The sequence below is a fragment of the Diadema setosum genome, chromosome 8, assembly GCF_964275005.1.
Source record: "Diadema setosum chromosome 8, eeDiaSeto1, whole genome shotgun sequence".
In the NCBI taxonomy this organism is placed as follows: Eukaryota; Metazoa; Echinodermata; class Echinoidea; order Diadematoida; family Diadematidae; genus Diadema; species Diadema setosum.
In genome coordinates, this window is record NC_092692.1 from 28,286,165 (window position 1) to 28,349,432 (window position 63,268).

A 63,268-nucleotide genomic window follows, 5' to 3' on the forward strand; every position below is an offset into this window, starting at 1 on the left:
CCACTAATTTGAATCAGTGTTTATAATGTCCACACTTGCCTAAAATTAGGGCCGTTCAGGGCCACTGAATCCTATTCATACTTTTTTTATTTGCCATTCTATTTGTGAACTGATGGCTCAGTCATTGGCATGATTTTTGTTGATTGTGGATGTGGAGCTAAATTTTATTTAGTTGACTCATCAGTAGGCCCATTGACACACACTGAAGATTTGAATTGGATTTTTTTTTTTTTTTTGTGCTCTTGTTTAAAGGTATACAGGCCAAGAAAAAAAATTGCAACTCAAATCACAATGGTCCACAGAGAAACAAAAGTCATATTAGTCCAGGCGAGTCCAAACTGCGCATGAGTTATGAGTCAGTTGAGGATTTTGACCTGAATTTGACCTGACTGTCTCTAAGTGTCCAGCACATACCTATTACAAAGTAGCATTCTTGGATGCAAAAAAAAAAAACCCCAAAAACAAATACAGTACAATTATTTTGTACATCAGTTATACACACTTTGCACTACAAATAATTGCTACTATTTTGAAAGAAACATTGCACTTGTAGTGATGTACAGATCGTGATAGAAGTATCACCAATAGTCACAATTATAATGTCCGCACACATAAAAACAAACAGTGTGCGTCGTGATTCAGTCACAACACAACTAATGGCCACTGTTGGTAGCTTTGTGAGTGGGCCTATTCTGTCATCAAGGACTGAGGAGGGCAGTTTGTTGTGATTTTGTTTTGTTTTCTCTGTGTCTTTCAGCCTGCAGTCCTGGACAACCTTCTGAATTCCATGAAGTACGTCCTGAACGGAATGGGACTGCTACGCATACCGCTTGCCAACTCTAGAAATAAGGTATGTTAGGCATCCTGGGCCCCGTTGCTAGAAACTTTGCGTTTAAACGCAACTTGCAACTGATTGTCACTGGCCAATCAAAATCATTGTTGCATGCATGTCTTCTTAATAGGGCAGACCCTGAGCCAATCAGAATGGTTGTTTCAAAATTAGCAATTATTTGCAATTAATTGCAACTTTCTTGCAACGGGGCCCAGGAGTAATCTGCCGTGATCTCAACAGTGAGAAATATGTAGGTTAGCCTTTAAAAAAAAAGGTAAATTACACATTGATTAAATAAAACAATAAACTAGAAGATAGGAAAAAAAAAACTGGAGTTGTGAGATATCATGTACCGAGAAGGCATGAGGAACAAGAAATTTAATTCATTGTGGATTAAAAACAGGCCTTGAATTAGGAATGAGGCTTTTATCCTGTCAGTAGAGCAATGCAATCATATGACCAAAAGAAGATGATGTATTTCTAAAACAAAACAAAAAAATCATATATCGCTGCTGGGGTAACAAGACCGCGTGTCTTAAACTTTGGTGAAAATGACTTTTTTTGGATTAATGGTCAGATAATCAGTTAAGTAATATCCTGTCCAAATTCTAACTGTCTTATCCCAAAAATGCAGCCCCCACAGCAAGTCAAAGGAAAGACTCTCCCATTTGATGTAGTGCTTTGGCTGCCGTGTTTTTCCGCTCTCCTGAACATTTGACATTTTGTAGATATGAGGTCTTGTAGCCTCAGCAACGATATGCATTCAGCCAGTGGCCATTTATATACCTACTAATAGATAATGAATGTATGATGCTAAATCAAATTCCAATCTCTTTGTATAGTTCTGTAATGTGCATTCAGTGCTTTACTAGCATGCATGAAGTCATGAAATAATCGTGCCATGGCCATGACCTAATCATAACTGTGCACCAATTATGGCCTCACCTATGTGAGCAAGCAGGAAATACCATACTTCTTTGTCACAATTTTATCGAAAGGTAGCGAGGTGTAGACTTCAGAGAAAATCGGGGCAAGGCACAATTCACATGCAGGCATGCAACTGGATGCAGACAGCTGTGTGCAGCTGTTGTAGGAACTTGGCTGAACAGCCTTCAGTGTCATCGATGATCAAGAGTTAGAGCCACGACGACAAAGTGCTCTGACATCAATTACTCACCGAGAATTTTCATTGAAATCCAGTCACGCACATGCTGCATAAGTTGTTAATTAGGTTTAAATCCATAGTAAAGCCTCGGCTTGTTTGAGTGTTTCACATGGTATTACAAGGTTTTCTGTTTATATTATTGTAATAAATTTTTCAGTAGAGAAGCCTCGTATATCATGTGTGCTACCAGATTATCCCTTCGTAAGTTTGACATGGAATATGCTAGCAAAATGGTGTCCTCATATCAAGAGTTACACCATGTATTCTTGTATTGTCAGTAAGGTATGCCTGTCAGATACTAGAGTTATTACGTGAAGGTTCCATGCTAGAGTAAAAGGCAACTGATCTGCATTTTGACAGCAAATTCCCTCATGCTGCTGAACTATTGAAGGTGAAGAAAACTTCAGATAACAAAGCAGCAATACCCCTTTAATATACCTACATGTATGTACCTTGAAATCAAATATGTAAAATAGTATTACATATGACAAGCCTAGAATATTACACTTTTATTGTTACGCCAGCTTCATGTTTCCACTTTTGCAGTTTTTGACTTTATTCTATTCATGAGTGTGAGTGGGGGAGTGGCTGTACTCTTTAAGCTTGTGTCAAGGCATGATTTCAGAGCGACATGGAAAATGAATTAATTCCATTCTTTTCTTCCACCCCCTACCTCAGTATCATGCCCAAACCATCCTCCAGTGCCACCGCTGCTTTGACGAATACTCGGTGGTGATGAAGCCCGACATAGCCACTGCACTCCTTGCCCTATGGAACGACGACGGGATACGACTCTGTGTCTCGCGAGGCCACGAATACGAGCTCAACGACTCCGCCCTTTAGTGAGTATTGCCGGGCAGCACTCAAAAGCCCACATGTAACGTTGTGGTGTTTTTGAAAATTGGTCTCCAGCCTCTTCGGCCCGAATTTACAAAGTTGGTTTACAATTAACCCTTAGATTATGCACATTTCACGTGCCTAAATGTGTGTGATATGTCACATACGTAAACAAAAGTTCAATTATGAATGTGCACTGATAGCGCATGTGGAAGGTGCATGCTTATTTCTCTCTAATTTTTAGTCCACAGACTGATTTCATTTACACAACTTTGTGAATTCAGGGTTTTTTTTCTGAAATTTAAGATTATGAGTGTAGGAAACTTCAGTTTGTGGGTTCAAGGCATGTAAGATTTAATGTTTCTGGGCTTTCATCCTATGCTTTATGCTCCCAGTCAAAGCATCATGTACATTGTTTGTAGTGTACCACTGATGTGACTCTGGAATTCCTACTTTAGGACATACATGTAAAGGAATAAATTTCCAGCTTTTATGATCAGTGTTTACACTGTGTGGTTCAAAAAATTTGTCAATTTGGGGCAAATGACAGCTTGCCACTTTTGCAGTTGACACCAGTAATGATATTAATGGACTCGTCCAACAATGCAAAGACATACTTGCCAACTAGTAAGATTTTATCAGATTCAGTAAGATTTTTTACGTTAAATGTAGCAAAATCAGATTTTCTGTCATGGAAATCAGATTTTTAAAAAATATTTAGATATACCTTTCATGTGTATTTTCTGAAGATTTGACCGAAAGTAAGATTTTTAACTTCAGTTTGCATATAAAATAAGATTTTTGCAATCCACAAGTAAGATATTTCATCTTGAAATGTTGGCAGGTATGCAAAGAGCTTCAGTTAAAAAAGGTCACAGGTAATAATACATCTGCAGTGAACACAGGATGATATAGATGTAGATTACATTCTTGAAATAACTGATAATAATTGGTAACTTGCATTTGTTGATTGACTCTCACTTTTCATTTTAGTGCGTCTTCTTGGTACACCAGGTTAGGGCTCGCTGCTTGCTCAAGCCCCCCCCCCCCCCCCCAACTCGTGCTTTTGTTATGTTACTCTTTTCTTTTCTTTATCCCGCTGTTGTTCCTTATCTTCTTTGATGTTGCCTCCCTAATCATCCATATCCTTCACAGGTTGCCCCCTAATGATCCTTGGGATCATCGATGACCCTCCTCTACCCTTTGTCTGTCCACCCTTTTGCTTTAATCCCCCTCCCTTTACCTGTTGGGCTCCTTGCCCATGACCTCCAACCCTTCCCTTTTGTTTTCTTTGTTCTGTGTCCCTAGCCCTCCCTTGACTGTTCTTGTCGTATGTAGTCCTTATATGTGATTGCTTTCCCTGCCTGTTAGTCATTTTGCCTCTGATGAAGATTCAGCTAGGATCGAAAGCTCAGGCCCCCTCTGACTCCATTCTTGAAATAAAACGGAAATGACGCTGCCCCCGTACTGACAGCCTTCCTTTCCCCCTACACCCATGGCTATGTTTTCAATGACCGTAATACCACAGATGAGTTGATGACAGTGATGATAGTGATGGTGATGATGATGAAGATGCCGATGATGATGATTATGATGACTGCGATGATGATGATGATGTGTGTTTGTGGGCACTGTGCATGGGTACTTGGGTAGCTCTGTGTACAATGTTACTCTAAACTTTGAAATGTATACAGATGTCAATTTTGTGGTTTTGTGCAGCTACTTTGAGAACATGGAGCGGTTGACGTCGGAGAAGTTCCGACCCAACACCCAGGATGTGCTGAGAGCAAGGGTTCGTACCACGGGGATCCTGGAGACCCACTTCAAGATCAGGGGAATCGTTTTCAGGTAGGAAACTTACCAATCTGTCCTGTGGTACAAAGTAGTCGCTCCAATAGCTCAGTATCACTACTACCATCCAGTTTTATCTATGGAATGTTTGGATTAATCAAAGCTGATATCTATTTTTTGAAACTTGAAGAGACAAACAATCGGTTATCTGTCATGTAGTCATTTTTACATGCCTACACTGAAGGGTGCTAGAGGGATCACTTCATAATTTCTGCCCATCCATCTATACATCCATCCATCCATCCGTCCATCCATCCACCCATTCGTTCTCACCCGGATCTCGGCATTCGAGAAATCTTTTCAGTGTATTTTCTTTCTTTCTTTTTTGTGTTTTGCATTAGAAACTATTTTATAACCCAATTGGGGGGGGGGGGGGATCCACAGCATGTTTTGTGCATTTAGAAAAGAAAATGAATTCTTATAGTTTCCATTTCATTATTGTGATTTGCATTATGTTTGTGGCAAGGTTCATAAAACATCACAAGAAGCAGGTAGCAGGTGGAAGTGTGTACAGATTTTGGCCAAGCTTTAGCCTGTTGAGGACGGACTGATTTTGCTACAACACGCATTTCCCTTAGACACCTGCCCGAGTATACTCAGTTCTTGTTCTCAATGGGATAAGGGATGGGATGGGGGAAGGGGCATGGCTAAAGAGTTAAAGGTCGAATATCCCTTTTGCAAAGGTCAACAATTTTGCATGGTTGAAGAAGACTGTCTCCCAACATTGTGTAATTAATCTTTAAAGATACACGGTCCCTGTGGTTTAGTCAAATGCGTACGCGGGCGCACGGCGCAAGTTTCCTATGGAGACCTACGCTATCGACTCCTCTTTAGCGCTTACGCTGTGGCCCACTTCCCCGAGTCCGAAGAAGTCCGATTCACTGTAGTCAGTGGTCCGATCACAGTTCGTTCGGCTCATAATTCGGCTGAGGGGGATGACAGCTTTAGCAAACTTCTTTTGTGATGTCATAATAACAAGCACATATGCACGCATCCTGGCATTACTAGAGACTGTGCGATGCGCAGAGAAGACAACAAAGGCAACGTTACTTAGCAACACCTACGCACTTTACTCTTGATGACAGCTCAACTTCGGTAATCTTCGTATCAGTGCTAACGGTGATCGGCAGTATCATCAACAGCGCCCTCTACACTACCAGGACTATGCACCTTTAATGCAGAAAATACACCTGAGAGTGTAAAGAAATGAAAAACTAACTCCATGTCACTTGAGAATACATTCCCCTTAGTGTGTTCATAATAATGGTTAGAATTTTTTTGGATGCCGAATAGATTCACTGGAAATTTTATGATATTGTTTCCCTCCATCGTAAACAAGTTTCAAGTGTAATCATTCTGAGGAAAGGTCTGAATTACCTACATCTGCAATATACCAGTCTATAAAAGGAATCTAATTTTCAGGGCTTCACGAGGGACACAAGAACTTAACTTTCAGTATACAGAAATCACATATAGGTATAGGTAATAACAGTTGGAATTTTTTCAGAGTTCGAATAAAATTCATGTAAAAGCTGTGGTATTGTTTCCACCTCCATCATTAAGAATTTTTCAGTTTTATTCTGAGGAAAGATCTGTGCTACCTACCTCTACAGTTTACCAGCTTATGAAAGGAATCTAATTTTCAGGGCTGCACGAGGGACACTAGAAGTTTCAGTATACAGAAATCATTTCCACATCTAATATTTTGCTTTATACAGATTGTACGATGTAGGAGGTCAGAGGTCAGAGAGACGGAAGTGGATCCAGTGCTTCGATGATGTCAAGGCGCTGCTCTTTGTCGCCTCCCTCAGTGGTTACGACATGGTCCTCTTCGAAGATCCTGAAGTGGTGAGCAGAATAATGCTTTGAGGTCAAGTCCAAAGGCAGAGTACACAAACTGCATTATCTCCATTCTGAGCTCCAATCATTGCATAATTTTTTTTTTCCATTTCTGGAAATATTTACCAAAGCACTTTTTGGGTAGATTTTGACCTTTGCCATACAAGGGCAAATACACTCATATCTGAGTTAATCAATCAAATATAGAGGAAATCACTGCTCAGTTTGCTAACTCAGTGTGTCCAGTAAGTATTTCTCAACAATGAATTCAAGATTGTTTACGAATGAGAGCCGTATGAATGGAGGCAATATTGTCCTGTTCTGAAACACTGTGTAGTACTTAGAGTGGAGTGTTGTAAATTTGGAGTCATATGTTGGTCATGTTCATGAGATTGATGTGTGCTTCATGAAGTCTTGTGGTGGTTTTTTTTTTTTTTTTTTTTTGGGGGGGGGGGGGGAGCTATGAAAGTTTTCAGTCCAATATTCAGGTGCTTTTATAATCTCTCTTGTAAGAGGCTGACACTTTTTACGTAAATGTGCAAGATGTGTTATATTATCTTCTTCTACTCTTCCCTGGCAAACCTCATGAGAGTTTTGAAACTGCTCTTTCCATCCACAAATACTCTGTTTTATGCATTGTGTTCTTGACAGAATCGGCTTCAAGAGAGCCTGAAGCTCTTTGAGTCCATCTGCAACAACTGCTTCTTCCGGCAAACAACGATGATCCTCTTTCTGAACAAAGTCGACCTGTTCCAGTACAAGATCCTGCACACCAACAGGCAGCTTCACCAATACTTCCCAGATTTTCAGGGTGAGTTCAGACTGGTGGATTTAAATGGCAGAAATGGAAAACAGTACCTTGTGTACCTTTCAGTTTGAAATGGTAGTATTTTGCCAGTACACGACCCATGCAACTTTGTATCGGTGCATTTGAGATTTTCAGGGTGAGTTCAGCATTGTGGATTTAAACAGCACAGATGGAAGTGCAGTGCCAGTGCCCTCTCTTGTTAGAACAGGTTTTCTCAGAAGGGGTCATATACAGCGTGTGCAGTACAAAGTTGTTTCTAAACAGCTTTGCATTTATCTCTCTTCTAGAAATATGTTTTTGGCTGAAACCTGTTTCGGAAAGCACAAATTTGCAATTTTCAAAAAGGCTTTCCGAACCCCATAATCAAAACAGCTTTGCGTTTATCATCTCTAAAAAAAAAATCCCTGAAAGCCGTTTGGAAACCTGTTTCTGCCAAAAAAAACAAACAAACTTAATAAACGTGCCCCATAATGTGAATGTACATAGGCCCTTATAAAGATTAGAGTTCATGGTTTGCCTGTAGTCCTTTTTTTTTTGTGGAATTCAATATTCTCTTTTATTTTAGCATGCAACCACAGGTAAATGAGTACCTTCAATGTCTTTCTGTGGTGCACTGATTTGTTGTTGACCTTGTCATTTCTAGGTCCTGACTATGACATAGATGCTGCAGCAAAGTACATCCAAAGGCGCTTCCAGCTCTGTAACCGCAACCCAAAGAAGGAGGTGTTCCCGCACTTCACCACGGCAACGGACACCAACAACATGGAGGTGGTCTTCCAGGTTGTCACGGATACCATCGTCAAGGACAACATTGACGCTGCTGGGCTCTTATGATGAAGGGGGTCACTCGGGGAGGATCTGTCACCAGAATGCTCCCAAGTCCAGACATTTGGTATTCTGACTAAGGAATTCCAACCCCCCTACGTGGCTCTGTGAGATGAGCAGGTCGCTGTTGGGGCATATTTTTTGCTGTATTCCAGATGCTGTACACAACCAGTGCTGCCTTAAAATGTCTTGCAAGGTATCGCGATGTGATCGCCTGCGAAAAAGAGATGTGTTGCCAGTGCTTGCATCGCCAGCTTGCAGCGTTAATGAGAAAAGCTGAATGCCAGTTGCTTAAGACAAGTGAAGGCTGTATATTTTGCGCAAGCATTCACAGTGATGCATCTTCAGCATTGAGAGAGACTATGACATTTTTTTGTTATCAATTATTGTCTTTATTTATCTATTTTTTTTTTTTTTTTGTATCCATCTGCCATTAATATTGCTGAAGTTTGGATATTCTTTATGAAGCTGATGTAGTGCATGTCATTTCCAAAGAAGCATCGATGGTATCGGCAAGTTTGTGCGTGGTACGACATGATGAATCAAGTTGCATTCCTGCGTGGAGATGTCGTCATCAGTTAGAATGATATCTTTGGGTACACTCTCTGCTCTAGGTCTAGACTACTTCCCTATTCTGTGCGCCTGTATTGTGATGTTTTTTCGGCATGGTGTTGTAGCACCCTAATAGCTGGGGGATGGGTCACTAGAAGTTGAATGCCAGGCTTGCCAAGCATTTGCTAGGGTATTCTTTAACCACTGAAAGGTTGAATGAAGGTGCAGTTGTGACAAGTGTAGATACTGTAAATGTGGACTATTTTGCAGTGTGGAAATCCACATAAATTGTGGGTTGTGCTGATCTCCCACAAAAACTCACACAATGCACTGATAATTTTCGTGGGCCATTAGAATGTGAAAAGAAACATTTTCTTGCAAAACTGTACACAAGTGAAGTGTACTGAAATTAGCCTAGCATGAAAAAATTTATTATGCATAAATTTTCATGTTTTACAATATTAGATGCAGGTGGGGAAAATGAAAATGGATGATAATGATTAATTTTTTTCTATGTACAGCACATTTTCACCACATTGAGGTGGTCAAAACACAAAATCACTCCAGTCGGGCTGCCACTTTAAAGGTACACACATTCTGCTACTTGAAAGGAACATGTAACCTGCGTTCAACAGCGTGATAGTGCTGTATCTTGCCAATGATCTACCTATGGACCGAGGTGTGAAGAAATGTTTTAAGATGAGGGTGTCCTGTTCAAGGACATGAGTGCTGTGGCAGGACAAAAAAATCGGGACCTCCCTATTGAAAGTGCAGATTGCAGTGCCCCCGGAAGAAGGCGCCTTCAGATGGACTGAGCGCAGTCGGGTTCTTCCATGTCCATGCCGATCAGCCAAGGCTTATGGCGGAATATGGTCTGTACGTTCAAATCCAACTTCATACCAACTACTCTGAAAAGTCTTGCAGTGAGTGGTATGTATGGATAGGTGGTCTATCAACCCAAATGGTCACAGAAACTGGTCAGATGGTGTGTTTGACCATCACGTGAGTCATGACAGATGCTTGAATGATGTCAAGCAAGCTGATGACGGTGGAAGGAGGTAGTTCAATCTAGATGATCTCATGGCATTATGATTGTTGTGTTTGCAAAAACAGGCCTCTTTGTAGTGACCGACAGAAAGGAGGAAGTTGCGATTTTGTCCCCGTCAAGGTGTTGGGTAGATATGTATAGAAATGCTGACAATGTTTAAAACAAATGTGATCCGCCACAACAAAAGGATCCAAAAGTTGCTGACGGCTGAGCCAAGAAAATCGAGTTTGAAGTCAGATCATCAAAATCGGTCAAAACCATAGAATTTCTGTTTTTAATATAATGTTGTAGTCTAATGTCTCATCTATCACCTGCCAAAATTTCAGAGCTAAATGATCAAAGGAAAGGCAAGAAATTAGCATTTTTCTGGACCATGATTTCAACGGAACAGAAACGTGTTCTAAGATTTGGATTTAGCGTCGCAGGTAGACGCCACTTCTAGCAACAAGGGAGTAATCTTATTGGTTAGTGCGTGGCATCCTTGCTACTGATTGTTCGTGCGTAGTTCGTTGGTGCTAAGCTTGAATGAACATTGTGGAGATTGCTATGAGAAGACCTTCTATTGTGTAGAGGTGAAAACTGTCTCACCTCCCCTTGATCACGATTGCGTCGGAAAGAAACTTTGAAAGCGGTTTTCTTTAAACACTGATTTCCGAGCCACTCGACATGATCTCATAAAATCATCAATATCTCCGCAACCGAGTACTTTCATGAGTTGTGTTATAAATGAAATTAAAGCGGAATAGTGAGGAAATAGTGTCATGCCGTTTTTAGAAAATCAATCTCCCTCGCCTCTCGGATCCTTTTGTTGTAGAGGGTCACATCACAGATTTAGTGACCAATATCTTGTAAAAAGAATTGGCGTCCTATGGACACTGGCCTCAGGCACTGTTATCAACTCTACTACGTAATCTGTCTAATTTGATGAAAGTGTGACTTTGTACTGTTTTGGGAGCTGCAGGACTATTTCAAAGCTGTGTATTTCATAACCTACCATCATCTTATATTTGCTGCATTTTGAGATACCTCTTTTTTTTTGCCCTTCAACTGAAGATTCGTTCAAAGATATGAGTACTGTGTGAGGATATATGACCATTAATACATATCTTAGTTTCTGCATAATGTATATGTCACAGTGAGCATCCAGGTAGGCTGTGTTTAAAGGATGTTACAGTTTTGGTTTAGATGGGGCTGCAGGTTTCCAACTTTGAGTGCATGTGTTTGTGAGATAATGAGAAAGCTCCTATGAAATATGAAAGAACATGTCATTCTTAGAGGAATTCATATTTTATTTGATGGAAATTGGTCTAAAAATGGCTGAGATATCCACAAAGCATTCCTAATAAAATGTGATAGGCCACAACTTTTATTACGATCTCTTTTTGTTACTTTGTTTTTCAATAACTCTGTCATTTCAAAACCGATTTTCATCAAATGAATCTTCGATTCCCCTTAGAATTGTATGCTCTTTAACATTTCATAGAGTGTTTTCTAAACATCTTGCAAAACGTTAAAAGCTGAATCCTCACCTCAACCAATACTATACCATCCCTTTAACTTCCCTGCGTACTGGATATTATTATTATACTTCTGTTCTGGAAAAAAAAAACCCCAACAACAACAAACAATCACCCATAGACTGCACAGTTGTAATTTTATGGACTCCCTGTCACCCAATGATTAGCAATAAAGGTATGTCAAGGCCTGTCATAAAAATATTTATTTCACTCACATCAGAGCATAATTAACCTCAAATAATGGGAGGCTGCAAGGGGCATGAAAATTTGATGGAGCCACAGAGCCACCACAAATTCACCGGTGGTAGACCCAAGTAATGACACATGAGCACCATCGAAGAGCTGTGTGTGATGCCTTGTGGTTACCACGTTTCTGCTTCGTATCAACCACATGACTCATGATATGCTGCATATTGCCATGCGTCTGCCATGTCAAATTTTTGTATCCAGAAAAAGAACAGCAACAGTGACGACAAAAAATTTCATGATGGCTTTGCTAGGTAGCTTCGTGGCCAGCAGCATTGTAAACAAAGGCTTACCACGCATTCTGATACTGGATTGCTCACTCAATTTCATTCACACCATGTTTTCAGGCTCAGTGTCATTGGCGAAGTTCAACTATTTGGATGGTATAGATGTGACGTGGCCCAGTAGGGGCATAGGGATCCACATAATCCCCTTGAAGCATAGCAAAACACTACGTCACACTCTGCTGTCATGTGGATGGCCCTGTTGCCATGTGGATGGCCCTGTTGCCATGAAATTAGCATCACGGCTTGAAGACAGGGCAGACTTTCTTTCACTGTTACAGGAAACCCAAAGCCCAGATATAAATGTGGATTGAGTCGAAGCAGCAACATTTGCAGAACACATCAGTGAAAGTTTGAGGGAAGTCGAAAAATCCATGCAAAAGTTATGGATGTTTAAAGTTTTGTTGCCGTCATTGCTGGATGAGGAGATTGCTACACTTCGTCCCATCATAATGGACAACAATATAAAGAAAACAGAGAAAATTCAACTTATTTTCACTTTTCTAGCAAAATGAAAGAGCTTTTGACCGATACCTCTCACAGAAAGTAGGGGAAATGATATTACCCTTGGCATACACGTGTTTGTAACAAGTTGATTGAATGTGTACTTTTTATGAAAAATTGAATTATGTGGAATTCTCCCTACATTTTCTTTTTATTGTTGTCCAGAATGACATCATGAACTGTAGTAGTCTTTTCATCCCGTAATGACCGCACAGAAAATTTACAAACTCATACATTTTGAATGAATTATCCCATTTTCCTCAAACTTTCACTGATGTGTTTTAACATTGCTGCATCCCCTCAATCCACCTACATATTTGGGTTTGGGTTGCCTTTAACTCCTTCAGGCCCAATTGTGATTCTTGGCATGACCTCTAGCTTGCCATGTGTGACTTTCTGCACAAATGCAATTTCGAGACAGACGGAGTGCTTTCCTCTGCTGTATTGTTCACTCTCACACGCAGGCAGACTCGTGCATACTAATCGTAGCTTCCTGGTCTTTTAGTGGGAGTAATTGAGGAGATTAAGCAGAACTAACAGACACAGCAGGGACCAGAGTTTGGTGTTGATCATGCCTTGTACAAGTTAATCTGAATTGACAAAACATGGTACTCGCCTAATATCTATTCTGCCCTTGAGTTTGAGGTGTCTGTAAATCTCACATAACGCATTTCACTCGAAAGCAGTGATCAGGTGAGACCACTTTGGTGAGAACGACTCTGTGTGGGGTACAAAAACAAACAAGTCACGCCTATTGTAGACTAATTGTGCTCATGCATACTGCTCTTCATGGTGCTCTGGTGTCTACAAAATTAATCTGGTGGTCTGGGGTTTCCGTGCACAGAATGCAATGGTTTAAAGTGCTGGTCTATGAGAGGTTGGGTAAACTCTGTGAGATTTCTGCAGATCTGAACGCACCATGTTTACTCCGTAACAATACATCATTCACCGCTCCATGATATTCAGCTGCTTTGTGAAAGGCGGAATCTGCTTTGTGACAGCCAGCTCCTACAATGTATCTGTTTCAGCCATATGGCCCCAGCGCGGTCCCATAAGGCGTGATGCTCATGTGATAGCATGAATCTCAGATCAAATAGCATTTGAATGAACACTTTGGTACATCAGAGTGTAAAGAAATTTATATTTGTGGATCGTCAAAGGTATAATCACACTCTCTTCTCCTTGCCATTGAAGTGGAGAAAATTTATGCCTTGTGGTATCTGTATCTCCTTCTCCAGGTTTATATCACCCATCACTCTGTCCTTCCAACCAATATGATAATTTTTCCAACAAACAGCTCATTTTTTTTTCTTTTTTACTCACCACTCAGAATTTCACATGCCAAGCGTGACATATTTGTCACCAGTATGGATATACTTTTCTCTGTTTTCTCAGGAATGGAGTCACGTTGTTCTCCCAGGAAATATAGTGTGATTTCTCGTAAATGGTTGTCTTTTTATTTCTAGTTGCTTTATTAAAACTCCTTTCTGCTAATGATCTGTGTTGATCTGATTATTTATCTTTTTTTTTTTTGGGGGGGGGTACATCTTTATTTGGGGGGTTTAGTAGATGGATAGGAGGGCATTGGGTGTGTCTTCACAAAATGTTTCATACACACCAACACATACAGTAGTGTTGATTTAGTACATGATGATTTTTTGTGTGTGTGTGTTTGTGTGTGCATTCTTTTTTAATACTGAGAGCTTTTATTACAACAGAGAAAAAAAAAGAAAAACAAAAAATGTGACTTGTTTACAGGTGGCTAGCTATCAACCAGCGTATCTTTGTGTGATGTACATATTTGTAAATATCAGCAATGTAATTCATATATATGTGTGTGTGTGCCACATGCACGAGTTGTGGATGTTGTGTTAATCAGCTGCAATTTCTTGATTTGCCATTGTTCTTGCTAGGAGTGTGCCTGCAATTTAAAGACTAAGTGAGTTAGCCTGTTGAGAGTTAAAGAGCCGTAGTTTGCTTCAGACAGAACACAGCAGTGTGAAACACCCAAAACAGTAGAGGCAAAGCAGTGTGTTCGATTCTGAGCCCATAATGGAGCCAGCTGGAAAACGAGACAATATTTAGACCGTAAATACTTCTAATTTGGTCCCCGTGTGTGTTGTACTTGATTTCAGCCAGATACTTTTATTTATTGCCACATTGGAAATCATGACTTTAGTGAGTTGTTTGAGCATATGATAATCCACATTTTGTGAATTATTTCAGAGAACAAAATAGTAAGAACTAGTGTAGGGTTGCAAATTTTTGTCTTGTTTAAAATGGATGTCTGCTAAAAATGTTTGAACTTTTATAATTGGGAGACAAGTGAGACAGAGAACACAGATATTTTTGTTCATTTTGAGCAGGGTGGAAACTAACTCACACTCTTTTTGTTTTTGTTTTGTGTTTCATGTATGCAGTGTGCACTCATAGATTATTTGAAAGGTTACCACTTTGGTCATTTTTCTCCCTTTTTTTTTTTTTTTTTTTTTTTAGTTCTTTGTGCCAAACAAAAAAATAAAAGTTTTTTCTTAATGCTTGTAGTTTTGAGCCCTTTATAAATGTGGAGTAATTATGCTACACTTTCTCTGTTGACATGATTGTGCATAACAACCATGTTCAGGGTCTCATTTAGAGAGATTTGGTGGGTATCATTTCTTGTCGCTAGACAGTCCTCCCTGTCAGGTTTGAGGTGTTACTGAAATCTGAAGACGTGCAATTTGATGTGAGAGACTGGTGCCTACTAATGCCTGTATACAATTTGTATTCACGACCAGAGAGAAGATGTTTTGTACGATTATATAATATCAACTGGGTTCTTTGCATAGACCTTAGATTTAAGAGAATCTTTGTCATAATTGCACTGATAAAGGTCATTATCACAGAGAATTTTGAATGCAAGATGAAAAATCATGCATTGGCTGGTTATTCATATTTTGACTTTTTTATATTCTCTCTCTTTTTTTTTTTTCTTTTTCTTTTGCTGAAATGGCTAAAATTAATTCATACTGTGGTCCTTTATATTTTCTTTTTCTTTTCTTTTCTTTTTTTGCTGAAGTGGCCAAAGTATGTATGTTTCATACCATGGTCCAATTAACTTTGTGCTGAGCCCAGTAGGCTGTGAAGTTTTGCTAATAATGGTCTGAATTGCTCCTTTAAAGGCTAGAAATAATTGACATTGGTAGTGTGCAATAGGGGTAGAGGCAGGAATATGTGTCAATCAGTGTACATTGTATTCATGATTATTGAATAATGATTATTGAATAATATTTCAATTCCCTCTGAGTTTACAGTCACCCTCCCGTGTCTTATGTTTTCCGTTTTAATTCCATTTGAAAGGCTCTTCAACAGCCTTCGACTTGCATGACTTTTTGACTTGTGTGCAAGTCAACTACCAAGTCAAACTAGATGTGAAACCATTGTGAAGATTTAGTTTACAAGATGGTAACTTTCACATGGTTGACTGTGTAGGATTTGAGAGAAAGAATGGGGGGGGGGGAGGTTGGTATCGATGTGAACAGTGTAGGAAAGCACTGTATGTCATACAAATACAACCACCTTGCTTTCAGTGATGTATTCAAATTCACTAACCCTCATGTTTTCAGTGTGTATTGGGATGACTTAGTTGATTTTAGAAACTACTTGACTTGAATCCTAAGATGATGCCACACCTGTGAAAATGAATCGTGCCACGATATATATCTATCTGTCATATGAAAGTGACCAGTGATGATTTAATGGCTCTTTCTTCTTGGTCGTAAAAAATGATGCCTATTAGAATGAGTGAGAACTTTCAGTTTTGCTTGCTCGGCCAGAGAACACGTTAATTGTGACTTAATTTGATACATGTGATACTAAAGCAAAAGTCGTAACCTGAAGACGAGTCTGGTGTTATTGTCTTCTAACAAGGAAAGATACCATATAAATGTGGATATCTATTCAGCAATGTCTTTACAGTGAGGGCATGAATTCCAGGAATAATTGTCTGCCTAAGCACATATTTCTCACCGCTATCATGTTTTCAAGCAAGGTGGTGGAAGGGGGGAGGGAGGGGGAGGGGGCTCTCTTCATTCACAGAGGACTTGTTCTTTACTACAGAACAGATTGCAGCAAAAACAAATGAATGCTGTTGATTTCTGCATCAACATGTGATCGGAAGAAGAGATGCTCTCTCTCCCCTTCCCTCTCTCTCCCGCCTCTCTGCCCATTTATCTATCTCTATCTCCATCTACTGTATCTATCTTTCTGTCTGTCTTTCTATCTCTCCCTCTATATCTCGATATATATACTACTTATCTCTCCCTCCCTCTCCCTCTCTCTATCTCTCTCTATCTATCTATATATATCTACTGGTATCTATCTATCTATCTATCTATCTATCCATCCATCCATCCATCCATCCATCTATCTCTCTATCTATCTATCTATCTATCTATCGATCTCTCTCTCTCTAATCTCTCTCTCTCTCTCTCTATCTATCTATCTATCTATCTATCTATCTATCTATCTATCTATCTATCTATCTATCTATATCTCCAAATGATACATTCCTCTCCACAGTATTCTCACACACTGATTTCCCCTGTGACATCATTGATTACCCAATCTCCTGTACGGCATGCTCTAAACTTCTGCCAAACATGCCAAACTGACTGATGGCCAGTGTGCATCAAACACTCTTTTGAACAGCCATTGCCTTTCACTTCTTCAGTATTTCTATCTGTTTTGTTTTTCTGCCTGGGTAGTGTGACCATCACTGCTAATTTCAGTTGCTATTTCTGTCGTAACAATACCCTTGGGAGAGATCCTTGCAAGTTTTGATGTGTCATAACTTCTTGTCTTGACAAGACTGTAATGGCTCGTTGTGTTAAATTGATTGGCATATTTGTTATCTATGTTTTGTGATTTGCCCCTTGTTTATACCAGCTGTAAAGTTAGCAGATTAAAATCAAGCTACTTAGAAGTTTGCCAAGACATTAGCTGCATCTTGAGGGCAACGTTTGGCCTGAAATGCTGATGAAAGTTGTTAATAATCTTAAGTTACTGTTACCCTCTGTCAAAGTACTTAAAAGTATGTTTGAAAAATGTGAATTTATGAAAGTGTAGAGGTTCAGAGTAGTTTCCAATGGCTTGCTGCTGTTTTGAGAGGATGAATACAGATTTTTGAAGATTATGAAATTTCAACATGCCAATGAAGGGTGAATACAGTTGTAGACTTGTGTCTATGTTAAGCAGCAATGATTGAATATTTCTTAGGATGAAGAAAGTAAATCAGGATAGCTGTGATAACTTGTTCAGTCATAAAAGTGAAGTGTACTTTTTTATCTTCATGTCAGTTGTACAGTTTGATTGTTCTTCAAAGTAACCAACAGTATTACAAAATAGATATTTGCCATAGTTGTACATAAAATTGTATGTCTCATGTCTCAACACCAAACTGAATGTGGTGTGCATTCAATAGAGAAAAAGATTCATTTTTAGCTGCCATGTAAATGCATAAGACTGAGCATGATCTATTGTGCAATGGGTTATTTTCGTTTTGATCTCGACAAGATAAAATGAACTACAAGTAAGCGATTGCTAGTAAGCAAGACTTGCACGTTATTTGATAGCGCATACCTGTTATAAGAGTAGATGAGTTCGTGAGGAAAAGTCAGGATTGCAACATAGACACCTAAACTTTTGTAATATTTATAAAGTGTGAGGAAATATGGTGGATTCATTACTTAACTCATTCTTTCCTGCTGCCAAATATTATTCAATGCCTGCCTCAATGCACTTTAATATGTCTGTATTTAATTATTATTGTCATTTTTTTTTTGCATGTGGTATTCATCACAAAGAGTAATATAAAAAAGAATTCATGTATATAGGTAAATGCTGACAACATTCCATGATAATTGTATTCATGTTTATATCTTCAATGTTTTCTCCATAGACATGATGAAGACTGTGTGAGATACAGACACATTTTTTTTTTTCTCCCCTTTTTAATCAATTACATCCTCTGGCCATCACACAGTGGTGAAACCACAATTTAGAAGCAATACTTATCTCCTAAAACCCCTGTAGAGATTCCAAGAATTTATGGAAGAAATCTCAAATCAGTGTGTCTTTTTTTTTTTTTTTTTTTTTTTTTTTGTAAATGTGAAAATGTCCTGTGTGATGAACATACATAGCTAGACTGTAATTTATCCTTTTTAAAATTTATCCCAGGATTGCTTTAATGAAAGAGGTTTCCTAGGATGATTGGAACACTTTTTTTGTGCTTTCTGTAATTTTCACTTCATTCAGATAACTCTATTTTCTTTTCTGGAATGCTCCAAACAACCTAAGACAAACTGTAAACAAACAAATAAACAAAAAATTTGGGTTTGAGCATGTACGGACTGATTTTAACCTCTGAATATGATGATACACTGTTGTAGCATGAAACTTCAGATGCCTTAATCATGTTTCTTGTGACATGGCAGACATTCAGAAGAAAACAAAAACAAAAACTGGCCTGCCTTGTGACTTGTCTCAGTCTGCTATTGTTCCAATCTACCTGTGTTTTGTGGTTACTGGCAAGTTTTATGTTGTGTGTGTGTTGCTATGGAGGCACAATAAAAAACAATGAAATATGAAATATTTTACAAGTAGTCCTTGTCTTTTTTTCCAAACTGTGACAAAAGCGATTCGATGGCACATATGTCAAATAATTGGCTATTAAAATTGGTGAAAACAAGTCCAAGTTTACATTCCTAGCCTCATGTGGGGTTATTCCATTGTGCACACAAAGGTTGAATATCGCCCAAGTCCAAGTTTTCCCATGTCCCAATAAGATTGGCATATGAGTAGTTGACTGTACTGTAAAAGTGGAAATTTTTGCGGTGTTGAAATTTTTGCGCATTTCGCGCAACCAGAAGCTTGTGCAAAAATAAAAGCACATGAATATTTCTGCGTGCCATATGGTCCAGTTGCTGATGTCTTGATTCCGCGGAATTAATAACACGCGAAACTCTTCTTAACCTGCCCAAACGCGAAAAATTAGTCGCTTGAAATTCCATCCTGATAATCATTGTGTTACTGTGTATGAAAAAAAAAAAGGAAAATCACAGAAAATATGGGGGAAAAATTGGACACATAAAAAAGTTATGAATTGTAAGTTGTTTGTTTTTTCAGAGCGAGTAAGACAAACTGGCAATTGTGTGTTATCTCTCGGTGTTAAGCAGGGCTCTCTTTGTTTTATACACAACTTTCTACTAAATATCATTTTTCTCATATATTTGGGCACAGACAGAACTTGAATATCTGCTGATGAGGCAGACAAGCAAAAACTTATTACTCTCATAATATTCCAAGGACAAGCCTGAAGAAAACTTTTCTTTGGGGAGAATGAAAATTGGGGATTTTGTGTGTGTGTGTGTGTGTGTGTGTGCACAAACAAAATGGACTTATTTACCATCTAGATCACATAGAGTTGCTAATGTGTTTACGTCTTTAAACATTTTATGGTTCATAACTTTTTTATGCATATGATTTTTTTTTTCTGCTCTATGTACTCTGATTTTTCTGTTTTTATACACAGCAATATCATTATCAGAATGAAATTTGCTTGCAATCCGCCACAATTCTGACACAGGTCAACCAAGCTTCCACATAATCCAATCACAACGAATAAAAATACATACACAAAGAATGACACACTTCAGATTCAGGACAGTCATGGGTTGTTGTTGGTTTTTTTCTCGTAAAACAAAAACATTTATTCCAATATCCCACTCTTCTTGCTAATATTTATTGCTCTGGTAAAGGGGTAAAACCACCAATAATATTCACATATTTATCTCTTGCTCATCATTACCATAACATTATCACAAACTCATACTCTTTAGGATCCTGGGGAACAACAACATAATAACCACAATTATCACTAAAATCGTAATAAATCTCAGTCCTGATACTTTCAATAATTTCACAATACAAATTCCACCACACTGGAAAGGGTTTTGTGTAGGAACAACAAAGGTCCACAAGTTATACTCAATAAGCAATTACACAGGTCGGCAAAGTCGGTGGCAGGGGAAAGCTACTACATGTACGACGTATCATCGACTTTATACATCTATGGTATCCTTGAGGGGTCAAATGAATTTGGTACAGATCGGGGTGGAGGTTTCTTCTATCCTGAGCACTTAGCACGATGTACACAACCACGGCTATATTCATTTCCGTTGCATCAAACAACCCTGCTACAGACGGTGCATGGATGAATCTACATGCCACCCATCAAATTGGCGAGCCAATATGCAAGGCCAAATCTTGTTCAGTAGCTGTTTGGCCAGCATTTTTCTCTTTCTTTTCTCCCCCCCCCCCCCCCCCCACTCCATACTTTTTTTAACCCCGTGACAAGCGGAATCACGGGGAGAGAATGGATCTGTCACATCGGGATTAATCATGACAGATTGTGCAACAGGCCCAATTTTCTCCCATGCCACGTTTATGTGCACCATGACATGACGTGTGTCAGAAATTGCCGAGCTGATCACACCTAACAACCCTGGATGCATAAATGTGCACGGCAAACATATATGATTACAGTTCAGCAGTGAGTAATAAATTGTTTGTTGATACACAAACAATCTGAGCTTCATTTGATTTCTACCCCAAAATTGGCAACAAATATTGCCTGTTGGTGGAAAGATCAGTGGGAGCATCCTCCTCCCAAGTGTGAATATTGTGAATAGGACAGAATGTACATAGAGCAACATACTGAAAAAAAAAAAGAAACACAAATTTTGCTTCATACTTCTGCAAATATGGATAACATTTTTCCAAAATAATGCCTGAAAAGAAGTCTATACCCTTGCTTTTGGGACATGACAGTATGTGTGTCGAAGCTTAATGTTACCCCATTCTTTGTCATAATCTGATTTAATCTGTCAGACACGCACTAGTAGGAGATGGAAATTGGAATATAATTTCTCCTCGTTAGATGGCGAGGGTATTATCTGGAGCAGATTGGGGACTGGGATCCATTTTTTCGCCCTCGCGCACACACGGCACAAGGTCAAATGAATCAAGACGACCAAGGTGAAACCACCTCCCCAATCCCCGTGGGCCTCGTTAAATCCATTACTGTCACATGTCAGACTTGACATTCACCTCGCCCAATTATACCACTCACCCTAGGCCTAATGTATCGTGCAATTTCTGAGAGCGGAATAGGCTAAAGAGAATTGACACATATCTTTGAAACCTCTGTATTCCTCTTTCGAACATCTCTTTTTGGAAAGGGCAAGTCTATCAGCAGCGAATCAATATTTTAAACCCCCCCCCCAAAAAAAAAAGTTCTATAAATGTCACCCATCTCATACATATAAACTGTGCACTCCTGAGGGGCCCTTTTCTGACAAGGCTAATTTCAGGGGTCTGAGAATAAAGACTAACACATTAATTGATCTACTTGGTATACGCTGTAAATATGGAGCAGATATTGCAGCTGTGACATACCCACCATCTCGAACAATTCCCTTGAGTAATGCGCAAATCTTGATTGGGTGCTGGCATCTGACAACTTAGATTGCCTGTCTAATAGTTGTTTGTTCTTGTTTCTTAATCTAAATTATTTTGCCTCCTCCCCCCCCCCCCCCTTTTTCTTTTTTTCTTTTTTTTTTTTTTTGGGGGGGGGGAATGCTAACAAGAATAATACATGGGATGAGAGACTAATTTCAAATTTGCAAAGCTGATGGCTACAAACTCAAAGCCATTCCCTCCACCCCCCCCCCTCGACTCATGCAATACTCTCTTTAACACGTTTCCCCATGAACATCACTATGATCAAAGATGCCCCCCCCCTTTTTAGCATTGCCACAAATCTTACATATAAGGCACACAAAAGGGACGTGCCTGCACCTGTGCGGTTTTCCTGTTCTTGTACACAAACTAATTGACTTCTGAGTCATCTCCAAGAAAGGGCAGTAGAAATTAAAGGGGGGGGGGGTAGGGGAAGGAATGGGGATGCTGTATGGTTCTTTGCCTCTGATTATCTTGGCATGGGATAATCCCTCTTGCTGAAATCCCCTTCGCATTATTTTTCCCCTCATTACCCACAATTCATTGCGGGTGGTGTAATCTGATAATTTTTCTCTGGGGTAATCAAGATTGCACTGCGCTTGCTTGTGCTTGCCGCTACCGGTACATCGCCATCATTCGCTGAATTTGCATCCATGATACTTCGGCATCTCTGTCAGTTGTCTCCATTTGCTCGTTTGAGTCTTTGCTAGTGCCGGGGGGAAAGAAGATTTCTTTCACTTGGGTGATAACAGCAAGTGGGCATGCCTTGTTCCTGAAAGAAACATTGGGCACTATCCAGAGGCAGTGTGGCATTCGCAGCATGCAGTGTGGTGGGCAACATTCTGATTATTAATATTAAAGTCTGAATGTTCACCAATACGAAAACCACCTAGTCACAGGCGATCCCGCAGTACTTGTGTTCTCTTGCGCTATCATGAATATCATATCAGTCAGAGAGTAGTGCAATTATATAGTGAAAATGCTCAGTGGTTGTGATGAAGTACTTACATATATTTCCATTTTCCTCTCTCCCTCTATTGGTTGGATCAGTCACTTTTGCAGCATAGAATTGAGATTAACTTATGAAAATGATATTCAATGTGATAAACGTTTCACCATATTCTGTCCTAAAATTACAATGCACGAAGCCATGGTGATTGACTCATTGGTTAACTGTGCAGGACATCATCAGATCACTGCTTACAGAATTTTCCACAAAAAAAATAAAGAAAAGAAAAGAAAGTGATTTATCAAAGTACCAATATGCATAATATGCATCTATTACTTGGACACAAACAGTATTCTTGCTGCGCCTTGGAAAAAAAAAAATAATCTTCTACTGGTATGTCATGGCACATCAGTGACTGTTTTACATGACTGTTTTACAGTCGGCATGTACCGCACATGAGATGGCAAATTTATGCACTGCCATTTAAAGGAACCAGTCTGTATCAAACTGATATAAAAGACATACATGTACATCATCTCAGGACAATGTCTGGTCAACCCTCCAATTGCACAAACCTTGCTTGATGTTGCTTGATCAACCCATGAATATATAAAAACAAGATGACAACAAGAATATTATTCATCAGTCGTGGATGAAAGAACTGTGCACACACAATTTTAAAAGTAAAAGGATGAAAAAGCAGCTAAAGCCCAAGAGAAAATGTAAAAATGTGGCTATGCCTTACTATATTTCATATAAGTCCAGAACACACCAGCTCCACGTGTAGTGAAGGAGAAATGTTTCTGGAGTCGGAGCCTTCTGTTATACACTTTGATAATTCATGTAACGGAAAATACCACCCAAGCCTTCCCAGACACAGGCATAGAAGACAGATAGCAGGTTATCTCCGCATTATATGTGTCTTTGCAATGAAAAGTGAAATATGAAAGGTACTGGGTAGACATATTGTCACATATCATATCTGTTAATGGTGCATTACATTTGGAGTGCTTTAAAGGAAAAAAAAAATAAAAAAGAGAAAGAAATTCGTTCCCTTACATATTCCAATCACCCTATCACAAATTTACAAGAAAAAATATCAATACAATGCAGGAAGTGGTAGAAAATGGATGAAGAATGGGGGGGGGGGGGGGTCAAAGGAGAAGAGGAAGAAGGTTAAAGAGGTGCACGGCAGGTGAGAATGGTATACCATGGAAGAATAAAACTGTGCACAGAAAAAGAAGTTATTGATCCTATTCCAATATCACTCACACATTTTCTTAATTTTGTTTTTGTTTTTTGTTGTTTTTTGAGATGGAGACAGAAAAAAAAAATCGCTGGAGGTAGCATGAAAAGCATTTTTAAACACCATTTACAAACGAGTTCTTTGGGGCATCTGAAAAATAACTCTGATGAATACACACCGGGTAGTATTCTGTGAGATGAGAAGCAAGGCGTGCTGTGTGATCACGAGGGCAAGACAAATGTCGTATTCCATCGCACGACTATCAGCGACAGGTTGTACAGGGAAACCTCTTATAACAGGGTCACAGGGTCACTGATTTTACCATGTTATAATCGGTACCTTGTTGTAAACGTACTAAAAAGAAATCAAGTATGTACAGAAATGGAAATCGGGACAGCTGAATTCTTGTTTAAAGCGGAGCTTCGTCGTAAGCGAGGTCATAATAATGGGGTTTTCTCATTTGATAGATACATTCCACGCCATCTCAATCCACGCCGACAGCAAAACAGGTTAGAACTCTAATATACTAATGTAAAAACAAAAGCAAAAGCGAAGTGACAACAATGGAAAACAATCTACGTCGCATCCAAAGTTCAGCATGACGATAGCATTTACACTGGACTACATGTACCAACAACCCGGCTCTACTTGGAGGCTCTTGATACCTTACCAACAATCTTGCAAAAAAAAACAAAAACAAAAAAAAACAATAATCAATGACTCTACATTGGGCGACTCTTTGGATTATAGGCACCCGACTGTTCACCTCTCCCAAGAGTCTTCAACACAAAATATCCAGACTTCCGAAAAATACATACATGTATGTACGCAATATATAATCTCTGATAATCTACAAAAGGTCACCACAAATTCTGCGGACAATGGGATGGAATCAATGGTCAAGTGTCCAAGAGGTTACCACCTTCTGAGATCTGTACCTGAATACACAATTAATAGAGGATGACAACTAGGAGCACAAATATACATTGACTGACAAACTAACGAGGGGATTATTCTGAAGAGTCTGAACTACGACAAGCAGCTCAGGAGTCCAGAAAAAAAGAAGAAGTAAAGTTGCTCGATATTTGGTTGTACATGTAACAGCTATCCAGTTCTGAAATCTTCCTCCTACAGACCCACAGTGACTTCATCAAAGTGTTTGTCTTGTGGGAAAAAAGCAGACCCATTACTATCACTTGTGAATGATATCAGTGGGCTCAATAGATAATAAACCTGTCAAACAAGTGTCATGAAAGCAAATATAATATTTTCAAGAGACTCTTGGGTAAGAATTATTTGTGAAGTTACGGAAGAACACACACACCCTGAATGGAGTGGCGTATCTCGGTACTTCCAGACGGATGCCATAATTACCATGTCCATATCTCTGCCCTCAAACCACCCCCTCCCCCCTCAGACCCGATTCCTTCCATGAACAATGCATATTGATACTTGCATAATACTGTATCCTGACTTGCTTTAATACTTACTGTACAACATCCATTTCATAGTGCACATGTCGAACCAAATTAGCACACTTGTCTGAAAAAAAGTGTACTCCATCATAACAAGCAAGGCTTTACAAACATCATTCAAAGTATGTCACACCCTCACACGCCTTATACATAACCCATTGCCTACCATGACTAAGAAATTTTGAGAAGCTGGAATGTGTCAAGCAGTGATGAAAAAACAAAACAAAAAAATGTTTACACAATGATAGACTTTGTGGCATGCTTGTATAACAAGCTGCACAAATGCAGGAATGCCACATGGGTATACATAAAATGTGGATCGGGAGGGGGGTCTAGGATTCTACTGACTAACTTTGGACACCACAAATATATTTTGAGGCTAGAGTCGCTGATTGGGAGACATACTCAAACTGTTCCTACCTGAGAGGTAATATGTAGACCCACGAAACTAGCGAGGTAAATTCCACTCTAATAAAACCTCCACTCCCATTTCCTTCTCTCGCACTTGATGTCGCCATCACTGGAGCAATAAATCAACTCATACCGCGCCACGCAGAGATGCTGCACTGCCACCACACAAAACAGTAGTGCTTGATAGTACGGTTGTAGGCAATCCAAAAGGACACCCACTTTCATAATTCTTTTAATAGTATGTTCTGTTTGATTATATGAGGAAGTAATTATATCAATTTATGGGAGATTGTGAGGGGATTACAAATTCAGGGGCTAGAAAAGATACATAATCAATGCCTATAAATCATCGGAATCCTTTGTTACTTTTCAGTCTAGACGTGTAGGTTAGGAGCCTTTGGACTTTTCTATTCCAGTACATCATATTCCTTAATACCAAAAGAACAGTATCAGCCAAATATTTCTATACATATGCACAGTAATCATTTCGTCCACGTAACACATCATCACTTTGCAACATTCAGGTTACAAGACGACAATTTCAGTCAGGAATATCTACATGAAAACATTGTAACTTTACATCCATCTTTTTTCTTTCTTGTATATAAACTGTTCTTGCCCCTTTACCTTGTTAAGAAACTTTACATTTTCTAATCAGAAGTCGTTTCAACTCCTAATATGGTGAATAAATACGGTCACTTTTCTCAGAATGCAAATCATAATATCTGTAAATCAGTACATCCTTAAACAAGACCTTGAATACAAAGATTTAACATGTCAGATGAATTGGATAAATTGCAATTATATCCATATATATATAAAACAATTAGTGACTTGGATACATACATCCAACCCATATTTTTGTCCAAACCTGGACAAAAGAAATAGATACCTAACGGATGAATATCTTAGTAGATATCAAACTATCGTTGACTATTCAAACACTTTTGGTTATGTACTTCATAGGTGTGTGTGTGTGTGTTGTATGTATGTGTGCTATTCTTCTCCTATATAATAATCATTATTGTGTGTGTGTGTGTGTGTGTGTGTGTGTGTGTGTGTGTGTGTGAAAGTAGTGGAAATGGGATGAAACCGATGCTTAATAAAACTCTTCTTTTACACCTTAAGAAGTATGTATGTATCCCAAATCAAACACAAAAAAAGGACCTCACTCAATAAGATCAGTCCCACCTATACCGATTCAAATGACAAGGATAGAGGCATTTTCCTACTTATCAGGGATGATATTGAGGTTTGTTAAAAAAATCAGAATTCAAAATTTTCAGGTGATTTTGATACATGCAAAAAGCAAAATGTGAATAGACGTGGAAAAAGAAATCTGAAATCAGATTTAAATCTACAGAATATCATGCCTGCTTATAAAACTAAGATGCATAACTTGAAAAAGAAAAGTCTTTGCTTTTTTTTTTTTGGTACACCAACAAAGCTGGTTCATGAAACATGTTTGACAATTATTTTATAAAAGAATATGAAACTACAGATCTGGCGCATTTGTTACATCTTTCACTTAATTTGTCTATTAAAGCACCTGGTCTTATCTGAGTAATATGAGTGAGAATAATCATATCATGAAATGTTGAATGAGCAGCTTAGGTACACAGCATTCATGAAAATGGAATATAGGCATAAAGCAGACGGAATTATCTTTGTACACTATAATATGTCGCTTTTATTCTCGATAATCATAACCATTTTGGCTTTTGCTCCCCCATCCTACCAAAACTGCAAACAAATTCATCTATGACCTCGTATGGATACAATGTCACATTTCTCGCTTTTTCTTTTCCCCTTTCTAAACTTGAAAGACCATGTCATACGTACTGGTGCATAAGAAGCAGCTTTTGAGAGTCTGCCTTTAAAGGGGTCAACCGTTCAAGAAGAGGTCACTTTGGGCTAGAAAAGGGTAGTGGACACAGAGTGAGTGGGGGACAGGAAGAAGTGGTCACTGGGCAGCATCCTCTTTGTCCAGGTGCGAGAACCTTGAGACAAGATTTAGCCCTTGCCTTTGTCCAGTCCCAAGTGACCGAAAGGAATAGCCGAACCAAAAGCCTTCCCCTCACTCGACCCCTATCTGACTCCTGCAGAGCACCCTAGTGCTCAAACGTCCTCCTTCTATTCACGAATCAAAACATCAGGGTGACCAAACTAATCTTTACAAATGACACTGCTTTCTCGTGACAGACAAACACTCGCACAAACACACACACACATATATATATTATATATGCTCATCAGACTTTGGCTTTCAGTTTTGCATCATACATTCAAGAAAAGATGCACAGTTCCTGAAGTACAGCATAGCAAAGGGTACATGACAGTTGTGGGATAGGTCACAGTGTGATATCACAAACTTGGGTTTTAAAACACTTTATGAATAGGTTTGTCTTTCCGTATTCATTCTTCATACATATATATGAGGAAACCATTTTCATTTTGCAACATTTTCTTCATCCTTGTCTATTTCTGGCCGACAGGAGGAGTGTCGGCTTGTCGATTTCTGTTTTGGAGTCAATCACTATGAACACGTATAGTACGGAAGGTACATTCTTTCTACACCTCACAAGAGGTGACGACGGCACGAGATTTCTGCTGATGATGTCAAAATGGAGGGATGAGTCTTGCTCCTGCGAACGACGGCCTCACCGTCTCCTAGTACGCCGGCGCCTGGTACTGTGGCTGTGACGGTTCCGTGTCGGGCTTCGCCGAGTCGAAGGGCGGCTGCTGGTAGGAGTCGTTGCCCACGCTGGTGGCGCCGCCGGGATACGGCGTCGGCTGGTCGGTGGGCTCGAAGCTAGGTGCAAATGCAGACTGGGAGCCCTGCCGGAACTTCATGAAGGCCAGCACAGTCAGCAATGCCTGTGGGCGGGAATGACACAAACAAGAACCTCACATTCAACTGAGTATGTTCACATGTCTTATAAAGGCTCTACCGCCTTGGGACAGTGTAGCATAAATGTATCCACCACACACAAAAATTGCACCCTAACCTTTACTAAATAAAGTCGTAATTAAAAAATGCAAAACTTAGTCTTTTTAAATTACATTTGTCAACTTGCACTCAGTTTGCAGTTGACACCAGCTAATGTCACTGTGCAAGAGGCACATTTTTTTTTCCCACTGTCTTCTTTGTATGAGTAACATTTTTCTCATCATTTCAATGTATGAAAAAGAATTGGATTCAACTTATTATCCTTCGATACTCAAAACTCTTTGCTGATCTACCTCTTGAGAGAGCGCTATGCACCATTTGCTCCCACTATTCACAGGAGGCGAGCAAATAGGCATTCCCTCTGCATACTGCGTTGGGCACGAGAGTATTCGGTCCTCAAGTGCGCTTTCAACTAACGTCTCCATGCATGCGTGCCATGTGCAGCAGTGTTGTAGCTCCCCCCCCCCCCCCCCCGATCCTAATGATCATCTCTCCCTGATACTGCGGATACATCCGCTTCAAGAGAAATGTATCGTCTCCATGCCCCATTTGCAAGTAAATCGGAGACTTTGTACTGGCGACACAACTGACGATAGATAAAACGTATGTTTCACTTTGATTCACTGACTTTGCATACCTACTTGACAGTCTATAGATTCTTGTGTGTAAATACATGTAGCAATGTTCAGAAGGACTGACTATCTCTGCTTATCAAAAACATTGATATGCAAAACAAAAATAGCATTCTGCAAAATGTAAAATCATACCTTCGCTATTACAACATGGGAAATTTATGCACAATATACCAACCGTGCTCAATCAAATATATCAGAAAAACATATTTTTCATTAAGTAGTGCTATTGTCAAAGGAAAAAAAAAAACAAAAACATGCACTACATCTGTATATTAACTTTTAAATGAGCACTATAAAAATGCACTCAGCTGGCAGCTCTACAAGATACACAAAATTAGCTCCTTGACAATGTTTCAAATGTACCGTAACCATTAAAATGAGCAAAAAAGATAGAGATTGCAAAAAGGCATTGCTCAGTATTCAGGGCAATTTCATGAACACACATACATACAAACTCCTAGACCTGATGTACAAGCTTAACATACCAAAAAAAAAAAAAAAAAAAGAAAAAAAAAAAAAGAAAAAAAAGGATAGAGTGTACATGTGTATTTTACAAACAATTAAACAACACCACCTGAAAAATGACAAAACAATGAATGAATGAATGATCTATTGGCACTTCCACTACTAGAAAAGGTGGCAACTGTTTCAACGATCCCTTTATGCATCACAGTGGATATCATGCAGAATTGGTGGGACTATAGTGGAATTGCACGGTTATCAGATTTGTTCATGCACGTTTGCATTTACAAGATGGATGACAATGTGTTCCATTGCACATTGGCACACTGTTGGTAGCATTTCAAAATCAACCAGCAGAATTCTCTACTAGCACAAACAAGCACCCTAGTCGGCCAAAGCTCTTATTATTTCATGTGCCACTTGTACTCCATGAAGATGGTACAACTCTGCTGCATTCCCAGCCAACATTCTACATACATGTACATTGTATAATGGTGCACTTGCCCAGCCACGACAGGACAATTTGATTAGCCTCCCACACCAGCACCTTCTCTGAACTCCCAATCGATTGTCACTACGGGAATTCTGACCCCAGAGGTTATTCCCTGGCTCCCGTCTTTTGTGCTAACTTACAGGTGTCATGGTCTCCACCCAACCCTCTTCAACATGCCACGTAGATGTACCTACACAAACACAGGCACACACATACACACACATACACATACATTATTGTACATCTACAAAAATAATAGACTTCAGAAAAACAGAGAAACAAATGTGAAAAGAAAATACAATCAAATTCAAAATGTGGGGAATGGCTCAGGAAATAGAGGTGAATTTATCCGTAATCAATTGGAGTGCCTCTTATTTATTCTACCAGAATTAATTTACAGTGTGTTGCTGAAAGTCTATGAGGCCATTGAATTTCATTTCCACATTTTGCCCAAGATGCAAGCTATAGCAGGTCCACTGGAAATGTGAAAAACTGTTTTACAATAACAACCTAAGGCAAGTTGTGAGGTTCTGATGTATCAAATATGTTTTGAAGAGTCTAGAAAAAGGTCAATGGATATTGACATCTCATTTTTATAAAAACAAAACTATACAAAATTTGTACCTCACACTGTTTTGTGTACGTAGCATACATCCTCACATTCTTCAAATATCTTTGGTACTGTATACATGTACGTCATAAATTTCAGAAGTTTATTTTATTATATTGGGACTCATATGACACTTTTGTGAGTGGTTGAATTTGCAATTGAGAACCACACTGATGAAACAACAAACGAGTATAAAATTCATTTTCAGAAAAAGGAAGTTACCGATTTTAAACCGGGGAGACAATATACAGTGTACGATATAGTTGTGTTAAAGGAGGAAGCACTTTTCACAAGTTCTTCCTTCGCAAGTACACCCACATCAGTTGACTTGCCACAGTCACATAAATAAAAACACTGCAACATATACACAATATACATGTATGATTAGCACAATAGACATGATTCATTTTATACAGTCTTGAGTTATCAAAAATATATCACAGATGACACGTCCCAATTTGTAGTATAACTGCACAAGTGGCATCTATAACCTACATGTACATGTAGTCTGATCCGAAATCTTCATTTTGGTCTGCTGTCCTGACTATTATAATCACCAATTTCCACCAATTTTTTCTGCTCACCAGTTTTATCTTCATATAATGTTGTACATGTAGCATCATGCACATGCATACATCAAGGACTACACTAGTTTGGAAATCTCTATGCACATGGCAAGTTTCATATCTAATACTGATTTCCAAATCGTCGAACATACATGTAATTTCCCCCAAAAGGAGTTCCATATACATACCCATCTCAATAAAAATCTATGAGTATACTTGCTGACTGAAATAATATAATGCATTATATTTTTGTCTTTACACAGGCATACATATTTAACTGTACAACTACAAATTTTTGATGGCAAAATGTGGAAATGCAGTGTATGAGCCTTTCCCTCCATTAGAAAATGCAGAAAGTTGAGGGTACATGCTGTACACAGGAGAAGACATGCTGTGCATAAAATGCAAAATAAATTCCAAACTGGGAATTAGAAACTAAAGTGGTGTTAATCTTACACACAAAATAAGTCTATAAACAGCAAAAAGAATCCAAAGAATGATAATTATAGGAATTATCTATCTACTATCTGCAGAAACTATAGAATGATTGATTCATGTCAACGTAGATCATTCTACTATTTGGGCTCATATTACGAACTATGCATTTGTGCAAATCTGATTGATTCCTAAACATTGTTGTTGTCATTTGTTTGTTTTATGTTTGTTGTTGTTGTTGTTGTTGTTGTTGTTTTTTTTTTTGGGGGGGGGGGGAGGCGGAGGGTCTTATTCAAACCCTGGGCCAGTGATCAAAAATTGATGTCACACCTCCAACTGAATGACAGAATACAATGTAACCACAAGCTGTCTAATGGAATGATTTAAAACCTCATCTGAGAGCTATCATGCCTCAAGGACCTCTTGTAGTAGATTAGACTACCTGTTTGGAGGAGTAATGCAAAGAATGGCATTCTTTTTTTTCTTCAATTCACTACTGACAAGCTACTTTCCATCCGCCTCCCAGATCTTCAACTCCATCCAGTGACCACTTTCAATACCTTCACTGCCATAAATACGTGCACACACATATACATACACACATACACACATGTATATACACACACACATTCCCTCCCGAATCGTGTGCGTTTGACAGTCAAAATGACCTGGAGGGGATGTGAGCGGCTTCTCCGGTTTCAAGATTGCTGACGGAGACGGGCTGAAGAGGTCCGCGCGACACTAATCTAATTACCCGGCTCCCTCCGAAAGATTTACTACGTTCGGGCCGAGTCATAGATGATTCTGCTCATAACTCATCACAGGTTTCGTAGTTCTCGTTGGGGGGGGGGGGGGGGGGGGGGGAGACATCCCTTGCCTGTATTACACATTCATCTCCTCTTGGCCCTGAGCACGCACTCTGCGATGTCAGTGTTTTGTGATTTCAAAGTACAGCAAAAAGACATCTGGGAGTTGGAGTCATCGGGCTGCTCGTATCTTAAAATGCACACTGTGTTTACATGAGAGCAAATGATATACGCCAACACATGTACACACACACATACAGGCGTACACACACACACACACACATACATACACACATACATTGTACAAGCACACAGTAGCTTACTCCATGGACGTACTTGGCGAGTCTCTCTCTGTTTGCGCACCCCCAGGGCTCGGACTGAGTAATGAGGCTTGCACAAGACATTCCTAATTAGCTGCTGTCCGCAACGTACACAGCTAACATGCAAGCACTTCATCGTAATCACAACTTCTCACTGTCTCCAATGTTGTACTTGCCATCCAAATCAGCCTAGCAACTTGTCTCCTTTTGTTTTTTTCAAATCCATCACTGACAAGGATTCTGGGGCCATCTTATGAATTGCACAGTGCAATACAGAATTTATCATTATCAAAGCAAAGCAATACACGCATACATTCTGTGTGGCATTTTTACTGGGAAAATGCTAGAAGCACTTTTTAGGCATTGGCTCATAATTTACGAATTTCATCTGAGTATTTGATTAATCATTTTTGTTATTGCTGGGTTTTTTTTTTCGCAGTTTATTAGCCTAGATTTTCAACTAAAAGCAATTTCTAACATATTCTACACGTAGTAATTTGAAAAGACCGTCAAATTTAACGCAGCAAATCAGTATGGACACCTACAATGTATTTACATTGAGAGGAAAATTTGAGAAAGAAATAAAAAACAGCAACTGGACAAACTGAAAACAGCAATATCTTCAACTGAAAATGGAATTCTACATAATGTTTTTTAAGAGTTGATGACATTCAAAAAGTGTGTTTTTTACTAGAACATCCAAACTCAATGTATGCACACACAACTAAACCCAAAAGCAAGCAAATCTACAATTATATCTACAAACACTAATTACTGATAAAGATAGATATTCTCACACAAAAATTCACATGATACACACAGAAAAAAAGCAGAGTAATAGATCGACAAAAAAAAAAAATGCCCTTTCACCATTGGAGCATGACAATCCCTTTATGATTTTATTTTCTTCTTCTTCTTTTTTTTTTTTTTTTGAAGTCACTTTGACAATGGTGTGGAATCGCAAGTGGCAAGTGTGAGTGTTTCCAGAGATCTATAGCCATCTCAGCACCATTACTGATAAATTTATGCAATTGACAGGTCTACATTGTTCGGGCAGTCACCAGGTGCTTTAAAAAGATTAAGGGCAGAGTGTGTATTGTGCTAGTTTTGATTAAAAAAAGATATATATATATATATATATATATATATATATATATATATATATATATATATATATATATATTGAAACAAGGAAGGAAAAACTGACCAGAAACAATTGTAATAATAAACAGCAAAAACTTTTCGCTGTTTATTATTACAATTGTTTCTGGTCAGTTTTTCCTTCCTTGTTTCAAAATATATTACAAAAAGCTGCATCACTTCGGCGATCCCTCACATTTATTCCAAAGTTGATTTGCATCATTTGGGTTTATGTCAGGTTAATGTGTGTGTGTGTGTGTAGCACACATACACACACTATAGCTTCTGACCACACGAGCAAAGAGAGTTAAGGGTTTGGGACGAACACCCATCTAGGGCTTTCAATAGCTCAGTCGGTAGAGCACCGGTCTAGTAATCCGGAGGTCTCGGGTTCGAATCCCGATGAAAACCCATTTTCTTTGCTCAAAGTTTTCGCTGTTTATATATATATATATATATATATATATATATATATATATATATATATATATATATATATATATATATATATATATATATATATATATATATATACACAGTATGTAGAGGGACTTAGATTGGGCAAACCTCTGCTAATGGCACAAGATAATTAATCCCACAGTATTGCACTTGCATTGCATCTGAAAAGCAATCCAAATCATGATCCAGCTTGCCACCAAAAATTTACTGATATTCTCTTTCTATTAATGGACCTTTGTATGATATGCATCCTCAAAATTTTACCCAAATACAATGTAGGTATAAAACTCTTTAAGTAATACTGCTAAACAGACAAACAAACAAGTTTCAGCAAAAACAAAGATAAGCTCCTTGGGGACAGATTATCAGCTGTCGATGACTAAGAACTACATTGTACTAGCACTTCTAGGAAGTTAACTACACACTTATCAGGGTTATCTGGAACATATTAATAGAGATGACGTACATGTACTTGCGCATGCACTGCATACTCCATCATTAGGCTGCATAAATAAACACACACACACACATACTCAAATGTATAGCTGAGACAAGTGTACATATCAATGGTAACGTCATTAGACATACAGTACACATACACTAGAAGCAAGAAAACACACAGTCACGGGATACGGTAATACATTCACTGAGCTGAGAGATAAATGTCAAGAACCCTTGTGGCAGAGAGGAGGTCCTCTTGCTCCCTCCTCTTCAGTTGCCTGGAAGAGGATGTGCCCTGAAGATGGCCTGGACAAGTAGTGTCGATTAACCCTAACCCCTCTTACCCAAATCTGTCATCCAATTACACAGTTCCTACTGAGGGCACCACCACCACCACCACCAACAACAACAACACCAATATGACAAGGCCCGATGCACTCATCCAATAAGGTGTCCCTACACAACAGCACTTGCACAAGGATTACGCTCCCCGTGTTTCAAACACCATGCAAGGGCATCACAGGAAATGTTGTATTTATCTGATCCTATACAAACAGTACACCACTGATATTCTTTAGGCATGATTTCAGAAGTGAGTTTGATATGCCGTGAGGGTTATGCATGCACTTTGATCAAGGCTTTTTTGTTTGGTTTTTGTTTGGGTTTTTTTTTGTGTGTGTATGTATGTCATATGACAATGAATACATCACACTCCTTGACCTCTTGTATTTCAACATAGTAAGTCACGGTGAAGGATCATATCCATCTATAAACAGGCAGATCATATGCACCCTGACCTGACTCCTTTGTGCTGTGTTCTTGGCAGTGAACAGATTGAAACAAGAGTAGGGTTATACACTTTTGTAGTTCTTCACTGACAACTACAGTACTGTTGACTGGTCTTACTCCTTTTAAGGAATAATCTACTTCAAATATAATGGATTTAGTAAATGCAGAAGTATCAGCAGAACACATGAAAACACAAAGATGATTGTATACATGAAGATAATTCCACAAAGTTTCCTTTCTTGTGTGTGAAAAGTACACAATCTTCAACTTGTTACCGAAATATTGAATGTTATGAGGGTGTAATTTTACCAAACTTCTGAAAGAGTTTTGTCTAGTGCTCTTTTACTAAGCTAGAAAATGAAAATATATTGAATCATCTTTATTTCTTAATATCACTGTCATACTGTGACATCATGAATTGCTGCTGTGTTCTTATTCAGCAATGATGGCACATGGATTGAATTAAAAGTTTAAAAATCTATGACTTTTGAATGGATTCTCAGATTTCCTCAAGCCTCACTAATGTGTTCTATCAAATATTGCTGCATTCACTGAATCCACATATCTAGGGTAAATTTCCCTTTTTAATCATGCAAAGTCAAACACACCTTTGGAATGTTTAAAGTCACACATCCATCAACTCCACGGTTGAGGATGCCGTTTCACTCTAAATGTAGAATCAATCACTTATCCACTCGCTCATGTAATAACATCCATCAACCATGCACTCTTGTCACATACATTATGAACATGCCTTGTAAAGAGAAAATTGCTACAATCAAATAACGTTCTAGGTTTCCACTGCATTCATTTTCAGCAGCTTCTTTCAGGCCTGCTTCAGGACAGGCAAGTTTAATTATGTTCAAGCAAAACAGTGAACTGTTCATACAATGTACAGATTATATGCTGGTATATTTTAGACAGTATGATACATTGTAGCTCTTCCATATTGGGCCTTGCAAATTCAATGTGTCAGTGATGAAATGAGATATGAAGATTGCTAAGACTTTTCAAGAGAGACAGTTAGTGATTTGATTTCCTACCATGGGGACCCCCCCCCCCCCCAAAAAAAAAAAAAAAAAAAAAAGAAATTTTATTACACAAGGCACTTGTAAATTTTGGGAATATTTATTGACTTGTGATTGTCATAAATATTCAAATAATTAGAATAAATGGTGTATATGGTGCATACAGTATACAAGTAGTAAATGGTCATATTAAAGTACGATGTTACAAAATTTTGCAAGAGGTGAAAGATGAGGCACTCTAGGGTTGTAGATGATCACTGGTGCTATCTTAAATAGCCTTAATTTTTCAACATAATGTCAGAAGGAAAGTTGGGTGGGAGAATGTTAGTGGAAGACAACCAGGTACAAGTTTGTACAGCATGAGAAATTCAAACTCAGGCAGGAGAGCCAAAGATTTTGAGAAAGTGGCCTCAAAGCAGGAGAGATGAGTCTCTGTATCCTACTCTCAGGGTGCATGCATGCTCTTAATTGGAAACAAAAGAGGTGCATTTCTCTGCTACTGTACAACACACAAATGACATATATATGATTATGCATACTATTGCGTAACTCACAAACCCTCCCCCCCCAAAAAAAAAACAACAAACAAACAAACAACAACAACAACCAAAAAACAACAAATTGCAGTTATAATGTCTCTTATACATGTGTATAAAGTTTACCAGGCATATAATTTGTTTTCTGTACACAGAATAAGACACAAAATCTATGGATCAAAAACAAAACGACATACATATAATTCCACACATCCCTCATGTCTAATGTCAGCTCAACACTGAAGTGTGGAACAGTCAAAATGCTGTATAACGGTACTTTCCTGGCACAATCCACTGTCGGACAAGGGGCAATGAATTTATGGCAAATGAGGAGAAGGGAAGCTTCATAAAAGAAGAAGAAGAAGAAGAAGAAGAAGAAAGCTGATCATGAGAAAAGAGAAGCGTCTTTGCTTCTTCGGAGCATCTCTGCCAATCTTTGCTGTCCCCCCCTCTCAATCACCTGGTATATAATTCAGGTAATTAATGAATTCGCCAGTTCCTCCAGAAGCTCCAATGCACTGATTAATGTACCACTTCAGTCCCACGACACCTATCCCTCCACGGAGGTAACAATCCATCATTTACTCACAGCACTGAACCCCACCCCACTTTGCTCTTTGGTCACCTAGGACCCTCCGCCACCCCCTTTCCCCCCCCCCCCCCCCATTGCCCTTTGCCGTGCTAGTGTATCTGGAGTTGGGTGAGAAGGTCATGAAGAAACAAAAACAAAAGACAAAAGGACCACATACTGCAAGATGCACTCACCCAGGTTATAATTGAGAAAAAGCTGAAAGCGATGACGGCTTCGTTTGCACTCTTGCCCTGTGAGGGTTTCAGTAGCGGCGACATCGTCACCCACTTGTTTGTCAGGTAGCAGAAGCAGACGAAATACATGAATGTCCACGCCCCTGGGGAAGAAATCGTAATAATCCATTAGCAAACAACGTGGATACTAGATTGCAATCTACTAGATAATCCATCAAGCTTTTAGCTTACAATGTATGTATGTACATGTATTTTACATTATATGCAACAATCAAATTATTACTGAACATACCGGCATTCTTTTGAACTGTGTACTCTTCATACTACTGTAAATGATGAATGTTATTTTTCGGCGTTTGTATTTTCATGAATTTTTTTTTTTTGGGGGGGGGGGGCATTTCTGTAAACCTTGCAAGTCAAAACAAGTCATGAATTTAACAACCTACCAAAATACTGTCCTCCTATTTTGTTGAGTATGAAGTATGAGAGCAATGTGGTACATGCTATTAAAATGCAACATGGACAGGTAGCATCTGCACACGTATGCCTCGCCTACTACACTGTACTGTACACGTACACTAGATGTGCATTTGTATGCATGATTACATGCTGGTGCATGCAAGCTGCACAATATAAATTGTGTCAATGAGATCTTGTGGCACTGTCTCACAACTTCTACCTCTCAAAATATTATGCTCACAACATATTTGCCATCTACAGTTGTCAATTCCTGTTCTAACAGACCTTACTGTGGCAATGTTGCCACAACGTCCAGAGAACAAAATTCCTCTAAATTCTCCAAGGATTTGCTATATTTACAAAGTTACCGCTAATATACAACATATTTGGCTCTGTGAGGGTGAACACATACAATATCAAAATTCACTGCAATAGTATTCATTATACAATGATCATCTCAGTCATATTCAGACCAATTTATACTGTAGAATCACTGCAAAACTTCTTTCACTATGTATATCATGTGGTTGTTTATGTGCCAAACATGCCTTTTACACTGTAAATCAAATCTTTTTCTTTGTTCTGTTTAAATTTTGAACAGAGGTGGCAATCATAAAGCAGTACATACACACTAAATGTACATGTTTAAAGTATGAAGGTGCTCATAAAAAAAAAAAAAAAAAAATACACTGTAACACACTGTATCAACTGGCAGCATTGTATTACACTGTAGATGTACAACATCTGGAACTCTAAAACAAGAATGACAGCCATGTTCTACGACATCATAGCAATGTCAAAATTTACTACCTCCTCTCATTGCCCTGTTGTTACCACACTGTGCAATATATTCGAGCTACCAGGTATAATATGACATGAATGTTTAACTGGAACAGAAAGGTAGAACATAAAATGGCATACAGATGTACCTTCATCATACACTTGTATAATGTTCACAACCCCTCTCCCCCTTGTACATTCACTATCAATAGCAGACCTATCATAATTTTTGTTTAGTTTTTATGACTTTTTGGTGCGTTTTTAAACAAAATTACAATGTAAACCTTGTTTCACATTTAGTCTTAAGTTTGACATTATTAGCAACCATTTCCTGGTGATCAAGGGCCCTATTTTAGAAATACATTTGTGGCATAAAATAATCTTACATACGGTACACTGTAGATGTCTACTCAACATTTACAACTGTACTTTACAATCCTCATTCAAAATTGAAACACATTATGAAACAATAAGACAACTAGAAGATGCCCCATGCATCAAAAAAAAAAAAAAAAAAAAGCACAAGAAAACTGAGAGGACTGTACAATGTATACACACCCAAATGCTACAATGTACAGGTATGTTTGTGAGATGTTTCATCTATGATCAAATATATGCTCTACATTGATATTATTTGTTTATTGTTGTTGCTGTTTTTGTTTTTTTGTTACCTTTTATCTTTTAACACCCCTATAACCAGGATTTTTTTATTTATTTATTTTTTCTTTTTTAAATGACCTGTAGAATAAAGGGCCACTACAGTATTTTTATAGTGCAAAGTCATGTTTACAAAGCAATTATGACCTCAAATCCATCTGGGCAAAGTACACTCTACTATTAGAATGATTCCATGCATAAACTGAGATAATGAAATATCATACCTTTCCCTATCGACCCAGCCTTAACACCCGAATTTCATTACCAGCACCTGGGACATGTTGCCATAAACCTCTATTCAAGTGTTCGCGTCATCCCATGGTGCACAACAATTACCGGTATGCATGTAATACCTAAAAATACACTAATAGGTAAAGTGAATTAAATCTGGCATATTGAATGGCAGGCTCAGCCCATGCCTTTTTGACATCGATGCAATTCTGAAAATGAGCTTAATATTTCATTATCTATGGAATTTCCTTAAATATGTTTCTTCTGAAAATGAGCTCATGTTTTCATTCATCTACGTATTTCCTCCCTGTGTTTCTTCAGAAAATGAGCTAATGTTTTCATTTAACTATGTGTGTCCTTTACGTGATCCTTCTACTGATATTGTGCAATCGAAGTGAATCCACATGTCAGCTTAATACTGGTACAATGTATCAGTGAGGCATTGTGAGAAATAAAAGTAAAAAATAAAAATCAGTTTGTAAATATCAAATCAATATATGGTACAATGTATGCATGGATTGTTTGTACAGATTGATTTGAGGAAGTGTAGATACATTGTAACTAATGTCATTTGAGACACTAATACACTGTAGCTACACTTAGAGCTTGCTTAATATCAGCTCATCTGCCAGCCCCAGCCACTATGCTTTTGAAATGCAAATATGCCCCATTATTCTTAATGCTGTATCCTTTTGTAAAATGTCAAATGTTTAATGAATTGGTTTAATAAAACTTGAACTTGAACTTGAATTAGCTCCCATCCCACTACCAATGCTGAAAATGAAGTGCACACACAGATATGAATACATGGGACTATGTGTATGTTTGTGCCAATAATGCGAGGCAGCATTATGATTCCACGAGCAACCCTCCCAACCAGTGTCGACAAGCAATTTCCCTTTCCACAACATTTCATCCGGCCATTATTTCAAGGGGAATCTACTTCAAATCCTTTCACTGCATTTGAGAAATGTTATTACTGCTGGGTCGTGATCACAATGGCGATGTGATTGTATCCACCCAGCCAAAGCTGAAAATTGGCCTCACTGGCCAAGTTGTATATTCGATATCCATTACAGTACCCAATTTGTTTACGTTGTAGTTCTCTTCCTCATAAACCATGATCAGAATCTGTTCATCTTTGAAGAACACACACAACCACTCTACTTCTGGCAATGGTCTTTCTTGTGGCACATTTATTGACTGCTGCATTTAGATTTAACTGATGTACAACTGTATAATAGAGAAATTGTCATGGTGAACATTTATTTATTTATTTTTTTTTTATAGGGCATCATTATCCACACTATGCAGTTATTACTTTTATGCAGCATTTACCCTGACTGAAATGGACTAGGATCAATTATGAAATTCTGTACTACAACTTGTGTATATGACATTTGCTTCAAAACCTGAGGAAAGTACCAGCATAATATGTCAGTGACATGTGTTTTCAAGCATACAGTTGTACATGGCATACACGTACAACACTGTGTAGTGTCGAGTGTTGGCTTGCATTCGCTCTAGTACATTGCCTACCGGAGAAAATGAGGTCGGCGAGAACGGCCATCTTTCTGTGCTGCACGTTGCTCCAGTTGTCGAAGACGGCATCGACGACCAGGAACACCATGCAGGCGAGGAAGGCGATCACCCCGACAAAGATACCAAAGCCACACGCTCCCTGGTCATTCCCGTATGCACAGTAGGTTTCTGATGAGTTTGGTAGCCTGCGCTGTCCCTCCGACGCTATGCAGCCAAACACGATGATGGCGAACACCTACAAAAGAAGGAGTTAGACATTAAATATATCTGCAGTTCATCAGTTCACTCAATGTTTAGAAAACTATGCAAATAGATTTTCACAAAGTTAATTTTCTGCACACTGGACTGCAAATGCAAAAGTAGTTAATCACATCATTGCATAATATTTAACATGGCCATGATGAATTGTTCATCGCAATGCCAGTGGTAATACACTCGTACTGTCACTTTCCTGTGGGAAACGTTGCACAACTGCACTAATCAATTTACATATCAGTAATTTGGTATCATACCTTTTAATCATTACTATTCATTGTATTAGTGTTTCATATTGAAGGAAAAAGTGGAAAATTATCTTTTATTTGACTTCTTTGTTGTTGATTTCACTAGATTTTCAGTTCTAGAATTTTCTAAATCCTGGGCTCTGAGTTCCTACATACAGTTGTATAATGAATTGTTGAATTGGCAGCATGTTTCTAAAGAAGAATGTTCATCATCTTCCCGTTTCTCTCAAATTTGGACTGAATAGCTTAAATGAGCATGGTGCCCTGCTAAATGGGTGCAGCACTGGTCACTGAAGCTGAAAGCATGATGCTATTTAGAACACCGTTGACTTTATGTTCAACTTCAGTGTCAGATCTGTTCACATTGGCCCAAATTCATGAAGGTGGTACAACTGAAACCATGGAAATATGTTCATTTCATCGACAAAATGTTGTCATTTCACATTTCATTACGCAATGATCATTTCGTCAACGAAATGACTGATTTCATAACGAAATTGGCCATGTGTATGCGTCACTTGGCGCTCCATACGAATTGTCCATGGTTTAAACCATGGTTTCAATATCACATCCTGTGCACAATCCATGTCTGTAATATTAAAGGAATGCAATTCTGTGCATCACAAGAGAATCATCTTTATAGTGTTTCTCTTGTTGTTTGCTATGAAGCAATACATGTACTGTACAAACATGTAGGTAGTAAAGGGGGTGGGGAGAATGGAAGTTTAGCATGATACCATCTCTGCCTTGTTCTGTGTGTGTTTTTGAGCAATGAATCTCATCGTCCCTACACAAGAAGTTTGACCTTATTATGCATACACGTCTCAAGCTGTATTTGAGCAAATATGAAACGGCTCGTTTGATATTACACTCACTACCTATATCTCACCTCTGCCCCCCCCCCCATCATATGACAGCTTTGCCTTCATACCCACTCGTAAAACATTCAGCTGGAAGGCACACTACAGTTTACAAGAACACAGTCGCACTCTCTCTCCCAGTTTATCACACACAAACTCACACACATTGCAATATCCTCATCCAATATGTACGTAACTTGTACATGTGTATGTGTTACAAAGTGTATTATGAACTACATTTGTACCATGCTCTCTTGTACATTGATTTTCTGATCATCAATGGAGCCTGGTTTTCCATTCATGTATTTGCTCAATCTCCATCGCAAGCCCCCCCCCCCCCCCATCCTGCCAGAAATTAACGCTGACTGATTACCATGTGACTCATTAAATATTAACAATCAATCATATCAACTGATAATCCCTACAATGAAGTAGCTAGCACTAGGTGGCAGCGATAATGCACTGTGTACATGTATATCCGCATTGCGTGTAGGGCTGTTAGAGCTCACACTTGCGCTGTTCTTAAATGCCATGCAGCAGCAAAATGCGTATGGCTGATAAGCTTCTTCTAAATTGATTGTGCAGAGTCAATATGCTAAGCGTGTGTTCACATAACGTGGGCAAATTTTCGGCATCATCCGCACCTGATGGTCACACATAAGATACACAAACTGCGAATATTATTAATTTGGTGGAATTTCTATATACTGCTCTGCGGAATACCCTCAGATCACTGTAATTAAATCATGCACAGAACAGGTTTGATGAAACATTACATACCGTACTCTTGTGTAACCCCCCCCCCCCCACACACACACACACAAATAGATTTACGTTATCTTTCTGTCCGCAAATAAACACTTCTACTAATTTGCAATAATGATGCCTCAACCAATGTGAAACGGGATGCTTGCATCTGAAAGCTCACAATACATTTGCTTAAACGGATAAATAAAAGAAAGTGCTGTTCAAGACGCGGTCAAATAGCCACAAACGTCAAACCAGTTTTTCCATTCGCTTGATAAACTATCAAACTCGGTCTGGCTGACTGAGGGACTAGTATTCCTAATATTAGCTGACTAACGAACCTGGTCTGGCTGATTGAGGGACAAGTATTCCCAGCAGCCAACCATTAAACTTGGTCTGACGGACTGAGGGATATAACAGATAATGGCATCTTGGACTACCCAGCCATAGATATTGGGCAACTTGTCCTTCCGTAGTCTCTCTACAGAATCTTCCATTACTTTTACTGGCAAAAACTTGCCCAGAGTGGCAATGTTGTACAAACATAACTTTGATAATTTATTTTCAAAGAGTATAATTTTGTGATGCTACAATTATAAAAACTGTAAATATTTTGTAGTCTATATTTCCTTTACATGCAAGTCACATTTGTTCTGTTTACACTATAGTGTACCAGTTTTTAATATGTACAATTGTATGTGACAAAAGAAGAATTGAGAGAACAGGAGTAGGTATACACATACATTGTAAATCCAATGAAACTCAATTCATTTTCACTATAATGCCATCCTGATTATCAAAAGCACAGAATGTCAAGTCAATATAAAAAAAAAAAAAAAAAATCAATATATCAAAAGCACAAAATTGACAGAACTTGGAAACTGCCATTGGTAAAAATGCCAGACAAGAATGTGTATGTACCTAAGCACGTGGAAATGTACAGAGTACACTTGTATTTCTTAATACCAAGGCTGCAAGTCCAACCGTAATACAATCATTGTTTTGTGGATATGATTTCACACTACCATGTACCTTACAGAGGCTTCTCAAAATGCTTCTTTTTCTCTCAGTGTTACATTAATGCCTGGTTGATACTGCAACATGACAAAAGCAGTTAGTTCCCTAAAATACATCAAATGATCAAAATAAATAATGGAGTCCATATTATGCAAGAATTACACAAGTCTCAGCAGATTTTTTTTTTTTTTTTTTTTTAACGAGAATGTTTACATTCGTCCATATCCAACTACAGTACTTTGAGTGATACATAAATAACAGCACCAAAAAAGCCATATATTTAGTGAGTCTAAATTTTCATGAATCACAAATTCCCGACGATTTTGCGAGTGGTTAAATTCGCGATCATGGAGTACAGCACTGCACAGAGAAATGCATACGTGTGCATCACATTGATTGGAATCTTGAGTCGTTATTTTCGCGTGTCTTTAATTTCGCGAATAGCAACTGACTCGCGAAAAATAAAACCCTCGCGAAACATTTGGCGTATGCAGTACTTTATAGTTAAGTTCTTTAAAGGAAGAGGTCAGGACACAACCTGTGTTAAAGAATGGAGCATTGACCTGCAGCAATTAGATTCAACTCCCTCACCCAAATAATGATCTGTGTGGCAACCTGCCAAAGAGACGGAATCAAGGGAAATGACAGTTCATGCCTCTTCCCTCCCCTTCCCTATCTCCCCTCCCCCACCCCCCCCCCCATATATTCTATGAAACCCTCTATTCACCACTTTTTATCAAAGATGAGCTGTTATGTTAAAGACATGTTTGCAGCCAGTGGTATGTAAGCCGATTATGACCCAAACTCCATGTGAGCCCAGGACGCACTGAAAGTCAGAAATAAAGCACCCTTTTATAAAGCCCAGCTTAAATCTTTTGAGACTCCTTATTTCATTATGCTCAAGAAAATCCCCCATTCTTTCCCCACCCCTTTTAGCAGATTCCTGCACATGCAAGTTTAAAAAGATCCCCTCAGCTGAAGCTAATGTCTTACCCTGGCAAATCAGTCAAACATACATGTGTATGCTATAATAAGCAAATCTGGCAAGAACTGCAGAATCTCATTTCCTGCACAATTTCTGGCAAATATCCACTCCCAAATCTCATTCACAAGCCTGCACAAACATGATTTGCACCATTCATCTGGAACTCCCTCACTCCCCGACGTATTTACTTGCGTCGTGACTTTGCCGGGATGGAGAGTGCAGGTGTCAGTGCATGTCAGCCGAGTCCTGTGATGGCAGTCGGGGAGTCGAGTGAACCCGCGCTGACTAATGACATCACATGACTCATCAATCATATTGACGAATTGACAAGCCTTGCGTTCGGCAGCCTGATGATGTTCAGTAACGTTTTACACTCGCTCCATCACATGGGAACACAGAGCACAGTGCATACAGTGTACATGTATCTAGGCCTACATATTATGTGCATACCCCCTGAAGGCATGATAATAACTCGCCAGCAGAGTGATGGAAGATTATGTCTTGTAATACCGACTCCACAGTATATGTACCACCCACATTGCCTCCAGTTTGAAATGTGTCATTACATGCAAATCCACAAGTGGTGGCAGACATTAAATTGAAATTTGATTTCTCAAAAGCCCCAGGTGATATACAATGTACTGTATAGCTCATTTTGTAATTTAAGCGGAGTATCTTTTCAGTGGACACTCTAAATAGAATTCAGTATTTTGTAACACAGCCTGTGCAAATCTACACATAACACCATATTGCAATTACCAGCAAAACATGGAGAACAATGATTCCATACAGTAAAAAAGGCACATACTATGTACCATTATACATCTGTTGTACAATTGTATACAATGTACATGTTCTGTGTGAGCACAGCTTAACCAATGAGAAATATGCTGCTCGAAAGTTTGTGATCACATGATTATAATGGCTGAATATTAAAATGCCAATAAAACATCATGACAGATGAGTTAATGATATTGAAATGATAAGTACTGGTACTAGTATATTTTCGTTATTTGTCTGCTCCAATACAATCTTTTTATTGAAGTTAACTGCATTAATTTCCCTGCTATCTTGTCAGCTTTTTCTTTCTTATAAACTGTATTTAGATTGTGAATGATATTTCTCCACATGAATAATAACAAGATATCATTCATGGGGTCAAATATTCATCTACACATCCACATGTAGATCTCACTTTTTATTCTAACGGTTTGTGCTGTTTTGCTTTGTTTTTGCACGCGGTCACTGTTGAGATAGGCCAATGGCAGAGTCCACTGGACAGCCGAAAGCAGGCACCGGCGAAAGGGGGATCAATACTTGATGCGGGAGTGATACCGCGGCCCTACCATGCCCGTAGATATCCCAAATCAATATTGCAGCCTGCGCAACTCTTGCACGCATACCAAATGACCCACTGCTCTGCTGGACCCATCATCTCCACGGCACAGGGCAAGGCCTGATGCCCAATATACTGCAGTTGATATCAACAGTGCACAGTGTCCATGTCTCCGTACCCAAGGAAAAAAAAAATTATCTACAGTATCTAGATGATCATGAACCAAATGCAATTTGAAATTGTTGCACATGTACAGTACCATCTCTAGCTGGCCATGGAAGTCAAATGTTATTTCATACAGAGTTTACTTTGCAGATCTTTTATGTTTGATTAAAAATGGTTAAATCAGAAAGTTATAACACATCTAAACAGTCGCAATGAACTCACTGTTTTCATTTTGACGTGACCTCGCTTTCCTCTTGAACACATTTCGCATGAAAACCGCTGGGAAAGTGTTGTAATTTTACTACTAATTCATATTTTTTGATAATCCAAACGGTTATGAAAAGTAAAAACCTCCTTTCAACCTGCTATTATGTTACCTTGTTTAAATAACAACAATAAAATATTCCAAAATGGAGCAGAACTTCACTTTCAAAACGGGATATAATTGTCAGAAATCGTTGCTAAAATTTCACATTTTAACTTTGTGAACAACAAAAAACTTACAAGTACCAGTATGTTACTATTAAGTACAATGAATGTATTTCTTCACTGAACTCTAATATATCACATTCAAGAAGTCATGCATCCGCATATGTCTGGAAATAATCGAAAGAGGTGCACTTTCTACCGCTCACATCACCTGTACTCTGATCGTAACTCGTACCAGGAACTCATAGTCGTATTGTTAGTGCAGTAAAATCTGCGTAAAGTCTGAATGATCCAATGTCATGAATTTACAAGTGGTATCATAGCTGGTAGATACATTTGTATGTCACATTTTTGCTTCTTTCTTTACGCCAGTTCTGATAAGTAAGTGCTTGTTAATGAGGTGGCGAAGTCCTCAGCAGTAGGCCTACTCTGCTACAACTGTACTTATCGACACCCCGCGGCCCACTCTCATGTACAGTGTACTACAATAGACATCCGCAGCACCAGCAGCCACTCGCATTGCACAGTAACAGTACGCATCTACCAGTCAGCTTGCTGGATCGGTGCAGCGTGGGAAAGTCCATTCATTGCGCAAGGGCAAATCAGTTTTTATTAGAATATGACATCATCATTCTCATTTGCTGCTTCCGCACAATTTGAGATTTCTGACAAAACACCTCATTTATTTTCACTTGTAACTTCAAAAAATTATAGGTCTTCGGCAAAGTGAACAGCACTCTGCTAACGTCCGCACATGTCTTAAGAATATAAAATGTTAAGTTTCATCAATATTTAGTGGTGTGACCAGATGTGTTTGGAAATAATCGGAGGGTAGTTTTCCGAGACAGCGAAACATGAAATGTTAAATAATTTACAAAATACTTACATTGTAATCGTTTCTCGTGATTTTTAGTATGTGGTCAGTGAATAGTGGAGATATGAGGTGAAATTTTGGTGAAAATGAGAACACCTGATTCCGACTGCCTCAATGACGGCTGAAAATTCAAATGTTTCATGGGTTTCGGGGCAGTTAATTATAGTCGTCTGCTGCGACTATAATGTACAGCTGTACAAATATTGTACAGATGTAGTGATTTTAAATTACTACATTGTACATGTACATACTGTGTGAGGAGTATTTCTGAAAATGGCCAATCAGGTATGCATTCTATATACTATTCAGTACTGGAAATACTCCTTCCTTTGATATGTACAGTACATACATGTGTGCAGGTACAATGTATGTACATGTCTCTGTTCATTCCAGCAGCAGCAATAATTGCTTGGTATTTTATATGAAACATACTGTACACTGTGCATCATATCACACCGGTAGACATTTACATCCCAATTTTCTAATTTCCCCATATTTGCAAGAGAATTGTTCCTTCATACAATTGTACATACATGTAATGTATAGTAAAGTTTCCCTCTGCCAACACAATGCCATCCATGTACCACACACCATGTCACTATTTGCTCCTGCGACAATTGCTCTGGTCTTACCCTCTTTCTCTAAGGACTTTTATACAGTTAGAGTCAGGGTTGAGATAGGGTTTTAGGTTTGGTTTGATGTGAGGATTACACATGTACAATGTACACTGTAGGATTAGGGTTTGGGATATTATGTTTGTGGGTAGAATTTATGATTGGCATAGCATGAAGATATTTCATGGGAGCAATTGTTGCAGTGAGCAAATGTCATGGAACCCTACACAACAGAGAAACACACTGACGTGTACTGCAAAAGTGGAAATTTTCACGGTGTTGAAATTTTCGCGCATTTTGCACAAGAAGAAACTACAGATGTAGCGCGAAAATAAAAGCACACAAATATTTTTGCTGGCCATATGATCCTGTGCATTATGTCTTGATTACACAGGAAACTGTTCTTACCCGACCAAGCGCGAAAAATTAGTCGCACGAAAATATCCACTTTTACAGTTTCTGGGAAAGTGATGGCCGAATATTAAACCACCTTCAGACCCTGTTCATGACTGCATATCAAATTACACTCTCTCCGACCCCATACACTGTACACGTACGTGTACATTACAGTATGTACACTTTGTACATTTTATTTTAAAGGACAAGTTCACCTTCATTAACATTAGGATTGAGAGAATGCAGCAATATTAGTAGAACACATCAGTGAAAGTTTGAGGAAAATTGGACAATCGATGCAAAAGTTATGAATTTTTAAAACTTTTGTGTTGGAACCGCTGAATGAGGAGACTTGGACCCCGTTTACAGTGCGGGGCCGGGCTGGGCCGCGGCTCGGCCGCGGCCGAGCCCGGCCTCAATTGCGCGGCCGAGCCTCGCAATTTTGTCCGTTTACACTGCTGGGCTCGGACGCGCTTTTAATTCAAACCTTTCAATATTTTGTCGTAGTGGCGCTCTGCTTGTAAACAAACGCAATTTCATATAGTCTGGTTTTCAGACCCTTTGCCAACTGGATTACGTTGCGACGAAGTCGCTGTTCGGGCAAAGGCCTTTGCCGAAGTAAAAATCCTTTGCAGGACAAAACCACCTTAAACTATACTAGTTTTCCACGATCAGGGGGTTAATATCGTGAATAGCGAAATAGTGCGGGCAGAGGGTCTGGAAGCCAGACTAAAATTGGCCGCGCATTTGGCCCAGTTTGCGTTTACACCAAGAAGAGGCCGGGCTCGGCCGCGGCTCGGCCGCGGCCGAGACCACCTCCAGAGCGAGGCCAAATGCGAGGCCAATTTTGGCCTCGCATTTGGCCTTTTGCGCGTTTACACTGAAGCGGGGCTGGGCTCGGCCGCGGCTCGGCCGCGGCCGAGCCTCGCACTGTAAACGGGGTCTACTAAGGCTTGTGATGTCATATGAGTACAACAGAAAAAAGAAAATATAAAGAAAATTCAAGATATTTTCACTTTTTTTCGCATAATAAAAGAGCATTTGACTTGCCTCTTTCTAAAGGCAATGGGAATAATATTACCCATAACATATGTCAGTATTAACGAGTCAAGGGAATGTGTACTTTTTTTCAAAAGATGAAATTTTGTGAAATTCTCTTTATATTTTCCTTATATTGTTGTACGCATGTGACATCATACACTGCAGTAGTCTTCTCATCCAGCGGTGACTGCACAAAAACTTTAAAAATTCATAACTTTTGAACGGATTGTCCGATTTTCCTCAAACTTTCACTGATGTGTTCTACTAATATTACTACATTCTCTCAATCCTTATGTTAATGAAGGTGAACTTGTCCTTTAAATATGTACAACTGATAGAAGGGAAGATCACAACTGCCTGCTCACTGCACAGCGTGAGAATGAAACTGAGCTCAAGTGTGAGTTTGTCAAACAGAAACTGAGAGTCGCACAGCATGTATTTTATGTACATTGTATATTGTACATGTACATGCAGACAAGTCAGAGTTCATAGAGGATAGCATTACTCTACTGTTAATGATTAATGTAATATTCAGATTGACACTATGCAATATTCCTACGCTGTACATGCATTACGCACATACTTAATGAGTACATGTGTACTCACCAAAGCTTCTCCACTCTTTCATGGAAATTTTAGTATTAAAAGCTTCTTTACTCTTTCCGCAAAGAAATCCATGAACATCATTTGGCAGAATCACCATACACATGTACGTATCTAAATGTACGTTGTACATTTGCATTTATATGTGGCTAAAAATACATTCCCCTGGTGTTCTTGATTTGTATACGTTGGACAGGTGACTGCATATTATCGACTGCATTATACAGTGTTCCCAGCAAGTAAACATCCTCATGAAATACAAGTGATAGTGTCCAGCCTTGTGTATTGCAGCAGACTGAATCAGGCGATCAAATGCATACAATGTACATACATACATTCGTAAACACCCTCGCTAGCTTATCATATTGCTCGTCAAACTGCGGGGAGGTTTTCCGAGGAGAACAGCAAATCTCACGTTGCAGCCTTATGCAATGCAAAGACAGGTATAGGGATATACACGGCATCTGAAATTCTGCCTCGAATGGAGGGCACCATGAAACCCTGGGCACCTCTGTTGTCATAGTGCACTGCGTATCTGTGGTTGATCGCACGCTTACTCAGCAGCCGCCGATTCCATTATGGCCAGCAATGCATTATGCATGGCTGTGAATCTAGAGATATAAATTTGTCTGCTACACTCTGAAATTCCACTGGCCACCTCCCTCGTGCCTCTCTTTTGTGTGATAAGACGTCATTGGGACGGTTAGTGAACTCTTTTAAATGTTAATAGCCATTTTGACAGGATCAACGGGACAATGGGATATAGAACAGTTGAACTACAGCGTAATTGCAAATGAAAGTGATGGATTTCTGTAGATTATTTTTGTGTGGATACCGGTTTAATTAAGCTAGACTGTCTACCCATTAGCCCGTTGAGGACGAGTCCCGAGTATACTCGGGCAGGTGTCTATGGGAAATGCGTGTTGTAGCAAAATGAAACCGTCCTCAACGGGTTAAGGAATTGCTCAAGATATTGTTAAACAAACGCAATGCATGCCTCCCCTTTTGATCTAAACTTTTGCTTGTCATTAAAACCTTCCAAAATTCTGATTTGCTCATTTCAATGGACAGAATCCTTTTTAGATGTGTGCACTGGGTAACAGAGAGAAAAAAAAAATTTAATGAGTGAATCAAATTCAATACCTGCACTTCTTGCATTGAATATAAAACAACACAGCATAAAAGACACTAACACTCAGAGAGTTGGAAGATTCATATGGTGTACAACATGTACATATGTACGTTCAAGAGCAGATAACACCTTACTCCATGTACCCAAAACCAACAGTAAAGTGGGGGACAATGCTTTTGTGATGGCTGCAACACGATTGTGGAACGATCTACCTCGGTTCGTCCACATTTCCCCATCCCTTAATGTCTTCAAGGAGAATCTTAAGACTTTCTTTCTTAATGCTAATCTGTGACTGAATTTTGTTGTGGAAGTGCTGTGAAACCAGTCACTGACTGTGTAAGGGCACTATATAAATGATCTGATTGTATTGTATTGTATTGTATGCTACAATGTAAAGGTACATGTACATGTACGGTGTATGCAACTGTACCTACACGTGTACACTGTAAATATACACTTTGAACAAACTGAATAATACTTAACAATCAATCATGCTTGTCAATCACTCAGTTTGTTTTGCTGGCAATCCTGACAGATTGGAAGTGATCAATACCCTTACATTATCGCTAAACTACATTTCCTGCTCAATTTTGTCTCAAATGCCTCTTGCCACTGCTAAAGTGAGCAACTGCATTGCACACTGATCGTTCTAGTGTACTCCCACAGGACAATTTCCCATTTTGAATTCTATGGACACATCAAGACATTTACATTTACAACTCAAGCACAGAAGACTGATCTTCTGCACACTGCATTCCCAAGCAAATGATTGGGCATGGCAGTTATTACTTGTGGCTATACATGTAGATAAAAGCTCACATTTGGCTAGTGTGGAATGGTACAATAACGAAGGAGTAGGGAGTACTGGCCAGACAGTCAGTCTCAAACTTACAAATTGTACATACTACAAAGTCTACTGATTTTAAAGTCCAGTGATTTTCAAGTGCCAGAACTTCACATGCCACTACAATAACTGTATATGTGTCACTGGTTCATTACAGCTGGTAGGCTTGTATGCTCTCCAGTACAATGTACTTTCTAATGCTGATGTTGAAACATTCATCAATAGCAACATTTTTTTTTTAATCCTTACATTATTTACACATACAGGAGAAATGCTAGGCCCATAAGTCATCCTTGTTTCTTCTTTGATCAATTTGATTTCTAATGCAAGGAGCAACTATTTCCTTTTTTTAAGTTTCCTTAATTCTATTAAACTAGTGTAAAAAACCTGACCACTATAATATGGCACAAAAAAAGAAGAAGATATATTTCTCCAATTTTCCTCCTGAATGGAAATCTAATCGTGGGCCCCATAGAAGTTTCCGCCAGACCTGTGCCTACACACTGTACACATTTTACTTGCCCTAATTTGACTTTCAGCTGCCCTGGATGGGAGGGCAGTGGGATTGAAGCACCCTGCTTGAGGTTCTTACTTCCAGGAAAAAGTCCACAATAAGTCCACAATACTTAGATATTCAATTTTCACAAGCCAACTGTATTATGCCATGTGTTTTTACAATCACCTATTAAACATTTAGGACACAACTGGGACGATTACAATTACAATTGTACACTGTGGTGACCCTGCATTTTGTGCAGAATATCACAATTTATTGCATTTGTACAAGACTCCAACAATAAATATAAACATTAGAATCACACATACAGTAGCCCCATTTTGTATATTAAAGGGGATGGCTAGTAACTGATCAGTGGGAATCAGTGGGAATGCTGGGGGGTGATTGTTCCAATCCTTGTGGGATTCATTTAAGAGTACATTATATCTATTGTTGTGTGAAAATTATTTGCTTCAGAATGGTCTCATATTCAAGTAATGTGCACTTTAAAGGGGATATCCAGTCCAAATATAAGTTAGTCTGATAAGAAAAAGTAAAATATTACGAGTTAAACGGTAAAATTTTGATCGAAATCGGGTGAAAAATAAGGAAGTTACGACATTTTGAAGTTTCGCTAATTTTTCAGGAAACAATTCTTGAATGGTCAATATGAATCCATGCAAATGGTAAAGCGAGCATGTCATACCTCACAACTTGCCATATAGTTTGTACACAAAATTTTGGAATTTTCAGTTTTTCATTCAAACGCAAATTACGTCCCAGGCTCAAATCCTGGTATATCTAAAAACATCATATTTTAGACTTCAATGAGAGAAACATTGAATTTTCATCATTTTTTGTACACGATGAATGGAAAATTGTGAGGTTATGACATGGTCAGCTCACTCATTTGCATATCCTATCCACTGTACAAGAACTGTTATGCAGCAATGAGCAAAACTCCAAATTTCATAACTTCCTTATTTTTCATCCAATTTCAGTCAAATTTTTACCACTGAATTTGTAAGATTTTATTCTTTTTTATCAGGCTAACTTATTTTTGGACTGGATTCCCCCTTTAAGGCCCTGTCACTGTACAGGCATGCTAACCTGGAAACATTAAACTGCACATTACTTGAATATGAGACCATTCTGAAGCAAATAATTTTCACACAACAATAGATACATACTGTACTCTTAAACGAATCCCACAAGGATTGGAACGATCATCCTTCAGAATTCCCACTGATTCCCACTGATCAGTTACTCGTTAATGGCTGCTTCCGTACATCAATCTGTGTGTGGCATGCAAGCAGTTTTGGATACAGGTAGCTGAATCCGATGGTGTGTTTAGTTTTTTTGCCAGCTCCATGTCTTTGGGTGCGGATAATGTCTTGAAAACACCCATTATAATCATTCTTTTGATGAGCACAACAAATGTTTTAGGCATTGCTTCCTATGCAAGGGTCCTTGATGACATCCTTGCATAAGGGCCCATAGGATACTGTATGGAAATTTTATATAAAGGTTCAGTCACAAATGCTTTTACGAACTGCTATTTACGAACGACCATTTTGTAATCTAAAGAAGACAGTACGAAACCAGCATTCACAGGCCATTTTTTAAATGTTCGTAAGTTTGCAGCCTGGTCGATGGTCTTGTCTAAGATTTTTTTCCACATCGTACAAAATTTCATCTTTGTAAGGCGACCATGGTAACATCGTAAGAACAACATTCAAAGTTAACATCCAAGATTTTTTCAGATTTTGTAGGGTCACAAGATAATTCTGTAGGAGCCTCAAATTCTTAAGATGATCATAAGAATGCCACAAGTTACATTTTAAGTTGTTCATAGAGGGTGAAAGCATAAAAGAGAAAGGGTGGAAAAGGGGGGAACTAGGAAATGAATGCAAAGACACTAAAATAGTAAAAAAGGCAACCCTGGAAAAATGAAACAAAAGGTTTGCAAAACAAAAGGTTTGTACACTTACAACAAAAATAGTGGAAGGAATGACAGAAGAGAAATTTGCATAAAGGAAAGCAAGGAAGAGATGGCGATAGCTCATGAAGGAAACACAGAATTAGGCAAAAAGTATATCTGAACAGGAAATTTAGAAATTCAGAAAAGTGGAAACCCATGAAGAATGGGAAGGAAATTAGGGAAAATAGGAATACCTGAAAATGAAAGAAAAAAATATAAAAAGAAAGAGAAAGATATTTATAAGGGGCTGCACATACATGCCTCGACTGCTTTGTATACAAGCTACAACCACTACTGTAAGACTTGGCCGAGGCCCACACTTCAAGAGCGCAGGGGCTCAATTCAAAGAACTTGTAATGCTGTACCGCATCATCTACTCACTCATTGACATGCTTACATAATGTACCCCCGGATATCATATGCCCTTCTTCATCAACATCAATCTGTGAACATTCTCACAAGCTCCTTTATATTCCATATGCACAAACTGTTGGCTTCCAAAGCCTAAAGGACATTCTTCCCAGACACAATCAGACTATGGAATGCTCTGCCCCAGGATACCTTCAACTGCACCACTTTAGTAGGATATTCAACTCTGCTAGAGTGTAGCTGTACTGTAGAAAATGCAGTTCAACAGTAAATCTGCACTGTACATAAACACGTCCACACAACACCATGCCTGCCAACAGTATGACAATACACCAAAGGTGGACTGTAATGAACAGGAAGAAGAAAAAGAAGAAGAAGAAGAAGGGAAAAACAAATTTTAGCTTTTCAAAGACGCCATAAAAAAAGATACTGTGGTCACTACATTCAGATCAAACGATCGACCCTTGCAGCTGCATGTACTTGAACATACTGTATACGCCGAACATTTCGCAAGGTTTTTATTTTTGCGAATTTCGCAAGTCGGGTGCTATTCGCGAAATTAAAGACACACGAAAATATTGACTCTGATCCCCGATGTGAATGTTACGTATGTGTGTACATTTCTCCATTCAGTACAGGACTCCACGATCGCGAATTTAACCACTTGGGAAATCGTTGTGAATTCCTGATTCGCAAAAATTTAGACTCGCGAAATATATGGCGTATACAGTAGTCAATACTGTGCCAATTGCTTGTGTACAGAGCAGCATTTCAATTGATCGAAATTATCTAACACTTGTAAAAAGTGTTTACACATTTTACTTCAATTCGATTTTTTGAGACTCAACAGATGCAAATATTTCAGGTCAGACCAATGGGGTGAGTTTGGTGTGCATGTTTTGATATCATTTTGATGAAGAGGTACAAGCTGGGTACAAGAGTACACCAGTGCCCAAAATAAAAACATTGAGGGATCAAAGGCGCTAGTGTACTTTCGTACCTGTTTGTCAAATGATTTCCAAATACGGACAACTCACCCTTGTTATTCAGTAACCTAAAATACTTGCATCTGAGTCTCCAAAGTCGAATAGATGTTAAGTTTAACACTTTTTAGTATTAACAAGTGTCAGAAAATCATTGGAAATTTCTTGATCACTTGAAATACTGCTCTGTACAAAAGCACAGTACTGTATGAATATGTTCAGCGCATGCTAAGGGCCGATTGTATGGTCTGAATGTAGTGACACTGCGACTTTTTTATGGCGTCATTGAAAAGCTACAATGTAAACTTTGTTTTTCTCTTTTCCTCATCCAAGTCTTGCGTCAACATGGTTGTAGCTTCAAAGCAATTGAGCGCGTACGTGAGTGTGTGCTGTAACTTACTGTGAAACACAATATTTTCACACCATGAAAATTTTCGCAAATTGGAGCTGATGGCCTTTTTCGCGGCATATTTTCGTAAAAGTTGCCTTAACATTCAATGCATATAGTGTAGACAAGAACTTTCACATGCATTTTAATTTTGCGAATCTTGGCTCTCGCGAAATTCGCGAAATCAAAATGCATGCGAACATTCATTTTACAGTATACATGTATCTTCCTCTTTCTTTTTAATCTTTTCTTCTTTCATTTTCAGGTAGAATCTATACTGAAATTTCCCTTTCCTTCCCATCAATCATTTCTTTGTGGTTTTCTTCTTGTCTAACTTTCTTAATTTCCTATTTAACTGTTCTTTCTGCCTAATTTCAGTTCGTGTGGACTTCATGGGTTGTTTTTTTCTTCCAACTACAAGGGTCTTTCCTTTCTATCCTCTCCAATACATATTACCTTTTTCTTATACAGGATGTCGTTCTAATAAATCTGTTTCTTCATTTCCTTTACAACTTGTATGATTCTTTCTTTCCTTCCTAATCGTCTTTGCTTTCATCCAGTTTTGATTCATCTCCATTCTCATGAGAACCGAAACTGTGCGCTATACAAGTCGCCACGTGCCATTATCATTATCATTATCACTATATTACTATTTTTTCTACCTAGTGCTTTTCTGTGTTCAATCTGTATTTTTCTTTCTTTGCTTTCCTCTTTTCTTTTCAAACATATCCATCTCCCCTATTCCTAGCTTTTCAAGGCTTTATATTCTTTCATCCTTGTCTTACAACCAGATTTTTCACAATCTTCTTTCATTCACACACACACACACACACACACACACACAGAGCATACACCTTTAAATCACACATACGCGCGCGCACACACACACACACAACACGAACAACCCCATAGCCCCAATCCTCAATCAATCGCTACTGCCACTTTAGTACAAGCTGAGATAAAGGCAGAAAAAGTATTATCTTTTTAAAGATACCATAGAAGAACTTGATCTGATCGCTGTGAGATTTCTACTTAGAGATCAGTTGCGGCGCTCGCTGTATTGCATTGAACGTGTTTTGTAGTGTACACCGTGCTGCGCGCATGCTGGCTGCTCCTGTGCAACACAGGGATCACAGAGCGAACTAGATCATGCTAGAGTTTTCTAGCTGCGATCGACATATTCCGACAAGTGTAATAAAAGTGTCAAAACAGTGAAAATTCCATTTCTACTGGACTTAAATCTCACTCTGATGCAAATATTTGAGGCTGTTGGGTATTTAGAGTGAGTTCGTGCATGTTTGAAGACCATTTGTTTGACAAACTGGTGCAAATAACGCGCGCGCTCTCGCTCTCGCGCTGAACAACTTGCTGAATGCGGGAGCTGTTGGAAATTTCAAGCTTCATCGGCGAAACTTGCAAGTTTCAACTTAAAATTTTTGTTTAGGGACGACTTCAACTGGACAACCCTATGGGAACGTATCCTTTTGTATATATGCATACCAATAGCAAAGGTAGGTGGTTGACTATTTCGTTACTTTTATTTTTCCTTCATTTAAAGCCACCTGAATGAACGAAAGTCTCCGTACTCAGTCGCCACGTCTGCACTCAAGCATTGCTGCGCCGCTGCGCCTGGCGACACTCACGCCAGTAATCGCTCGCATTTCAGCATTCGCATGGGTCGTTTGACATCGCATTTAAATCCATGATTTTAGATGTGATGCCTCGAACCGATTTTGCTCAAATTTCGTAACTAGGAAACTTGTGAAGCTTTATGGACATAATCAAGCGAATTGCTGCAGTCCTTTCATTTTCGCGTTGCATTGCAAAAAAGCGTGGAGACTCCTTATAAGGGGTGCCCCGGGGGTTACTTATAAGGGGGACGGGGTTACTTATAAGGGGGATGGGTTACTTATAAGGAGGGGCCCCCCTTGTGAGTGGGTTTCCCGAACTGAGCAGCTCAGTGAGGAATGGTTTGTGGGATATCACCTTAGCACACGGCGAATGAGGTACCGATAATATAGGGCCGTAAAGTGCACATAACGAATAGCACTGCAGCCAGTGGCCGCCAGACAGCCAGTAGACGAATGACGAGTATCCGTCTACCAGTACCGCAGTAGCACTAACCATTAGTAGGCATTACCACACTACCCACTAGCATAGCACAGCATGCAGCAGCACCGGGATCAATTATCAACTCTCATCATCTCACATGCCATCAAGATATGAATTACAGTTGGTGGTCGACGTAAGAATTTGGAAGCTGCTCCCTATCCCCACTTTTTTTTTTCTTCTTCCTTTTTTTAGCACCAGTTAGGCACCGCACCGGTACCTGCCAGATAACGTACACGCCTACAAAATGCCTGTGCCTGCCTACTACGTTTGCTGCGGCTGTAGAAGGGAGCCGTGTTCGGCTGCCTGTCACTGGGCACCGTCTTTATTCTGTGTCACTTTTTACGTACCCAGCTGATGACTCGAAGTATAACCGACGGTTTCTTGATGTATTCCATGAAATCAAATGGCTTTCCAGCCATACCAGCTCCATATGCTCCTCCTTGCATATTGACTGTTGTTTCCTAGAAATTCCTGGGTAAACAGTAAATTTTAAATCACAAGATTTTCCACCTACGACACGTTCCTTGCAGAGACAGATTTGATGATGGCGCTTGCATCCAGTGCATTTCCTAATGCACGAAACTTTGGTACATGATTGCGATGACGCGCGCTCTCGGACATTCGCACGTGACGTACGTAGTCAAATACACAGTAGAGAAGCTACACGCGTGGTGTAGGCAGCGTAGCGCTCAGCATGCTATACTATCTCTCATTCAAGCGTGTTAGCACTGCTTCAGACGGCAGTTTTGGCAGTCGTAATCTGCGCGAGATGACCCTGCTGTGAGCCCTCGGCGAATTTATGTCATTTGCAAAACTGTCCACCAAGGGAATTTCCCCATAAGCCAAATTCACGACTCCAACCGATCAAAACATGTGACTGTTACAGCATCTGAGCTGCGCAAGGGACATATCAGTTTGTAGATAATGTTGTTGATGCTTTTATCTAGATGGTCTAATAATTCATTCCCCAAAGTTGTGTCATTTTATGTTGCAATACGAAATCATATGTCAATAATGTCTTTTCCATTTGCTAAGATAACTGGACACTCGCTCTGAACTTGCACCTGTGCTACGGTAGCAGTCTACTGTAAAACACATATCCTTGAATCCCAAGGCATATGTTTTTACCTTATCCTTTTGGTACCACAGTACAAGACCCTTCAGGTTTCTACTGGAAATAAGGTGTCGATTAAAAGACGATCCAACCAGTCTTCAGCCAAAAATGTTTTGGTACGGTAACTCGTTCTAGAATGCACACTGGCAAGGTGAACGTGATTTTGTCTTATTTAGGCTAGTCTCCATGCTGTTGAAAAAGAAAAAAAAAAAGTATTGTAATCTGTTTACAGGTATCCAACTCTGGCCTTAGAATAAATGTTCATTACATACATGTACAATGCAATATTCTTTTGTGCATGTGGCATAGTATGTGGCGTCTCCTGCTCACGATTAAAATTAACTCAGGCCCTTGTCAGTGCATTGTGATGTCATGTGCATACTGGCAAGGTGAACATGATTTTGTCATGTGCATACTACAACCTATAACTACAGCCTTAAAAATATGGAGCTATCATAAGTTATCATTTTAAATGAATACTTGACAACCCTGACAAAGGATCCTTGGCCACGATCTACAGCTAGAGGAGAAATATTGAACCAGAGTGAAGATGCTGAGATAGGAATGGTATATTCGTAATTCTACCTACTGAATTTCCTATCAGCGCAAACACATATTACACTACGCAGTGTAAGATCCAATCAATTCAATAAAAAGAAAAACAATCACTAAATGTAGAAAACTGCACTTGTCTCTCTTTTTTTTTCTTTTTTCTTTTTTGCGGCTTCATTTCTATTCAGTTGGGTTTTTGTTGTTGTTGAAAGAACAGATCTTGAACTTTTTGATGTGTAAAAGATTAAATTTGAAATTTACTTGGCAATGCGAATCATGATATAGGAATTTCTTTGAGTGACAGCTATCTATCAAAAGAATGCAGTTCTCATCTGGTTTAACACATTAATTGCCATGGAGACCTCTAGGCCCTATACTGTGAGACCGTGAGTTTCTATAGTGAATAGGTCGTAATATGCATTGAGATTGGTTAGATTGCATCACATGATCATGTGCAAATTTGATGTGCCCTATGCCATTAAAATCAGTAGTAGATCTCACTGGACTATAGAACTCAAAATACTAAATTTTTCCTCGTGCAGCTCTATTTCAAGTCGGCCTGTGGCCACGGTGACACAAAATGGCACCTGGGATAATTTTGTATTTGTGTTCTATAATCCGGTATAGTACCTGATTAGAGCATGAATGTACTACTTGTATATTATTATATATGTATATATACTTACTTGTATATTACTATACTTGTATATTATTATTATATTAAATGAACCTAAAGATCATTCTCAACACACTTCAACCATTCATGCAATGAAAACAAGATATGAATATGTATTATATCTATCTATAATATAACACAGTTTAGAAAAAATGCATCATCATATAACAATGACAAGAAGATGTGGGTTTCTTTTTTTCTTTCTCTTGTGTATGACTTTTATTCAACTACGTTGAGATGTACAAATAAATCATTACAACAACTTCATGACATAGGGCTTCACATTTGTCACAGAAATTGAACACTTGCGTATTAGATTACCACTTGAGTCAACAACACACTTTATCATTTTTTTTTTTAACAGTTAGGCTTCTAAAAAAAAAAAAAAAAAAAAGGAGACAGAAACAGAAACAAAACTGCAGACATGGAAGAATGATGAAACCAGGGGTTCTGTTTTCTGTAGAATAGTAAAGGCAGAAATGAGTGCAAGACTACGGATGTTCCTACAGAGTAAATAGCATATTAAAACTTGAAGGATAATGAAAAACACAACATGCTGTCTTTTATCAGTCAACTGAAGTAGCTGAACTTAACACTGATGTTTCACTGGAGTTCAAAGCTGGAACTTTGTCAAGCTCGAAAACTGATCACTTCAAATCAGATTTGGGTAATATGTCCTCGTTGAGAATTCAAATTCAATTACAACTTACTCTTTCGTTCAAATCAAAATGCATCCAGTGAGATCATCAATCAACATAACACTTTAGCAATCATTTCTGGTGTGAAAGGATGTTCAGATTTGCCTGGCTACTTTTAGACAATCAACTACAAGCAAGTACATACACTTGGGCTCAGACATCTTCATTGGATGTCTTAAATGGGTAACTCCTTCACACTTTCTGAAGTGGAGAAGGTACAATTGTAGAATACGAAATTATGAAATTAAAACTTACAGGTCTGGGACCTCTGTAGAATTTTCAAAAGGTAATCATTTCCTTTT

The 63,268-nt window shown here is 38.8% G+C and overlaps 2 protein-coding genes and 1 non-coding gene across 3 annotated transcripts in view; 2 read left to right on the forward strand and 1 right to left on the reverse strand.

Moving 5' to 3' along the window:
- The window catches only part of LOC140231648 (guanine nucleotide-binding protein G(o) subunit alpha-like), a 14,263-nt gene extending 5,882 nt beyond the window's left edge, over positions 1-8,381 (forward strand). Inside the window, exons 3-8 of the mRNA XM_072311798.1 lie at positions 758-850; positions 2,676-2,839; positions 4,554-4,682; positions 6,404-6,533; positions 7,176-7,335; positions 7,976-8,381. Coding sequence (XP_072167899.1) covers positions 758-850; positions 2,676-2,839; positions 4,554-4,682; positions 6,404-6,533; positions 7,176-7,335; positions 7,976-8,166 — 867 coding nt within the window. The 3' untranslated portion in view covers positions 8,167-8,381. The remainder of the gene's footprint in view (positions 1-757; positions 851-2,675; positions 2,840-4,553; positions 4,683-6,403; positions 6,534-7,175; positions 7,336-7,975) is intronic.
- A 19,004-nt stretch (positions 8,382-27,385) lies between these two features.
- On the reverse strand, positions 27,386-60,460 carry LOC140231878 (synaptogyrin-3-like). The gene is made up of 4 exons (XM_072312029.1): positions 60,274-60,460; positions 42,049-42,286; positions 38,383-38,525; positions 27,386-28,824 (listed from the first exon to the last, which is right to left on the reverse strand). Exons 1-4 carry the CDS (start codon positions 60,370-60,372, stop codon positions 28,618-28,620), a joined length of 687 nt encoding a protein of 228 aa, XP_072168130.1. The 5' UTR covers positions 60,373-60,460; the 3' UTR covers positions 27,386-28,617.
- Trnat-agu (transfer RNA threonine (anticodon AGU)) lies at positions 34,702-34,775 on the forward strand. The gene has a single exon. It is a non-coding gene; the product is annotated as a tRNA-Thr (tRNA).
- Positions 60,461-63,268: the final 2,808 nt, after the last annotated feature.

Excerpts from the sequence above, each read along its gene's own strand:
- LOC140231878 (XM_072312029.1), bottom strand. The coding sequence starts at position 60,372 with ATGCAAGGAGGAGCATATGGAGCTGGTATGGCTGGAAAGCCATTTGAT. Across the intron at positions 38,526-42,048 it reads CGCCGACCTCATTTTCTCCG|GGGCGTGGACATTCATGTAT; the intron begins GTAGGCAATGTA and ends TTTCTTCCCCAG. Across the intron at positions 28,825-38,382 it reads TTTTCTCAATTATAACCTGG|GCATTGCTGACTGTGCTGGC; the intron begins GTGAGTGCATCT and ends TCCCGCCCACAG.